Genomic DNA, 72,089 nt, shown 5'->3' on the forward strand with positions numbered 1-72,089 from the left:
TTCAATTCTACATTCCTTCGTTGAATTTCAGAACTTCTATATTAAGAGATCACTGTTGTTCTCCTTGGGCAACAATTTTTGACTGAAATTGTCTTATTTCACCTCTGTTCTTCAAAGACAGTTTTGCTCGGTACAGAAGTCCAGGTTCATGGCTCATTTCCACTTGTCCTTTGAAGGCACTTTCCACTGTCTTTGACACACACAGTTGCTGATGAGAAGTCAGCAGTCAAGCTCATTGTCTTTTCTTTGGAGGCAATCTGTCGTTTCTTCCTGGATGCCTTTAAGGTTTGTTCTCAGGTTTCACCATGATGTGTCTGGAAATGGATTTATCCTGCTTGGAACAGAATTACTAGAATATTGTAAACACTGATTAACACTTGAGCCTGTAACTGTTATCTTGGAAAGTGCTGTGACAAACACTATTCCATGCTAGAACTGAGAAGACGCTTTCAGAGCCTGAAAGGTAGGGGACTCAGGCACCAACAGAATTGTTGATTAGGATGCTGTATTTCTTTGCTTTCAGTGAAAGAGAGGCCAGTCTTAGTAAAATACATACTCTTCGGCCCACTCTAAGGCTGGACCCAGCCAAGCCTTACTTCCCACTCTTGCAGTGACCCTGTTGCTTGGAGAAATGATGGTTAAGCAGCAGAGGCACCAGCTCTCCTAAACATGGTGCCTAGAAGCCCTCTGCAGAAGCCAGTGAGGATCCGCACAGGCTGGGAAGAATCACACATCCCACAGAGAAGCCAAGGTAGAGAAGCTCTGAACCATCTTGCTGTTTCTTCACTTTCAAGAACATGAGCCACCTGGCTACTTTCCTTTATAGCCAAATAAACACTCACTTCTTAGGTCAAATAAGCCAACATACTCTCATTTAGCAAAGTGTTTTATTCAAAAGCTTCTCAGCACCATCTAGTTGTCAGAAAGAATGATGATATCCCCTTTTTGTGCCCACCCAACTCCCAATTCCAGAGGCAGAAGTTGAACCATTTGGCGAGAGCTCCCTCTAATGATTATAATTCAGATCATGATAAGGTTGTTCTCTCACCCACTTTCTCTAACCCTCTACTGAAGCACGACTCAAGTAGAGCTGTGTTCTCCACAGTTCAGAACAACTGGAAGGAATCATGTCAGTTTTGATCAACCTCCCATTCCTGGGCTATCTGAGGCACATAGAATTACCTTGACAAAAACTGAATTCAGTGACTGCCACCTAGGAGGAACAGTGATACTGTCAGGCAGCATGCAGTTTTGAGAGCTCAAATATTAGGGCACCCTCCCCCCACTCTACTCTAGGAACAAGGAGCACTAGGTCTGCTTTCTCTCCACATACCTCAATTGCTCATCCTCTCCTGCCTTATTAACACAGACACAGAACCAAACCAGTGTGACAGAGTTAAGACAAACAATTACATCTGATTAAAATGCTAAGAGATCCTGAGCTGTTGGAGATGAGGAGAGTAGATAGTGTGACCTGATCTTTCCCTTTTTTTCTTTAAGAATATTTTGTTTCAGCATAAAGCACACTTCCCCAAAGAGGTTCCTGGAGTAGAAATCCAAGAGTCTGACTGTGTCCCGTGGGAACACACAGTCACCTATGTCACTTTGGCTTCAGTCCCTGGATCTGTCTTTTGCAGCTACTTCAGGTCCCATGGGAAGAGGCAAAGCTGGAGGCAACATCACTTGGCCAAAGCACCCATGGGGTCCCAGGCTGGCAGGACAATGGGTTCCTGCTCCAGTACAGCTAGCACCTCTTCAGGGACATGCTTCCTGTCCACCACCACTTCGTAGACGTACTCAGAGAACCACTCATCCGTCATGCACAGGTAACCTGGAGAAGAGAACAGGAGCCTCGTGAATCCAGAGGGCAAGGGTCAAAGAGCAAAAACCCCACTGGCACTATGAGAAAATCTTTCACAAAGCTAGCGTGTGTACGTGTTTTTCAGCTTTCCCATCTGTAATTTCATTTAACCTGATCATTTTTAAAATTTGTATTTATCTATCTTTGGCTGCACCGGGTCTTTGTTGTTGCACGCAGGCTTTCTCTAGTTGTGGCGAGCACTGTTTGTTGTGGTGTGCAGGCTTCGCGTTGAGACGGCCTCTCGTTCTGGAGCGTGGGCTTAAGGTGCGTGGACTTCAGCAATTGTGGTCCTTGGGCTCTAGAGCTCAGGCTCAGTAGTTGTGGCTCATAGGCCCAGCTGCTCTGTAGCATGTGGGATCCTCTCGGACCAGGGATTGAACTCTTGTCCCCTGCACTGGCAGGCAGATTCCTAACCAATGGACCACCAGGGAAGCCCCCTAATGAAGTCTTATTAGCAATCTACAAAGCAGACAGGACAGCAGGGTTATGTTTTTACCAGTTAGAAAAACTGGAGCTCAGAGCAACTAAGTGATGAGCCCAGGTTACATGGGTGAAGTTCAAAGTTGGACCTTGGACCGAAGATCCTGTGCTATTCCACTGCTCAGGCTGCCTCACTGAGGGTGAGTCAAACACCCTGAAGGTAGGTGGAAATGTTTCTTGTTCACACAGCCATATGTTGGGGGTTAATCTCTAGGATCAGAAGGGCAAGCATACCCATCCCACCTTCTCAGCATCACTGGCTGTTTTCTCTCCTTCCTCTCTACCATAAATTTCTACCCAACAATCAGCTAAGCCATCAGGGGAATCCTGACGGGGTCTGGTCTTCATTCCCAGGGAGCCACTTATTTGCAGATAATACTGTGTGAGTCTCTGCTTTCTTAGGAGGAAATCCGTGGTGAAGGAGAGACAGTCACTTGACCTATATTCCTTGTTGAGGCCCTGCGATTTATGGATCTCTCCAGAGGTAGGAATGAACAAGGGCACAGCAGTACTAACACCCCAGACTGAGGCTTATCTGAGAAAAAGTGTGGTGTCATGTCATCAGATGACAGATACCTGCCTTTTCCCATCAGGGAGACTATCCCAGGCTCCACTTGTGGTGTTAGGCTAGTTGCTTTAATCATTCTGATTCTTTGTGACCCTATGGACTGTAGCCCACCAGGCTTCTCTATTCATGGGATTCTCTGGGCAAAAATACTGGAGTGGGTTGCCATCTCCTTCTCCAGAGGCTCTTCCTGATCCAGGGATCAAACCTGTGTCTCTTACGTCTCCTAGCACTGGCAGGCGGGTTCTTTATGTCCAGCACCACTTGGGAAGCCTGTAGGCTCCACTAGGACAGCATAAATTCCTCTTCAGGATCGTACCGCTACCAAACTGAGGAGGCACTTCAGCTGAAGCACTGCTAACACAAAGAGTGAAATTAGGGCAAGAGATGAAAGTGTGAGCATTTAAAGTAAGGCTGGGCCACTGAGGGAGCAGAGGACAAAAGTGTGTGCCGACACAGGTTACTGCCGACACGCCGAGCACTCACAGGAGCCAGCCATCTTCAGCATCATCTTACCACAGCTGGCACCTGCTATACACAAGACACTTGAGCCGTTTTTTCTCTGCAAGTGTGCAAATCTAGGTCTGTGCTTTATCGCTTTCCACTACAGAGGACCGAGAGAGAGGGAGAAGAGGCAGGTGTTCCTCCTAAGGCGGTCCTCTAGTAAATTTGTTCTCAAACCTCTTGGCCCCAGGCTCACGATTGTGCACTTAAAACCACTGAGGACTCTAAAAAGTTGTTGATACGGGTTATACTGAGTGATGGTAACCACACTAAAAATTAAAACAGAAAGCTAAAGACATTGATTCACTCAGGAAAAAATAATTATATCCTCCAATACAAAAGAAATTTTAGTAAGGAAAGCGGCATTACTTTGTGATGCAGAAGACAACTGAATTCTTATATCTGCTTCTGTGTGCAGTCTGCTGCAACTGTTTTTTTGGATGAAGCAGAAGAAGCAAATCTGGCCTCAAGCAGATATGCTGTCAGAGGAAGGAAGACCTTGTAGTTGTCCTAAAGGGGTCCCAGGGACCTGGCAGGGGTCCTCAGGGCCCACTCTGAGAAATGCTGCTCTAAAAGCAAGGCTGATTTAAATAATTAAAAGGCAACATGATGGTAAGTCTACTTTTATAAACTAAATGGTATGACAGAGGACATTATTTAACTTGAAAACAGGACTGCTTCGGGGAGCTCGTCTCTGCCGCACTCTGCCCCTCCCTGACAGGAGTCAAGGCAGCTCATCCTGACATGGCACCGCGTGTTTGCCCTCTCCAAAAAATGCCAGGAAAAGTGCACAAGCGCTCATGCCAAGTCTGATCACGACGATCCCTTCATGATCCAGGGCTCCATTCTCAACAGGAGACACCGGGAAGAACACACACAAATATTCCAAAGTCCCTGGCCTTTCACATCACCCACGTCACTGCCACTGAGTTCCAGCAGCCAAAGCCTGATGAGTTGAAGGGCCAGCTGGTACCATTTCTTGCTGCATCCTAAATAAATGCTTTCTGAGAAAAAGTTTCAGCATCTGCCTTGCCCATGAGGAGTTTTCAGTGGGCAGGAGACCAGGCTACTAAGTGCCACACCATTTGAGACATTAGGCATCCTTCCCCTCACCCTAACGCTCACTGAATAAATCCTGTGAGGGGCTTGGGGCAGGCAGAGAGGCAGGTGAGGGATGGAGGCAGATTCATGTAATAAAATTCCGTGTCCTTTTGACAATACTATCATCACACAATCAAATGAGTCTTCAAAAAATGCCCGGAGAAAATGGACAATAAGTACATCTACGCTATCTTGTTCCAAAAGCAGGAGATAAGATTAAGTCCTCACAAATTAAAACTCCTATCGATTGTAATCCACCCTTTCAGGGTCCTCGCCAAGAGGACCTGCCTTGATTAGTCTCTCTCTTCAGGATATGAGTTCTCTGGGGGCCCACAAAACCTCACAGTCTAGGTGGCTGCCGAGTAATTGCACCCTGGGTAGATAATGACCTTGTGGCTGCTGTAACTGTTGATACTGCGTGTCCCGGAGTTTGATTGAGAAGATTAGGATCAGTGTGTCTGAAACCCGAGTGAGTGCTGTGGAGAGGAGCAGCAAGGTGCCCACCCAGGCAGGATTAGAGCGACCATCTTGATCTGAGGAAAGTTGCAGCTTCTAGCCCTCATGTATCTTGGCCATTAGAAACTGGTGTTCCCCAAAGACCAAAGAAACAAACAAAAAAGGAAAACAAAAATCTGCCCCAAGGATCCTGACGTTGCATTCAGGGAAACAAACAGATAAACAGATAAAGAAAGTCAGCTTTAGGGACTAAGGTGAAATTAAATTTTGTTTAAACATTAAATGTCTTGCTTACACGCAAGAAATAAAATAAAGAAAGGAAGAGGAAGAAATAAAATAAGTGAACAGTCCCTCAAAGACACTGGCAACATTTCTATATCTGTTAAGAGAAAAAACAGCATGGGTCTGTAAAGGGAGAAACAGCATCTGTAGATACAGCTCTAGACAGGTTAGGCCTAATGCACTCAGAAACAGAAGGGATTCCAATGGGTTCGTTTAAGGGAAAGAAAAACTTTACCCTAAAAAAATCAGTTTTCTGAAAATCTACCAAAGATCTAAGTTTTAAACCTTTCAGACATAAATTAAGATTACTTGTGGTTCAATTTTTGTTGTTGTTGCTATTTTTAAAAAAGGTATGACAAAATCAAGTTATCTGTTCAGCTGTGATGAATCTGTCTGGCAGCCTGAACCTAAGGAAGCCAGACGACTGAGGCCTCATTAAGTCACTGCCAATCTTTCACTTGATGCTGATAACTCAAGGCTGAAGAAAGGCTCCCAGAAAGGGAAGGAAAGCCTCACTGACACTTGTCTCATATTTCAAACTTCCTAATAAATAGTGAGAAATCACTCCACAAAATATTAATCAGTCATTTAAAATGAAGTTGCAAAGACTATGCAGTAACATAGAAAAATGTTTAAGTGATAAAAGTATATAAAAATAGTGTATCCTTTATAACTATGTTAAAATTCCAAATACACAGAGGGAGAAAACAAGAAAAACAATGATAATTTTATATCACAGGGTAGGTGATTTTCCCCTCAAAATTCTGAAATATTATATTGCTTTTTGACTCCTTAAAGATTGTCCAAATAATTAATGCTCCTTATAAAAAATCTTGGAAGGACAGAGGGAAGAAGATGATAAAATGAAGGAAGAGGAGCAGAAGGAAGAGGTGGATGAAAAGATGACAAATATACATTTTAAAACTGCCTACGATCCCACCATCCTGGGTTAGACCCTGTGCGTGCGTGCTAAGTCGCTTCAGTTGTGTCCGACTCTGTGTGACCCCACAGACTATAGCTCGCCCACCAGGCTCCTCTATCCATGGGATTCTCCAGGCAAGAATACTGGAGTGGGTTGCCATGCCCTTGTCCAGGGGATCTTCCCAACCCAGGGATCTAACCCATGTCTCTTAAATCTCCTGCATTGGCAGGTAGGTTCTTTACCACTAGCGCCACCTGGGAAGCTCAGGTTAGGCCCTAGTTAGATTTTATGTCCTGGAAAAGGAAATGGCAATCCACTCAAGTACTCTTGCCTGGAAAATCCCATGTACATCCTCTGATAAAAATTTATATGCATAGACACTATACGTTTAATAAAAATGAGATAGCATAATGTTCTTATACCACAGAGTATCACATACGCTGTTTTCCAACATTCTTTTCTTATTAACAAAAAAACTATCTACCCCCATAATTTTTAAGTGCTGAATTTAGAGTAAAACCAAAATGTGTTTAATTCCCTACTGCTGGAATCTGAATTATTATTTCATGCTTAGAAACAACACTGCTATAAACAATTTTGTAATTAAACCTCTGTGTATGTCCTTAATCATCTACTTAATTTCTTTATGTCCTTATCAATAGTGGGTATATATAATTACAACTTTCTTTTTGGGTCAAATCTGAACTTTTGTCTGTGGGTGCCTGCTATTCAGTTTTCTTTTGTAAAGAGTCTGGGACCTCTGCCTAATTTTAACTGGTATGTTTGCCATTTTCACAGTGATCAGAAATAGGGCTCTCAATGGAAGGACTGATGCTAAAGCTGAAACTGCAATACTCTGGCCACCTCATGAGACGAGTTGACTTACTGGGAAAGACTCTGATGCTGGGAAAGGTTGGGGGCGGGAGGAGAAGGGGACGACAGAGAATGAGATGGCTGGATGGCACCACCAACTCTATGGACATGAGTTTGAGTGAACTCCGGGAGTTGGTGATGGACAGGGAGGCCTGAAGTGCTGTGATTCATGGGGTCACAGAGAGTCGGACACGACTGAGCGACTGAACTGAACTGAACATTAATATAATGATTGCAAACGTTTTTCCTATTATGTAATTTGCCTTCTAATTTAGTTGTTGATGTTTTCTAGTGTACTAAATTTTTTTTTGTTTTTTATGAAGTCAAATTTATCAATCTTTTTCTTTATGACTTCTAAGTTTTTTTGTTATGTTTATAAACATTTTTGTTTGATGTTTCCACATCAGTAGTTTCATTATCTTGCATTGTCTGGATGTACCATAGTTTAACCAGTTTGGCCACCAATACTTTGGCCACCTAATGTGAAGAACTGACTCCTTAGAAAAGACCCCAAGGCTGGGAAAGATTGAAGGCAGGAGGAGAAGGGAACAACAGAGGATGAGATGGTTGGATGGCATCACAGACTCGATGGACATGACTTCGAGCAGTGTCTGGGAGTTGGTGATAGAGAAGCCTGGCATGCTGCAGTCTGTGAGGTCACAGAGTCAGACACAACTTGAGCAACTGGACTGAACTGATAAACATTTCCCTGCTATTATATTAAAGAAAAATTTGAAAGCAAAGTAGGGTAAATGGTAAGAAAACATAAGAAACACAGTCTCAATGAAAACCACTCATTAAGGCCTTGACACAGCTATGAACATACACAATTTCACAGGTAATTAAGTAGTAACAATCTGTCAACTACTTCTGTTAGTCACCCACTGTGTAAAGCATGCCTTACATTTGTATGGAGTATGCTGCTGCTGCTGCTAAGTCACTTCAGTCATGTCCGACTCTGTGTGACCCCATAGACGGAAGCCCACCAGGCTCCCCTGTCCCTGGGATTCTCCAGGCAAGAACACTGGAGTGGGTTGCCATTTCCTTCTCCAATGTGTGACAGTGAAAAGTGAAAGTGAAGTCGCTCAGTCGTGTCCGACCCTTAGCGACCCCACGGACTGCAGCCTACCAGGCTCCTCCATCCATGGGATTTTCTAGGCAAGAGTACTGGAGTGGCTTGCCATTGCCTTCTCCAATGGAGTATGCTACAAATATACAAAATGACACAAGTCCTATGGAATGGGAAACATTCAAGTGCCTTTGCCCTCTTTACTAAGCAATGCCATTTCTGGAATGTCATCCTACAGACACAAAGTACCTGCCTGCACACAATATGCATGTAATTATGTACAATAGCTAATACTTATTCAACTTGGGCTTCCCTGGTGGCTCAGTGGTACAGAACATCTCTGCCAACACAGGAGTTGCAGGTTCAATTCCTGCATTAGGGAGATCCCCTGGAGAAGAAAGTGGCAACTCATTCCAGTGTTCTTGCCTGGGAAATCTCATGGATAGAGGAGCCTGGTGAGCTACAGTCCATGGGGTCCAGAAATCTGATATGACAGCGACTAAGTAACAACAACATTCAGCTTTCTATTGTCAGGCACTGTTCTAAGCACTGTACAATAAACTCAGTGCAATACTATTTGTAACAGCAAAAGCCTGGAAGCAACCCAAGCTCCATCAGTAAGGGAACTGGTTAAGTAAACTATGGTACATCCAGACAATGCAAGATAATAAAACTGTACTGATGTGGAAACGTACTGACAGGCCTCTGTGACATGCTAAGTGAAGTGAGAAGGAGATGCAGAGCGGGGAGATAAGATATGCTACCTTCAGTGCACTAAAACACACTGGAAAGTCACAACAGAAATGAAGAGAATGAGAACCTAAAAAACGCGGGAGGTGGAAGGAATAGAGTGAGAGACGGAAACAAGATTCCTCTTTATGTATTTCTTTGTGTTTTGATTTTGGAACAGTATAATTATTTAGTAAAAGAATTATACCTTAGTAAGCAAAATGAAACAAACACACACACACACACAGCTCTACAGGGAACCTACACTTCAAAGTGCAATTTTATATCCACTATTTATCCTTGTTTCAATTTTAATCTTCACAGAGACACTATGAGGTAGGTGGGGTTGGTAAAGTCAAAGCCAGTAAGTAAGTAAAGCCCATACTCAAATCCAGGTCTTAACTTCAAATTCAGTCTTTTCCATGGGGCTCAGCTTCCTCCGAGAGAGTACTCAGTGGCAAAGAGAGTGTCAGGTAGTGATCCTCTGGCCAACAGATACCACATAATCTAGTTTCTAATCCAGGCACTGTCTGGAACCAATTCCATCTGCCCACACACCCCACACTGATGGTCAGGCACCCAGGTTTTGCAGAGTTTGTTTATGAGGTATTTTGTCTCTTTAAATCAAAGAGATGTTATGTGTTTTAAGTGCATTTATTTAGAAGGCTGGAGAACAGGATGGGCTGGACGTTTTGGAAAGAAAACAAACCTACCGCTTGAGACAGATATCTGGACAGGGATCTGAGGAGAGGTCTCTTTTTCCTCCAGGCCAAATACCAAAGTCTGGCTCTGTGGTGAGCATACATTCAGGATTCTGAACCTTTTGCTGAGAAGGGAAGGGCTACTCTTACAGTTGGTTATTACCTGTGGCCTTGTTCAGAAACAAAGGCTATGGAAGATTCCATCTCCCTGGTAAGAAGGCAGAGTGGAAAATGTGGTTGGGAAAGAGGGTTGTTTTGGTTTGTGGACTGCATTTTTTTAAAAACCATCAAACCACAACAAAGTTCAGTCTGCAGAAGTGCACACTTCCTGAGGAAGTGCCCGCTCCTAAGGAGCCCAGAAGAAGCCTGTCAGCCTCTGGGTTGATGAGAGAAGGCAATGCACCAGCCAGTCTGACTGTTTTGTTTCCCTGGACTGTGAGCACTATCCAGGCTAGTCTGAGATCACACAAAATCCTGCCAGCATCTCCGATGATGGACAGGAGGAAAAAACACAAATTCAGGTGTCATCCAAGGGTCTGTTTTCTCGCCAAAAATTAATGACTTCTCTCTGACCCCAAACATTACTACTCCTATTTGTTTCAGGCAAAGCCAGCTTTTTGCTCTTTCCTCTAAAGCTCCATGGATGATAAGCCACGTTATTTCTTGGCCCCACGCCTCAGACCTGCCTGAAGCACGCTCCACAGGTCAAGAGCGATGCTTCTCAGCCCCCTTCTCCTTGGCTGGCCTCCCACGTCCCTTCCCAAAACACCCACAACCCAAGCATCTTTCCTAAAACTCTGCTCACCTCTGAAGGATCGGTAAGGAGCCTCCCCAGTTCCCATCACTCATCGTCTCTCTTGTAGTTTATCCCCTATGTTATTGTGCATTTATTCTCATATTTGTGTTTTACATATTTGTTCTTATAGTAAGTTACAAACAACATACGGAGCAAGATTTACAGCCTAATGGTCCCAGCTCAACACCCAGCCTGCCCACTCTCCATACCGAGCATGTGGAGGAAGCAAGCACACTATGCTCCTGGCCTGGCACTAACAGCACAGTGGGCATCTGCCCTCCCTCCACCTAAAGTGCCCCAAGCCTGCTCTAACGCCCAGTCCCAAAGCCTCCCCGCTTGACTTATTTCCGGCTGCCCCACTGCAGCACTATTTTCCACCAAGTTTTCCCTGACATCACCTAGTCCCGTGACTTCAGTAACCCTCAGCTTCGAGGTCTTTCTATTGTTGCCCCACTGAGGGGGCTCTCCCCAGCTCCTCCTCTTTCGCTGTCATCTGCCTTCTTGGAGAAATCACCCCTTCTCTGGCTTTTCTTGGCTATTTATCCTGTATCTTACAGTCTGAGGAGCACACCACGACGGCCACTTCTGTCACATCACAGCCCTCTTCAAATCGTGGAGAAGCATGAACTCCTCTGAGGGTCAGAGACGTTCGCACCGCAGTCTGTGCACGGCTCCCTGCATCCCATCGATAAATGTGAGGTGACACTGTTGCTAATGGGTTTTCCTTGGCACTGGGTTTCTTCACCTCCGCTGCTTTCCCTCGTGAAAGACTAAGCCCACATGACGAGTCATCCACCCAGTAAACTGGAGATGTAGTCCAATGGTCACCGAGGGTCCTGAATTCTTAACAGCCCCGATGCTAGAACTGTGAGCAAGTTAGACAGCCCTCTCCCAGAAGGAGGCGATCTTATGTTCCTGCTCTTCTGCTCTCCTGTCTACAGAGAATATTAACAACGGTACCGATGACGGCTCATGTTTCCGGGCATTTCTTATACGCCTGGCACAGTTGTCACAAACACCCTATGAGGTAGGTACAATTACTATTCCCGTTTTACAGATCAGAAGACTAAGGCTTATAAAGGTTAAACACCATGACCAAGGCTACACAGCCAATAGGTGGGACAGCCAGGATGTGTTCCCAGGCATCTGGTGCTGGGTTCTGTGTCTGACCTCTATCCTTCTCAAAGCAATGCAAACATACCTTGGAGACCACCTGGGAAAATGACAAATCCTCTCTACAGGACAAAGGAAATACACACCAATCTACATTAAAGGTGAAAGGATTTCTCCCTGAAATCAATTTCAGCCTGTAGGCTAGGAGGAGCCTTCTCTCATAAATGGTAGGCAGGTGGCGCTAGTGGTAAAGAACCTGCCTGCCAATGAAGGAGACATAAGGGGTGTGGGTTTGATCCCTGGGTTGGGAAGATGCCCTGGAGAAGGGTATGGCAATCTACTCCAGTATACTTGCCTGGAGAATTCCATGACAGAGGAGCCTGCCAGGCTTTACGGCCCACAGTGCTGCAAAGAGTCAGAGACAACCGAAGCAACTTAGCGTGCAGGCACAGCCCTGTCCCAGTCACACACTTGGATAAGGAAGCAACTGTCCACCTGAGAGCACGCGCTTCCACTCACATTCACTATTTTTTCAGCGTGTGTCAACCACGCTCAGTGGTTAATGAAGATGGCTGATGAGTCCCTCTGAGAGAACTCAGATACCCGAATTTGATAGTGTCAGAGAGAGACACGAAAGCCTGGAGAGACATGAAAACCCCGAGGTGACAAAACAAATCTGTATGTTGCTCTTTTACAGGAAATCACATGCCTCTGCTTTTGGCTCATATAATTTTCTTATTTTGGCAAGTTCAGTTCAATAATGTCTACAATTTACATTTGTGCTAGAAATCCAAACCAAATCTCAAACTGACCTGCAAATAACTGGCTATCTTTCGTAGGTAATATACATTCTTAGGGAAACTGCCTGTGTCAAATTAAGAAATCTCAATCCCAATTCTATCTCCAACACTGGGCAACCTGGGTAAGTCTCAACCTCTCAGCATGTTTTCACTTATTCCCATAAAACATGGGTGCAATTATCCATGTTCATAACCTAAGTTACTCTAACTGATGCCATGAGCGGCAGGGTGGGGGTGAGGGTTGGGGGGACAGGACAAATGCATTAGCAACGGTTGAATTCTTATGAAGCAAGCAAGATGCCATGAACTATATGTCCTGAGTACCTCTGATAGAAATATAGACTATTCATTGAACTCTTTAGAGTTATGTAACAGTGTACAGTTAGATGGCTACATATAAACTATAGGACATCGTAAGGATCTATAATCAAGAAAGTAGCAACTGTCTCTCTTGGTTCTCCCATATAACATTATGTGAAGGATATGATGAAATTTGTGCCTAGCTTTGAACATTCTGTTCCCAAAATCATATGGTGAGGCAATTAAAGGCTATGCTTTTGGTTTTTACGAAACAGCAGAAGTCCAGATGTAATGTGAATCAGTCTCGTTAAATTTCTTTCCAGATTAATCTCTAACATGCCAAAGCCTCATGAGAAAGTCTGGAAATTTTACTAAAATGAAATCAAGAACAGGCTTACATGTAAGAAAAGATGAAGAATGTGAGTTAAAAACAACTTCACAGTTGAAGCTGAAAGGCAGAAAAGCAATTTGAAAAATGAAAAACTAATCTTGGTTCAAAATAAAAACTTAGAGAAACAAAATTTTTAAAAGATAAAGATTTTCCTTCAGTGACCATTGACGAGTCAGAAAATTATATTCCCCCTAACCTCACTAAGAAGCTGTGCTATTTAACATATTAAGAAACTTGACTAGACAAGCATAAGAAGTATGTTATGATAATTCTACCTTCAGGGCTCTGACGTATCAGACTTTAGAACTGGAATACCATCTCATGACTAAGTGAACCAATCATAAAAAGAAGTTCCATAACAAGACTGGTTCATTAAGGGCGACCATCCAAGAATTCAATTTATTGACTATCAATACTTTGTTACATGCATGGCAGAATGTTTATAACTACTGAAGCTAGGTGATGAACACATGGGGAATTTCTGAATACCATTCTGCTTGTATAGACTTGAAACTGCCCATGTTAAAAAGGGAAAAAAATCAAAGAACTAAGTTATAAAAAAAGTTGACGGAAAAATCAAAGAAACATGCTATTTAACTAATGTTATTTCCATGAGCAGACCAGATACTACTGGAACAGAGACGCTAAGAGGAAACACAGTTTAGTGATAAAGAGTAGGTTCTAACGTCAGACTGTCCAAATTATAATTCTGGATCTACCATTTATTAGTGAGATGACCTGTAGGTCACTCTGGCATAAAGATTATGCTCTTCTCAGATGAATTTCTGACTAAGAGTGAAAAGCACCAAAGGTTATTCCCCCTATTTTGAATTCTTAAACATTTTACAAACTACTTAACTCTGACAAGCCTGTCAGCTTTTCAAAATGAAAGACAGTGTAACAGGTCCCAAGGTCTGTTCCCTCATTCAGCTATGGAATCCATTTCTCATACAATCCATAAAGAAGGTACAAAATGGATAGTCAAGTATTTCAAGAAGGAGGGGAGAAAAGTCAGGTAGGTTGTATGCCCTAGAGCACAGTAACAAACTGCTAACAATGCCATCTACAGAAACAAAATCCTAGCAATGGTGTTTAAGGTTGTCACATCTCCTAAAAGAGCACAAAGGGATTCTGTATCGGACATGGCAGCCAATGCCCACCGGGATGACAGACGGGAGGGCCCTGCTGAGGTAAACACACATCGCCAGCATAACAACATACTACGTACTCTCCCTAAGGTCAGGTCAAGTGTGCCAATTAAATTAGATCATGTTTTCTTTCCTTCCTTCCTGTTAAGTCAGAAAGAACATTACCAAGAAACACAGGAGAATAATTTATTTTTGGCTTTGAACAAACTATACGCTACACCCACTCAGTTCAATTTCTTATCTTTTGGCTCTCCACTGAAATGCTTTAGTCTTATAAGCTCAGGCATTTCACTTTTTCAAGAACAACAACAAAAAGTTAGTGTAGTCCTAACTCGACAGCTGCAGGTTTCACTAGGAAGGATTACAGGCAGATCAGGGGGATTAAGACCCCAGGTCTCTCAACATAATAATGGAATGAGTAAGTGAACAGAAGCAAAACTTTTATTGAGTGGGGCAGAGAGGTACAGTTGAATGGGGAAAAAAAAAATTACCAAAGTAACCTAGAATCCCCTTTAAGAGTAGGTATTTAGATTCAAAGTAATAAAGACAGTAACTCGTCCTACACAAAACAGAATATTTGCCCGACTTTACAAGTGTTTGTCCTCTCTTAAATGGATATCACTACTATCTACAAACTCGGTGACTCTTAATAGAAAAATATCTCAGAAAAAAGCCAATGGTCCAGGCTGGTCTAAACAAACCATAACTTTAGTCCTTTTCCTAGACACTAATCTCATGATAACAAACCATTTACAGGGACCAAATAAGACCAAAAATGAAACAGAAGCTACACAGTTTCATCTGAAACAATCTTATGTTTTAAAACGTTGTTCAGTCGCCCAGTCATTTCCAACTCTTTGTGACCCCATGGACTGCAGCAAGCCAGGCCTCCCTGTCCCTTACCACCTCCCGAAATTTGCCCGAGTTCATGTCCACTGCATCAGTGATGCCATCCATCAATCTCATCCTCTGAAGCTCTCTTCTCCTTCTGCCCTCAATCCTTCCCAGCATCAGGGACTTCTCCAATGAGTTGGCTGTTATCAGATGACCAAAATACTGATGAAGCTTCAGCTTCATCATCAGTCCTTCCAACGAGTATTCATGGTTGATTTCCCTTAATGTTGACTGGTTTGATCTCCTTGTTGTCTAAGGGACTTTCAGGAGTTTTCTCTTTTACCACAGTTCAAAGGCATCAATTCTTTGGCATTCTGCTTTCTTTACAGTCCAGCTCTCATAACTGTACGTGACCACTGGGAAGCCCACAGCCGTCTCTGTCAGCAGAGGAATGTCTCTGCTTTTCAACACACTGTCTAGGTTTGTCACAGCTTTCCTGCCAAGAAGGAATCGTCATACTGATTTCATGGCTGCAGTCACAATCTGCAGTGATTTTAGAGCCCAAGAAGAGGAAATCTGTCACTGTGTCCACCTTTTCCCCTTCTATTTGCTATGAAGTAATGAAGCCAGAGGGAGAAGGCAATGGCACCCAACTCCAGTACTCTTGCCTGGAAAATCCCATGGATGGAGGAGCCTGGCAGGCTGCAGTCCGTGGGGTCACTAAAAGTCGCACAAAACTGAGCAACTTCACTTTCACTTTTCACTTTCATGCATTGGAGAAGGAAATGGCAACCCACTCCAGTGTTCCTGCCTGGAGAATCCCAGGGATGGGAGAGCCTGGTAGGAGGCCGCCTATGGGGTCACAAAGAGTCGGACACGACTGAAGCGACTTAGAAGCAGCAGCAGCAGCAATGAGGCCGGATGCCATGATCTTTGTCTTTTTAATATTTACTTTTAATCCTACTCTTTCACTCTCCTCCTTCACCCTCATCAAGAGGCTCTTTAGTTCCTTTTCACTTTCTGCCATTAGAGTGGTATGATCTGTATCTCTGAGGTTGTTGATATTTCTCCCACCTACTTGATTCCAGCCTATAACTCATCCAGCCCGGCATTTCTCATGTGTTCAGCATACAGATAAAACAAAGAAGGTGACAGCAGACAGCCCTGTCGGACTGCTTTCTCAATCTTGAACCAATCTGTTATTACAGGGTTCACCAAATTCTTCCAATTCAGGCTTTTCCTTTGCATTCATTTCTTAACTATCATCAATTTACATATATAACTGAATTCTGATTGCTTATTTTAAATCTTTCTGCTAGCTTTCCTAAAGTTTATAACCCATCTCTACCCAATTCCAATGGGTATTTTTGTGTCTTAAAATGAACTCATAAGAAATCACCAATTAAAATACATGCACAAAATGCACTTTAGTTCATAATAGTTTAGCAAGTGTCCCATAATCACAGAAAATCACAGAAGGGGGACATGCAACTACATGGTGATGAATAGAGTAACAGTGCTGATATTCGTTTACATATAAATACTGAGCTGCAGAGTTCCACAGCAGACCCCAGGGACAGTTAAGCCAAAATCCACCCATGATCATTTCACAGGGAGATGAAAAGACTTAGAATGACAGATGAAATGGCCTCTCAGTGTTGGCCATCACAACTGCCTGTGCTGTTCAATCCGGGCATACACAAGCCTTGTCAAGGCTCTTCTAAGACAGCAGTTTTCAAATGCAAATGACTGAAGCTCCATGTGCTCACTTCCCAGCCTCTACATCCCTCCTCCTTCTACCTTTTATCCCTGGAAATCCTAGAGCTCTAAAGGACTTAGCTGGAAAATCATTTAAACAGAGAGGCAAGAAACAGGTAGAGAGTTGTTGAGACCTCTAATTTCTTTTTCTTTTCTTTCCCTTTATTTTTTTAAAAATTTCTACCTGATTCCTGCTTGGGTGAGATAGCCGAAGTTCGATTCCAAGTGTCTGGGTTATCTCACTGGATTCCCTATCTACTTCCTCCCAGCCTTCTAGCTAGTCTAGTAAGTAAGCTGTGGTTAACAGGGCCTTCCAAGCCGGAAAAGGAATGTGGACTCTGGGAAGAAGGTGCTATAAGACGCATACAGCACCCAGGCAAACATGCTGACATGCATCATGTTCATGGCAGTTGCCACTTTTTGGTTTGAAACCCTAAAACTTAAAGCACACCATCTTATTATCTACCTTAAAAGTAGATAATAATCTACTATTATCTACCATGAAAAACAGTCTTTAAAAATATGGTCTCAAAGATTTGCAAGAATACATCCTAAACAGTTAATCAATGGTGATCTCTGGGTGGCAGGATTATTAGAGGTTTTTTTTTCCCCCTGACTTTGGGCTTATCTGTAGTTTCTGTAGTTTTTATTTTGCTACAACTCACATATTATCCGTGTGTGTTTGTCTTTTTAAAGCCCAATTACTACAATTTACTTAAGACTTCTGCCTGGCTTTTGATTGTCAGAATAAAACAGTTCTAAATGGTAACCACAACATTCTCTTCCTCTTTAGACTTCACAACTTCTAATGAGTCTCCAATAAGTGCCTCAAGTTTCTTGCCAGGCCCATTCTCCTCCTTGGAAGGCTTCTGATCTTCTAGAATTAGTGCAGCCAACAAAAAGGCACCAAATGCTGTGAAGCCAACAGTCCTGGCAAAGGGCACTCAAGTTTCTTACTGGCCAAGGGATTCCGGTACAGGAGGGTCACTGTGGTCTGGAACAAACGCCAGCACATGCTGGTCTCAGAGCCAACCATGGCGTTCAGGCCTACCACACTGTTGGCTGGAATGCTGGGGGCAAACGAGATCCTCAGATTTTCCTCTAGAATAGTCCAGCTAATAATTTAGCCAACTGGACCAATTACTGAAAAATAAAAATGATCCACACCAGGGCAGCTCTTTCTTCCCATATCTCTTAGGAGGCAGAGAGTATAACAGAACCCAGTCACTTTGAGTCTGGTAGTATTACCAGCGTAAGCTTACCTTTGTGGCCATGGTCTTCACCCCAAGAATTTTCCACTCTCCATTTCATGAAAGCGCCCTCCTGATCATCCTGTAAAAGAGTGGATGACAGCGTAGAGTCTGAAATGAGATCTGTCCTGCCTGATGAGGTGTCATGTAATTTTAGCTCTTATTCAGCCACTCAGAAGAAACAGTCTTCTCTATACAGCAATGCTATACATGACCAGGGCCGTATATCTTCTACTATAACTAAGAGAATGTTCTATTAAAGGTGGATTTTGAATCCCTTCAGGTGAAAATACAATAAACCCAGCCAAGCAATAAATACTACTATTTTCTCCTTTACATTTTATGGTATACAGAAAATAAGCACATTAAAATGCCTCCTGGCTAAGAAAAACAAAATGTTAAAATTACAAAAAGCAGTAAACACCGTCTGAAGCCAGCGACTCTTGCTTTCAATTAGCATTCTTTGCAGAGGCATCTCACTGTATTTATTTTAGCAACGAATCTCAGACCTAGTCAAGAGTTTAAAAAAGAAAATGAACACATTCCCATCATACAGCCTACTTTTCCTACTTAGGGGAACCAAAAAATGATACTCTCCCAAATGTGCTTTTTTACTGATTTGGTTACACAAATATTGAATTGAATACAGTAGAGATGGAATGGCAAAGCAAAACACTATTTCCATAAAACAAAACCTAGGCAGTTCTGTTCATCTTCTATCTTCATCCATAAAATGATACTCATCATGATAATTTTCATTTACAGTCTTTATTACAGTGACAGAGAGAGAAGAAGGTTCCGTTTGGGAAAAGACTGTTCTCTTTCATGTTTACCCAGAGCATTAGCTGGTGTCAAAACAACTTAAATCTTTGTAGCCTGAGAAGAGAACTGGCTCCTGAATTATCTTCTAATGATTTCATCTGTCAGCTCCCACTTGCATGAAACTGCACGAATCACATCTAAATGCGATTCAATTTTACTCCTGACAGTTTTCTTGAATCTCAGGAATTTTCCATCTCAGAAATAGCCAACAATCAAACCCAAAAGTCTCAAATATGCTTATCTGGACTGCCCCTTAATCTTAGCCCCAGAGATTTTCAAAACCACATCAATAAACTATTCATTCTGGGTCAAGCTTATTGAATGTTTTGGTTTTCTACTCCCTGCATTGTAGTTCATCTTTACTTTCCTTTTAAAATATCGCTGCTAGAATCTATATCACCTAAAGTCATTTATTACAGTAAGTTTGAAAATGCTTCCTCTTCTTGCCTTCTTGCCTTTGCCTACATGACCTAGATCAAGCCACGTCATCTACAGATATAGAATAGTATCTGGAACTCCCTCTCAGGGATTCCAAGAAATCAGCAACAAGAAAGGATATCCCAGAATACTTACAAGCATTTATCTCCGCATTATCATTCAAAGGCAATGCAAACTAGTTTTATAGTGGTCAAAAGTGGAGAGAAGAGAAAAATCTCAATATAAAATTCCAGTTATGATAACATTAATTCTGCTTTATAATATTAACATGTAATGTAGCTCCATTTCCCAGAGGAAAAAAGAGCGTGTTACTAAACCATGCCAATCAAAGAACGGAACTTCCAGAGAAAAAGACATGGAGTATGTATGATTTTTATTTCTGAAAAGTAGTAATACTCTATAACAGAGATGGAAAATGATAAAAAGCCAAACTCTCTTGGAAATTATAAAGTTTTTGTTTTCCTTTTTAATAATCTTCTAAATAGTTTAAAAGTTTAACTTTAAGGAGCTTAGTTGTAAATTCACTGAATTTTATAATATAGCAGGTCCAAACACAGAATAAAATACCAAGTTGTTCATATTTAAGTATTTTAATAGTACTTTATTCTAGTTTATTTACAATTGCATTTTATCTCAATATTTATAGTATTTTATGAAAAGCTACTTCTAATATTTTGCTTCTAATGTCAAGATCGTTATTCTGTGACACTCTTTCCAGTAATTAGATAGGCTTGGAAAGAACATTTTTGCTTGCAGTGGTAAAGAATTAAAGTATAGTTTGATGTCTTCTCTTCTTTATGATCCCTGAGCACAGGAGTAAAACTCTCTTCTACAGACTGGGAATGAGGAGGCTTATTTGTGAAAGATAATACTGCAGTTGTTGTTTCCAACACTGTATCCTAGGAACAGTGGTATTACTAGTCAGAATATTCCATAGGGAAATGCAAAATACTCTACACCCAATTTCCTGAATAAACTCAGTACTGGGCATGGAGTCCACCAATTACTGTTATTGACATCTTACTGCAGAAGAATCTGAATGACAAAGGTGAGACTTAACATAAATCATCAAGATATGAACACTTTCAGGGCACACTTTAATTCCTTATTAAACTGAAGTGGTCTTCTTCCAAGTTTCCTTGCTGACCTCTTTTCACACCGAGAATTTCCAAAGTTACAGAGAAGCAGTTACTTCCTTACTCCCTGCTGACCCAAATTTTGTTCCTCGTGGAAAGTTCCTATTTTTATTACTTCTGAGAGCATGCAGCCAACCCCCCAGAGAGGTGGGTACAATGTCTTGCTTGGAAGCTTACTTCTAACAGGAAGCACATACACTGTGAAGAAGCTCTGCTGGATTAAATGGCCCGCAGGGAAATGGAGGTCCACCTGTGCAGACACTGGCGTCTGCACGCTGGGGGTCATACCTTCTCTGAGACAGCAGTGAAGGTCATGGCATGGGTCATAAGTGACTCGCCAAAAGTCAGCCTCTCAGCTTTATTCATGTTCTTCATGGAGACACCGAACACCAACTCATGGTCATAGCTGTTAAAAAAAGAATAGCACAGAATACAGAAAGTACAATCACGGGGGATAATTGGCTTCTGGCTCTAAGAAGATCACAGAAGAAACTGAAGGGGCTCAGCAGCTCCAGACAAATCTGGGCTGCAGCTCTTCTAAGAAAATGGTACATGCAGAATCTAGTCTCTCAGTGGGATTCCATTCTCTCTGTGTCACAAGAGCATGCAGAAAAATAAAAAGTTATTAAACATAAATTCCCCTAATCAAAAAACTGATGAAAGGCTGCACTGTCGATTTGGAAAGAAAACAACAACAACAAAAAGTTTTTGAAATATTTCCTTAAAAAATGGTCTCTTTTGAGCTGGCTGGGCTTCCCCGGTGGCTCAGCTGGTAAAGAATCCGCCTGCAATGTGGGAGACCTGGATTTTATCTGTGGGTTGGGAAGATCCCCTGGAGAAGGGAACGGCTACCCATTCCAATTTTCTGGCCTGGAGAACTCCATGGACTGTATAGTCCATGGGGTCGCAAAGAGTTGGACACGACGGGGTGACTTTCACTTTGAGCTGGTAGAATTCAGTTTCTGAATTCACGCAGACCATGGCTAACTGTGAAATTTAAATAAATGTCAAAATATTAGAGAATATTTTCAAAGTTTGGAAAACCTCATGAATTCTTTTAGCAGATTTCCTTTCTCCTATTGTTAACTGTCAAGATATTTACTCAATTTCCTACAAGTAATGATTACTTAAAAGTAACACTAATGTGATAAATTTTAACAGTCAAGGATTTAGTATGATTTGGTTCACAAACGAACCTTCATTGTCATCAACAACCAGAAGGAATGCTTTAAAGTGTGTATGCAAATCAGTCCTAGTTGTCATAAAGACAAAATACATAAGGTATCAAAATAATAGAAGTAGTAAGAAGAATCAAACATCAAATGAGAGCCCTAGAAAACCTTTTGTTACATCCCAAATACACTTAACAGATTTACACATTAATCTTTTTTAAACTGTCTTCCTCAAGGAGAAATATTGTATTATATCCCTTATATGTGGAATCTAAAAAGAAATGATACAAATTAATTTACTTACAAAACTGAAAGAGACTCACAGACTCCGAGGAAGGGCTTGTGGTTTACCAGGGGAGAAGTTAGGGAGTTTGGGATGGAAATGAATATACTGCTGCATTTAAAATGAATAACCAACAAGGACCTACTGTATAGCACATGGAACTCTGCTCAGTGTTATGTGGCAGCCTGGATGGGAGGGGAGTTTGAAAGAGAATGATACATGCATGTGTATGGTTGAGTCCCTTCACTGTCCACCTGAAACTACCACAACATTGTTAATCAGCTATACCCCAATACAAAATAAAAAGTTTTAAAAAAAGTTTCTTCCTCATGTAGTATGACTTTTTAGGAGCATCCAACAATTTCAACTCAGATATGATCTTGACTTCCCAGGTTAGAGCATATAAATATGTGGCGTTCCAGCGTTTCAGCTATGAATCCTCAAACTCTACAAAATGGAAAGAAACAGGCCCCACCCTCAGGCTTAATCTCTGAATGAACCTCAGCTGAGTCACTTCATACCAAGAGTGCACGCCAACAGCCACAACCCACAAATGATTTTCTATTTTAAATTTCTTGTACTCACACATTCATGTCACTGAGGCCCAGTTTGCCATTGAAGTGTTTCCCAACATCACAGCCAAACCATACAGCCTAGAAACAGAGGAAAGAGGAAGACAGAATGTCAACATATGTCCTATCTTCCTATTACACCAAAGATTTGGAAGAAGAGGTTTTAACTCTGTATGTAGAAGACACAGAAACAATACCAACCTCTCCATCTTTGATGGAGGCAGCAACCATCTTTTTCAAGAAGTCAACGGGCTGGTTGTTATATAGAGTTTTTCTCCCTCCGACCATATTGCTTAAATAGTCCACTGTGTAAAGTTTGTTGTACTTGTGCTGAGGCCGAGGGTCATTCACTAAACAAATCTAGGAGATCAAGAATATGTTGATCAGAACATAACACCAGGAATATCAAGACATAGACCTCCCCTCCAAGTTCATATATTTGTATCAAGCTCATCACCTCTGTCTACAAGAATAAGCATTACGAACAAACTATTAAATAACCAAGAAACAAAAGGTGGCAGGGTCCTTTTGAGAGCGGTCCCTGTATATTCTATTTAGTTGAAGGGAGACATTTGGGAGCTGCATCACCCTGTTTTTCCTATTGGCAAAAGTCACCCCAAAACTAATCCTGAAGAATTATGTGCACCAAGTTAGGCAAGATGATGACTCAGGAGCCCATCACTACAAGACCCCTGCTGGCAAGTTACAAGACAGGCTCAATGCCTGGTAGTACAGTTGAATTGGGACTCCAATGATAAAACAAAGCCATTTGCTTTAAAGAGGGTGAAGTGAAAAGTGAAGGTGTTAGTCGCTCAGTTGTGTCCAGCTCTTTGCAACCCCATGAACTGTAGCTCGCCAAACTCCTCTATCCATGGAATTCTCCAGGCTAAGAATACTGGAGTGGGTAGCCATTTCCTTCTCCAGGGGATCTTCCCAGGGATTTCCCGGGACCCATGGATCAAACCCTGCATTACAGGCAGATTCTTTACCATCTGAGCCACCAGGAAAGCCCTTCAAGAGGGTCAAGATGCCAATAAAAAAGGAAAAACTGGCACCTGCTAGGAAGGTGGAGAAGTCCTGAAGTTAGTGGGAAAAATCGAGCTGAGATACTGCTCCCTTCCATGAGAGAGTCCCCAGAGGGCCCACAGTACAATGAGCTCTGAACCCATGGTAAGAAATGCCCAATAGACCTTTATTGTCTTTGCACCGGCGAATGACTCAGGGCCCAGATAAGGGGAGCTGATGGGAATTAAACTGACTGTGGATCCACAGTTAGAAAAGTCTTTGAGGAGGAGTACTGGGAATCCTGAGTGGCCAACTGAACTGGTATATAAAATACTTCAGAAGAAGGAGGAAAATTTTGGTTTAGAGCCTTGTTGGATGACCATGCATATTAACCCTGGAACTGGATACTTTCTTGTAGTCAACAGGCATTTGAAAATAAAAAGCCAGTGGCTGCCATCACCAGTCTCTAACCTTATCTTCCATATTGAAGAGTGGCTTGACATGTTCCCTGTAAAACTTCAAGGGGGTTACAGGGCCAATCTTTTGATAGTTTTTATCTTTGTCTCGATACTCCCAGGTGAACGTTTCTGGTGGATTACCCAAACAGATGCACACCACTCTGAATATCTGGAAAAAAGGAGGACAGATGAGCAATGGCTAGAGGGAAGCAGTATTTTTATCTCTTTTCTTCAAGCTTGGGGAACACAAGAAATCAGAGGCTATATTCAAGTCAGTGATTTCACAGGAAACTTAATATTGCTCCAAAAATTGGAAGGTTGATGTCCAGGATTTGGTATCAGCAAACTTCTGAGTTCTTAAATAAACACTCAGAACAATACAATTCTGAAATGTTAATATTTAGTGCTTCATATTTGCCCTGCAAGTCAAACTTCCTTAGCCAAGAAATCATTCACTACTGATCCACAACAAGATCTGGGTTGCTGCTCTGGTGATTGTGTTTCAAGTGACAAATAATTACATACATCTTATAAATAGATTTCCTTCCCTTTATGCTTCCAGGTTTTGCTTTGATTGTGATGGGGGTCTCTACTCCCAGAAAAGTCACCAACTTTTTGGTGGAGTTTAGATGACAAAGTCTATCATAAGTAATATTAGAAGGACAATACACTGAGTAGTAAGGTACCATTTCTGGGGTTGAAACCATAATATACTCTCTAGTGATGTCACAAAAGCTTCAAGTTAGCATCATTACAATCCAAGGATATATTTTATTTATATTATTTTCATCTTATACAACGACAGAAATAGAAGTATAGAGACATACCCTGTATAAGGTCAGAGCACAGAAAGTACTTTCTCTTCTGTATCAAATTTCCTTTACTTTTGAAAAAATATACACTATGATCTGCCTGTTCTTTCTCCACCCCAGCCACCACCCTGATCCAGTCTCATCACTTATTACCTGTATTATTTGCTTCTTACATTTGTATACTCCATCACAGTGAAAAGAAATGGATCCTGTATTTATTAAGTGTGACTGTTTTGTGCTAGCCATTATATATCTGCTAGGTTAACTTAATTCTCAAAGAACTCTTTCAAGGTGTAATTTCCCCTCTTCCTCCCTCCTCCAGAAGACAAAGAAATTAAGCAATCTACTTAAGATCACACAGCTAGTAACTAGCAGAATCATGATCTGAAGTCACACACTGTCCAAAAAAACCCCAAAAGTATTGCTCCATTGGTACAGGGTTTAAAACAAAAAAGGAAATACTGTCTACTGTGCTGTACCACAATCTGTGAATACCATGTCTCTCAGTCTTCTCAACAAAAATGGTAGATACTATTCACATTTGACAGATAAAGAAACCAAAGTTCAGGAAAATAAATAGCTTGATTGATGTCCTAAAGCCAGTAAATTGCAAAAGTAGGCCTCAAAAAAGCCTTGGGACAGATACCCTGATAGGCAAGGTTCAAACTTCTTCTTTGAACCAAAGCTAGAAAATTAGAAATAGGCCTGCCTGTGACTTCAGGCCTATAATTAAGGATAAAAAGACTCATGTCATATGGAAGACAGAGCCTGATTCTACCACGTTAACAGAAACACATTAACCTACAGATGAAGTTATGTGTGCCTTTGATTTTATGTTTGTTTTCCAAGAGAGAATCTTCCTTTACTAGGATTTACTTTATGTTTTATGAGCCTGAACAGCTGGTCCTTACACCACCACCCTCTCTTTTTAAAATTATTTATTTTTGGCCGTACTGGGTCTTCGTTGCTATATGGGCTTTTCTCCAGCTGTGGAAGGCAGGGGCTACTGTCCAGTTGTGGTGTTTGGGCTTCTCATTGCAGTGGATTCTCTTGTTGTGCAGCACGGGCACATGGGCTTCAGCAGCTGCAGCCTCCAGGCTCTAGAGCAACTCAGAAGTTGCGGCGCACAGGCTTAGCTGCTTTGCGGCATGTGGGATCTTCCCGGACCAGGGATGGAACCCATGTCTCCTGCACTGGCAGGCAGAATCTTTACCACAGAGCCACCAGGGAAGCCCAACTGCTTCTCTTTTAACATATCATTCTCAGGCTAGTTTCTAATACAGAAAAGCAGCAGCAGGGCATCACATAAGCAACTGTAATGAGATCCATAAGGACCAGAGAGTCATTTTGTATTTCCTCAGCACCAAGGCCACAAATGGTAATTTTCATCATGAGGACCCTTCCACTGGTTAACTATGGTTAAGACAATTAAAGGGTATAATAAGAATATGTTTAAATAAGGAAGATTTTATAGACTTAAATGATGTGTATTTTCAACTAATAATCATTGTCACATGTGTATGAACATTTTATATGGGATCATTTTAATTAATTCTCAGTCATCCACTTGGTTTACCCAGTTCAGTTAGGCCCTGGCGAAAAAATGGGGGAGACTAGGGCTAGGCCTAATGAAGATAAAGACAAGTAAGTGAACTTCTGTTTACTTTTAAACATATTCTAAATATAAATATGAGTGTTCTACACTATGATTTACATATACCTTATTGGGCATCTGACTCCCTCTCTATAGTAAAAAGTGTGAAATCATTCCTTCCTTCTCATCAAAAATGCACTAAAGGAAATCTGCATTTTAGATATCTAAATGAATTCTATAATTCATCTTTTTTTGGAATACAAATATTTATGCCCTATCGCATATGTTTTATAAAGCTGAATTTTTATCAAAGATATATACAAGGGATGAATGAGGATAAGGGTGACATCTCTTTCTCTTGTATTTTAGTAAAACACAAGAGACATCTGAGACAATGTTGCTTTGTTTTATATTATTTGTTTACCATGACAATAAATTATCCAAAGCCATTCACATTCAAGTCCGTTTAAAACACTTTGGGAGGAATGTTTGGCTCCAAGTCAACGAACAATAATGAAACAAGCTCTAATTTTTAAAAGTTCTCCGAATTATAATCTCCAGGGCCCATGATACTTCAATTCCTGATAAGAGAGTCTGCCATTCTGAAAGACTGTTCCCTGTTTCCAAAGATACAAAGCTGGCAGTGAGCTTTGGGTATCTGAGTCTGCTCTCTGGTGGACAACTCGGGAGTTGTTACCTGTTTCTCACAAGATGAAGCTGACATTCAGGACAATAAAAGATACTGGACATTGAACACAAGTCATTATACAGAACTGAATACTGGTGAATAATAGAACCCGAAAGGCGATGGAAAAAAGACAAAAGACACAGAAAGCATGAAATTTAGGACACAGGGAAAGAATGTATGGACCAATTTAAAGACAAATGATGCCGGACAGAGTCAATTCCCACCCTCATGGCTCTACTGGAAGACAGACACCAAGCGAGCGGAGGAAGGCAGGAGGCGACAGCTGAGAGTCGGTCAGGGTGCTTAGAAGGCTGGGGGGTTAGAGCCGGCTACAGGCAGACGCAGAATGGAGGAAACCAGTCATCAGAAACGTTGCTGGCTTGGCCAAAAAGTTCGTTTGGGTTTCTCCATAGGATGTTATGAAAAACCTGAATGAACTTTCTGTTCAACCCAAAAGAATGGGAAGGTAGTGCAAAGGTAACAACCAAGCTACTTGTAACGGAGCAAAACTGGTAAAGCTGAAAGAGTTCAGTGCCTGGAACCACTGCAGAAGTGACAGAATCTTGGAATCTTCATTTGTATTTACAATACTGGATTGTCCAGTAAAGTCTAAAGCACTATAGAAATATGATTTCCTTCTACTGTAAAAAACACAAAGCTACAGTGCCATTAAGAAATCATCTACTCTGACCTTTTAGTTTCACTGATGGAGAAATTAGGTTCAAAGGTAAAGAGACATATTGATCAAGGAGGACAATGACTGCCAGGACACAGAAATGGTCACAGAAAATAGCTGAACTTTGGAGAAGGTTCAGTGCCGAGGGTAAATGAACCTGTCACATGAGAGGAGTGGAGACCTTGGTGACTGCTGGCAATGCAGAGAAAGGGGAGAGGAGACAGCTCTCTACTGCTTTCTGGTGGGGAATGAAAGAAAGGCAGGGATCTGCTTTAAAAACAAAACTCCTACTTGTGCCTGCAAAAGTAGGTGGGGGACGAGAAACTTCCTGGAGGCATTAGATATATTTCAGGGCAGGGAAAGACATAAAAACCTACACTTAAAAGGTGTGTGCCCTTTTGTGATGTTAAAGGAAATGAGCTCACAAAGATGATAACTAAGAGTCAAATGATTACCTTCAGATTACTTTTCGAGTCTCTTTGGATCAAAGAAATAGTGAAAAATTCAGACTCTCCAGCTCCACCCAGATCTACTGGGTCAATCTGCACTTTAACAAGACCCCCAAGGGATCTGACTGTAAAGTTTGAAAGCACTGTGTTAAGCACATTTACTCTTTCCCTCCTCCCAAATTCTGCTTCTTCAGTTATTACTTCTCTCATTCACACTGCTATCCCTGACCACATACAGGTTCCCTCATAATCACTCAAAAGTCTTCTCTCCCCTACCTGGAAACTTTCCATTTGTATCACCCCAAATCTTCCCTCTTCCTTGTCCTCCACACTGGCAAGTCCTGTTATCTTCACTTTGAAGATACAGCACCCTCAAATATATCCACTTCTCTTCAACCTTATTTTCATCCATCTGGTGGAAACCACCACCGTATCTCATCTATTCAACAACAGCCTCCACACTGGTCTCCCTTCTTCCTCCCCGCTGTTTTACCATGTGTTCTCAAAACGGCCAGGGTGACGTCTTTTTTAAAACAAAAATTAAGCCACATCACGCCTCAGCTTAAATCCCCCAGTGGCTAGCTCACTATAGATCTTCTTATATTTTTGATGTTTATGCTACGTGAAATAATTCAGACAGAGAAACACTGTATGACATCACTTACATGCAAAATATAAAAAATACAGCAAAATAATGAATTAACAAAAAAGAAGCAGATTCACAGATACAGAGAAAAACTAGTAGTTAACTGTGTGTGAGGGGAGGGGTAACATAAGGATCGGAGAGTGGGGGCTACAAACTAACGGCTGTAAGACAAGCTCAAGGATGCGCTGTACAACAAGGAGGTTACAGCCAGTATCCTATAATAACTGTAAATGGAAAGTAACCTTTAAAGCTTGTGTATACTCAATGACATGAAGCAGGATCCTCTATGACCCACCTCCTAGAGTAATGGAAATAAAAACAAAAGTAAACAAGTGGGACCTGATTAAACTTAAAAGCTTTTGCACAGCAAAGGAAACTACAAATGAGGTGAAAAAACAACCCTCAGAACGGGAGAAAGTAATAGCAAATGAACAACTGACAAAAGGATTAATCTCCAAAATATACAAGCAGCTCATACAATTCAATACCAGAAAAACAAACAACCCAATCAAAAAGTGGGAAAAAGACCTAAACAGACATTTCTCCAAAGAAGACATACAGATGGCTAACAAACATGTGAAAAGATGTTCAACATCGCTCATTATCAGAGAAATGCAAATCAAAACTACAATGAGATATAACCTCACACCAGTCAGAATGGTCATCATCAAAAAGTCTATAAACAAACAATAAATGCTGGAGAGGGAGTGCACTGTGGGTGGGAATGTAAATTGATACAGCCACTATGGAAGACAGTATGTAGATTTCTTAAAAAACTAGGAATAAAACCACCATATGACCCAGCTTCCCTGGTGGCTTCCCTGGTGGCTCAGACCATAAAGCATCTGCCTATAATGCGGGAGACCTGGGTTCAATCCCTGGGTTAGGAAGATCCTTTGGAGAAGGAAATGGCCGCCCACTCTAGTACTCTTGCCTGGAAAATCCCATGGATGGAGGAGCCTGGGGAGCTACAGTCCGTGGGGTCGCAAAGAGTCAGACACAACTGAGTGACTTCACTTTCACTTTTTTCATGACCCAGCAATCCCACTCCTAGGCATATCCCCTGAGGAAACCAAAACTAAAAAAGGCACATGTATCCCATTGTTCATTGCAGCACTATTTACAATAGCTAGAACATGGAAGCAACCTAGATGTCCATCGACAGATGAACGGATAAAGAAGTTGTGGTACATATACGCAATGGAATATTACTCAGCCATAAAAAGGAATGCATGTGAGTCAGTTCTAATGAGGTGGATGAACCCAGAACCCATTATACAGAGTAAAGTAAGTCAGAGAGAAAAAGATAAATACTGTATTCTAACTGGAAAAGACTCTGATGCTAGGAGGGATTAGGGGTGGGAGGAGACGGGGACAACAGAGAATGAGATGGCTGGATGGCATCACTGACTCGATGGACATGAGTTTGAGTGAACTCCAGGAGTTGGTGATGGACAGAGAGGCCTGGCGTGCTGTGATTCATGGGGTCGCAAAGAGTGGGACACAACTGAGCAACTGAACTGAACTGAACTGAATGCATATATATGGAATCTAGAAAAATGGTACTGAAGAATTTATTTACAGGGCAGCAGTGGACAAACAGACATAGAGAATAGACTTATGGACACGGGGAGAGGGGAGGAGACGGTGAGACGTATGGAAAGAGTAACATGTAAACTTATATTACCATGTGTAAAATAAATAGCCAACTGGAATTTGCTATATGGCTCAGGAAACTCAAACAGGGGCTCTGTATCAACCTAGAGGGGTGGGATGGGGCGGGAGATGGGACGGAGGTTCAAAAGGGAGGGGATATATGTATACCTATGGCTGATTCATGCTGAAGTTTGACAGAAAACAAAATTCTGTAGAGCAGTTATCCTTCAATTAAAAAATAATTTAAAAAAAAGGTTGTGTATAAAAAAATACTATAGGCGCTAGTTTGTTTAGTCACTCAGTCATGTCTGACTCTTTGCGACCCCATGGACTATATAGCCTACCAGGCTTCTCAGTCCACAGGATTTTCCAGGCAAGAGTACTGGAGTGGGTTGCCATTTCCTTCTCCAGAGGATCTTCCTGACCCAGGGATTGAACGCCCGTCTCCCACATTGTAGGTAGACCCTTTACCGTCTGAGCCACCAGGGAACAGTGCATAGGATCCCTTTTTTAAGCTAAATTTTATATGATCTTAAATGAAAAAAAGTACATAAGGAAAAGTATCAGAGTTAGCAGTGATAACCTCTGGATCACAAGGACTTTCTATGTCATCCTGCCCTGGGTTAGTAAGTATGTAATTTTTATATTTATATAAGCTTAAATTAAAAGTACAAGCCTTATTCATACTCCTGGTATAACACTCAAAAGCATCTAATGTGCAACAAGGTAGAATGATTAGCAAATGTAATTCAAATATATTATATGCTTCCAACTAAAAAGTTAACTGTTCAGTTGAAAAAATAAAAGAAACAGGTATCTCTCCAGAAGAAAGGAAGAAAGATAAAAAGAAAGAGATAACTAGATGTGTGCTGTGCTCAGTCAATTCACTCATGTCTGACTCTTTCTGACCCCATGGACTGTGGCCCACCAGGCTCCTTTGTCCATGGGATTCTCCAGGCAAGAATACTGGAATAGGTAGCCATTCCTGTTTCCAGGGGATCTTCCCAACCCAAGGATTGAACCCGAGTTACCTGCATCACAGAGGCAGATTTTTTACCCACTGAGCCACCAGGGAAGCCTTAGAAAGAATGCCTTTAGCATAAACACATCTCATTCAAAGCTATGTGAGCTTCATGGCTGTTGATTCAAGTCATCACTGCCTACAAGGCTAGGCAAATCACAGGTACTAATTTGTGGCTTTAAAACCACAACTAGACTCTTCATTACCAAAGAGTCAGGTTCACTAATGAGAAGTCATCTCAGGAATTGTAAAAATCTAAAGGCCTACCACACAGAGTTCTGTAGTCAACAGTTTACAGAGAATCAGTAAGTGAATAATCCTATAAAACATTCATACCAGGACTTGGCAAGGTGGTGTTTTACTTTTTCCAAGGTTAGGAAAGGTGAGAAAAGATATGTAAAATATATCCGCCCTCTTAGCAGCTAATCGCAGGGTCAGATCATGGACTTTAGATACATCATTTAAAAGATCATTACAGCAAATATCTTAAGTCAACAGGATGCTTGTGATCTGCAATAAGTACCATCTGAGCCTATTTCCCTAACTCTTTACAGAACCTTCCTCCCTATCCCCTACTCCCCACCTTCTTAGTATAATCATAAAGGCAAATTATGCAAGCCAGCCCTCTTAAGAACAGAGATCATTCTAAGGAAGAAACAAGAAAACTACCATTTACTGGACAACTGCTATATACCAGGCACTAGGACTTATACTCAGATATTTAATTCTTTATGTGATCCCCACAAAAATCCAATGAGGAATGCATTTTAAACTCAAACTGAATCTGAGACAGGTTAAGTGATTTTATTCAAGATCATAGAGCTGTTAAGTGATGGAGGTGAAACCCATGTCCTACTCCAAAGCCTATTTCTTTTACTACAGATACCTTTCTTAACAAAGAACACTTAAGGAATAGAGAGAGAAGTAAATATGAGACAATTTAAATGTATAAGGCAAAATGACACCTCTGTATTCAGCCACTGAACAATATTTAAGAAACTAAATTGTATCAAGCTAGAGGCCTAGAGGCATTAGAGGTGAATATGAAATAGTTTAAATGTATCAGGCAAAATGACACCTCTGTATTCAGCCACTGAACAATATTTAAGAAACTAAATTGTATCAAGCTAGAGGCTGTAGAGGCATTAAAGAAAGAGGTGAATATGAGATAGTTTAAATGTATCAGGCAAAATGACACCTCTGTATTCAGCCACTGAACAGTATTTAAGAAACTAAACTGTATCAAGCGAGAGGGTAGAGGCATTCAGTTCAATTACACATGAACAAATTGAGACTTGAGAGTTTGAGGAAACTATCCCAGGTCACATGGCTATTAAATAATGAGAAGGCGAGATGGTCTGACCTCAGAGACCATGCTCGGGACTACACTATGCAGCCTCTCTAAAATTTAAAGGAAAACACAAGTGAAGCATTAACGTCGTCCACTGTAGTAAAAAAAAAAAATTTAGACCATTTTAATTCCACAAAAATAGTCCTGAAAGAACTGTTAGTTGAGTGATTTCGAGTAATGGGTCCACTAGATGAAAAATATAAATGTTTGTACTTTTCTTAAAGCAATTTCACAGTTTTATACATATTCATTTGGATTATGGATAGTATTAAATGTAACCATTGATGTAATTATGTAATAAAGATTCTTAACTGCCTTGATAATAAATATTGCAGCCCAGTGTTTGTTTAATGTTCTTTAAGTTTTCCAAAATGTCTTCACATACATTGTTTTAACCACTATAACCATCAATAGCTTTCCATTTTTACTGCTACAGAATAAAGCCAAAAGATCTGGCATCTACCTAAGATCCCTCACAGCTCTGCCTTTCCAGCTTAATCTGCTACCAAACACACTCACAAAATTTTATGTTTCAGGTGCTCTGTTGTCTGAAGATTTCACCTTTGTTCATGCCACTGTACATGCAAGTCCTGTTGTCTGGAATGGTTTTCCCAGTTTTCCACCTGGTAAATCTCTACTGCTCTTTCAAGAACTGGTTCAAATATCTGTCCCATGAAACCTTCAGTTCACTGACTTATTCACTCCCTCCTCTATGACCACCAAGTCCTTTTTTATACATCTCCAGCAAAGGATTTATTATAACTATTCATGTGCTTTTCTTACCAAGGGATTGACCTCCTTGAGAGTAGAAACTGTCTTTCTCATCTCTGTATTCCCAGTGCCAAACTCCTAGCAGGTATTCAATATTTATGAAATGAATAAAGAATGAAACTATACAGAATCCTAAATTGGGAAACAGAAGATGCAGGTACAAGTCCCGTGTGTATGTATACTCAATTGTTCAGTTGTGTCCAACTCTCTGCAACCCCACAGACTGTAGACTGCCAGGCTCCTCTGTCCAGGGGATTTTCCTGACAACAATAATGGAGCGGCTTGCCCTTTCCTCCTCTCAGTGATTTTCTGACCCAAAGATCAAAACAGTGTCTTCTGTGTTGGCATGTTGAGTCCTTACTGCTGAACCACCTGGGAATCCCACAAGTCCCATCCTAAACTGCAAAGTTTATACCTCAGCCTTTTTAGCTGTAAAATAAGTAATTTTCAATTCAGCATTAATGACAATGACCATGCTTCCTAATCAATTTAACAAATAGGAACATTCTCAGAGTTCTTTAAAAGGGTCACAAAAAAATCCAGTAATTGTTATTACCTCCTCCATCATGGAGTCCTGTGTGGCAGAGATTTCTTCTTTGGTTGCACCACTATGTACCAGGTTCCGTAGTCGTATGCAGAATTCTCTCATCTATGACAGAAATTTATTTAGCATTCCAACAGTTACCCAAATTCAATTGTAAAGGATAGACCAATGCTAGCTTTGTTTTGAAGTATAACTCAGTCAAGACCCAGGGCAAAATTCATAAAAGCAAATGTTTTCCCCAACAACTCCACTTACACATAGAAAAACTTTCTCTGTAAGGAGAAAAGACATGGATGATTCCCCTAAAATACTAGATGCAACTGCTTCTGCCCTGCAACTGATGGTACCCTTTGTGATGTGTCTGGGAATGGGGAAAACATGTGATTTCAAAATGCCTATTATGAAAAAACGGGAGACAAGCTGATTATGCCACTAATTCACTCTGCTGCTGCTAAGTCACTTCAGTCGTGTCCGACTCTGTGTGACCCCATAGACGGAAGCCCACCAGGCTCTCCTGTCCCTGGGATTCTCCAGGCAAGAACACTGGAGTGGGCTGCCATTTCCTTCTCCACTGGTTTTAATTTAGAATCTTCCTGGTTGTCTATTTCTTCTCTGTAAAATCATTATGATCATGGCTATGCCAAACCCCAGTATATTTTTCACTTTTGTTGTTTTCAATTTTGGGAGATGCCTAAGATAAAGGTGAATCATAAACCTAGCCACAGGGCTAAAGAGGATCTTGTTCCCACTTGAAATGGAATCCAATGCCTTATTAATAACGATCTTTTAGCCTATGGATAATACTCCCCATAGTTTCCTGAGTGGAAAATAACCTACTTCTCATATTGGGGAAACACATTTTACAGTTTATTTTAAAATGTAGTCTTTCTTCCAGGGATGACAAATCCAGCTTTTAGCCTCATAGATCAAGACAGCAGATTTTGGCAACTCCCAGTTCTTAAAAAAGAAGTCTGGCAGGCAGAGCAGCATCCCTGTAGGATTCACAGTCCTCCCTGGGAAAATGGGTTACGTAGAGAAGACAGATGATTCATTAAGATAACTGAGGCAATAAAAAGCAGTTCAGGGACTACATCAAATGTTTTAGTGAGTGGATAAACTACACTTGAGGTAGTCTGGGGAAGCCTAAGAACTCTGCCTCGTCTTTAAGGAAGTCTTGCAAAGAGTTGTGTTTGGTTTTACTAGACCATAAAGCTGTCCCAGTCTGCCTCCACTACAACCAAGTAAGAGGAACAGCACCCCATCTGCTTGTCCCACACTGAGAATGGGGCTTTCATTCCTCAGTACTCATAAGAAAGAATTAAAATCAACAGAAATAAAAGCTTTTTATCTTTAAAGAGAAGAAAAAAACCACCCTACTAATCGCCATTATTTTTAAAAAAATAATTTATTTTTTTAATTTTGGCTATACTAGGTCTCTGATGCAGTGGGTGGGCTTTTTAGTTGCCCCACAGCACGTGGGACCTCAGTTCCATGACCAGGGATCAAACCCTTGTCCCCTGCATTGGAAGGTGGATTTTTAACCACTGGACCAGCAGGGAAGTCCCATCAGTTATTTTTAGTTAATATGCAGCTATACTGCCTTGGATGGGCACTGAATAGCTATCTTATATATAGCCTGTGTACACTGCAATGCCCAGGAATGCCCCTGGAAAATCAGTTAGGAGTTCTAAGGTAAGCACATTACATGCAAACCCGCCCTGCTCCGTACGGTGTACCTTGTGATTCAGAATATCATTCATCCTTCTGGTTGCCTCTGTTGTGTAAGTTTCAGGGAAGCACTTCTTAGGGATAACACCATATTTTTCTAAAAGAAAACAAATTTTAATGTTCCATAAAGTAAACGTAAATTCCAAGTGTCAGAAATTAGGACAAAAACAGCTATTGCTTTTAAAAATAGGCCATATTTTGCTAGTCCAACAGTGACTGCAGCCATGAAGTTAAAAGACACTTGCTCCTTGGAAGGAAAGCTATAACAAACCTAGACAGAGTTATTAAAAAGCAGAGACATCACTTCACCAACAAAGGTCTGTATCGTCAAAGCTACAATTTTTTGACTAGTCATGTATGGATATGAGAGTTGGACCATAAAAGGGGCTGAGTGCCAAAGAACTGATGTTTTCAAATTGTGGTGCTGGAGAAGAGTCTTGAGAGTCCCTTGGATAGCAAGGAGATCAAACCAGGAAATCAATCCTAAATATTCATTAGAAGGACTGATGCTGAAGCTAAAGCTCTAATACTTTGGCTACTGGTTGAGAAGAGCCAACTCACTGGAAAAGACTCTGATGCTGGGAAAGTGAGGGCAAGAGGCGACAGAGGACAAGATGGTTGGATGGCATCACCAACTCAATGGACATGAATGTGAGCAAACTCCAGGAGATAGTAAAGAAGACGGAAGCCTAGTGTGCTGCAGTCCATAGGGTCACAAAGAGTCAGACATGACAACAAAAATGAAACCCAGAAAACTGAACAATCTCACGATATTATTAAACAGGTCATTTAAACTGCATATTTATCCATCCATCTTAGAATTAATTCTGTTTTTAGTCTAACACACTTTGCAAAGTACTCAGTATGAGGGAGTTTCCCCCAAAGACAATTTTTCAAAAGAGGATATTTTCAAATAGTTGCGGTTTTCAATGTGTTTCTTAATTATATCAATAGATAAGAGAGAAACTTTTTCATAGAAAGTTAGTTATACTTAATACATTTTCTTCTCTAATCTAAACTTCAAAGTACCTATCTCTTTACCTCCAATTTAAGAAAGGTACTTACTAGGTAAGAACGTGAGATAAAGGTTCTTAGAGTTAACTGTACACCCTTCTGGGGACCAGTTCTACTCTATACTTAAACTCCAAAGAAATGGCCTATGTTGAACTACAGAGCCTTGTTTCATGAAGCCGGGTTTCAGTTCTCTTACAGAAAGGCTCTTACCAACAATATTGACAAGCATATCCCATTGTCCTCCATCATTGGCAGGATTCATAAGCAAATACTGCACCAGCCTACCATCCTCAGGCTCCTTTTTCTGAGCTGTGTCCACAAAAGCATTTAAGAAGAAATAACAGCGTTCAACCTAAAGTAAGAGAAGTTAAATAAAATTAAAGGAGAAAAGAGCTAATATCTTTAATGGCATTAGCGACAGGAGTCCTGGAACTACGACAGACCCGACAGAGTAGGTATTTTTAAACTAAAGTTGATATCTAAATAGCACTATCTCTGGGACTTCCCTGGTGGTTCAGTGGTTAAGACTCTATGCTTCCACTGCTGGAGGCATGGGTCTGATTCCTGGTTGGGGAGCTAAGGGCTTCCCTGATGGCTCAGTGGTAAAGAATCTGCTTGGAATGAAGGAGACACAGGAGTTGCAAGTAGCTAAGATCCAACATGCTGCACAGTGTGGCCAAAAAAAAAAAAAAAAAGAGGAATATCTGGCTTCATGAGAATATGTGAAGGATTTTCCTTTAATGTGTGTACACACTGTAATAGTTTATCCTGAATAAGGCAGTGCTTTATTCTGAAACAAAAATCTGATACTTAGAGCCTTCAATCAATAAATATCTAACAGACACATACAATGTACACTTTAAAGATTTTTTTTAAAAAAAGGAATAAAATTATTTACTGTTTTTCAGACAAGTACTACCCAGAGAAAGGGAATTAGGTCCCAGAAAGACAAATGACCTATATAAAGATGCTAAAAGGAGAAATTATTGAAAACAAAAGTTTTAAATAAGAAAGACACAAGGAAGTCGTAAGGTAAGTCATTAGACTTATTATTTCATTGCCAAAAAGCCACCTACCAACCCAAAGGTTCTGCCTTTGTAAAGAGTCAATTTTTGATACTTTGGAAACCAGAACAAATGGTGTCGCATCTATAACGGAAGGCAGACAACAACTGGAAAAGCAAGAAATGAAGAAACAGTCCCTACCAAAGCTGATGCTGAAACCAAAAGACTCTTGAAAAAATCAGCTCCATACCTTGTCCCAGAAAAAGAGGTAAGACTGACTAAATTCAAATTCTTCAATATTGAATTTTCTCATGAATGGAAGTCTCATAACATTCAGACAAGAAAAGATCCAGCATCGCCCTAAAAGGAGAAAGCAAATCAAGAAATTAGGGTGAGTGTTCACATAGATTACACTGTTCTAATTGTATTTCCCAACACTGAATATATGACAACATCTTGGACAATTTAAGATCAATCAAAAAGCAGAAAGATACAAAAACAAGAAAGGGACTTTCTTTTTGACTATCTGCAATATATAGACAAAGTTTTATATCCTTAATATATTAAAAAAACTCTTTACATATCACATAATCAATTACAGATTGCCTAAGAAAATTAGAAAAAAATATTGATAGAGAAATATGAGTAGATATCACAAACAACTAATTTAACAGTCAAAATAGACACAAATAACCAAGGAATTTTTTTTTTAAAGTTCATCATAAGATACTTCTTAAGCGGGGAAGCATTATTTTATAATTAATAATGCCCAGTATTGGCAAGGACCCAGGGACACAGCATTCTTACACACCTTGGATAGGAATCTAAACAGGTAAAAAATATTTGAAGGCAATTTGGTAGTATATGGCAAAAGTTTCAAAAAGTTGCTACCCTTTAATCTGGAATACATAGTATATGCCTCAATATAAGGTGACTCTAGATAGTATATTAAGAAGCAGAGACATTACTTTGCCAACCAAGGTCCATCTAGTCAAGGCTATGGTTTGTCCAGAGGTCATGTATGGATGTGAGAGTTGGACTGTGAAGAAAGCTGATCGCCGAAGAATTGATGCTTTTGAACTCTGGTGCTGGAGAAGACTCTTGAGAGTCCCTTGGACTGCAAGGAGATCCAACCAGTCCATTCTAAAGGAGATCAATCCTGGGTGTTCATTATAAGGACTGATGCTAAAGCTGAAACTCTAATACTTTGGCCACCTCATGCAACGAGTTGACTCACTGGAAAAGACTGATGCTGGGAAAGGTTGGGAGCGGGAGGAGAAGGGGACGACAGAGAATGAGATGGCTGGATGGCATCACCGATTCGATGGACATGAGTTTGAGTGAACTCCAGGAGTTGGTGATGGACTGGGAGGCCTGGCGTGCTGTGATTCATGGGGTTGCAAAGAGTCGGACACGACTGAGTGACTGAACTGAACATAAGTCAATCCCCATGCCTCCAAGGAGAAATTTTTTTTAAGTTATTTAGTTAACTGGATTATATGAACACTTTAAAATATAGATGAAATAGTAATTACCTATAATGTTTAACTTAGTAGCTTAAATATATATTTAAAATCATGTCACTACAATAGACTGACATAGAAGCACTGCGTTTTCCATGTTCACAGGTCATTGTCACACTACTCCACACTCTTCACATGCATCTTGGCATCAGTGCCTTTGCCATCACGTTGTTGCTATTCAGTTTGGACTGCAGCACCCAGGCTTCCCTGTCCTTCACCATCTCCTGAAGCTTGCTCGAACTCATGTCCATTGAGTCAGTGATGCCATCTAACCATCTCATCCTCTGTCACCCTCTCTCCTCCTACCTTCAATCTTCCCCAGCATCATGGTCTCCTTCAATGAGTCAGCTCTTTGTATTAGGTCGCTAGGGTATTGGAGCTTCAGCTTTAGCATCAGTCCTTCCAATGAATATTTAGGATTGATTTCCTTTCGGATTGACTGGTTTGATCTCCCTTGCAGTCCAAGGGACTCTTAAGAGTCTTCTCCAGTACCACAGTTTGACAGCATCAATTCTTGGCACTCAGCCTTCTTTATGGTCCAACTTTCACATCCATACATGACTACTGGAAAAACCATAGCTTTGACCATATGGACCTTTGTCAGCCAAGTAATGTCTCTGCTGTTTAATACACTGTCTGGGTTTGTCATAGCTTTTTCTTTTAATCAGAACACATTATCTTCCTTCCATCTACTATTTTTTTTTTTAAATGTTAGCTCATATCTTTATTAACCAATATACAATTACTTGTCTTCTGGTTTGCTGAAACAATAGGTCAGACAACATTTGCCACAATAATGGCTGTCGAAGTGACTGGCCATAAAAACTCCAGCACCACATTCATCTGAGGGACACTCCCGGCGAAGGCGACTGATTTTGCCATTCTCATCCACCTTATAGTATTTCAGAACAGCCAATTTAACCTTCTTTCTCTTATGCTTGTTCTTCTTGGGAGTGGTATAAGACTTCTTCTTCCTTTTCTTAGCACCACCACGAAGTCTCAACACTAGATGAAGAGTGGACTCCTTTTGAATGTTGTAGTCAGACAAAGTACGTCCATCTTCCAGTTGCTTGCCAGCAAAGATCAGTCTTTGCTGGTCAGGAGGAATTCCTTCCTTACCCTGGATCTTGGCCTTTACATTTTCTATTGTATCCGAGGGCTCGACCTCGAGAGTGATAGTCTTCCCCGTCAGGGTCTTCACGAAAATCTGCATCTTGGCGGCAGTTCCACCGCAGATGGCGGATCCGAAAGCCCATCTACTATTTTTGAGACAGCAATGTTTTGAATCCATGCATACAGCTGGCTCTAAAAATGTTATGCTACCCCTCAAGCATATAATCATATTCTTCATTTGTCCTATAAGTGGATAACCACAAACTCCACAATGTCACCATCTTCTGTACCGACTTAAGTGATCTTTGTGCTTCAGTCAGATCTGACTCTGTGACTCCCTGGACTGTAGCCTGCCAGGCTCCTCTGTCTATGGGATTCTCCAGGCAAGAATACTGGAGTGGGTTACCATGCCCTCCTCCAGAGGATCTTCCCTACCCAGGGATCGAACCAATGTGTCTTATGTCTCCTGCACTGGCAGGCAGGTTCTCTACCACTAGCACACATACCGTGTTTTTCAAAATCACTAATGATTTTGAAAATCATTAAATCACTAAATTACTGATGACTCAGTTACCTCTCTCATACACACAATATTATTTCCTAGTGAGGAAATCTAGAAGAACTGTTAATGTGAAAACTGCATGAAAATAAACTACATAGCTCATGTGCTATCTATATCTTTTGTAAGTAAAAGTGACACTACAGAACATTTAAGACCCGATTTGTTGCAGATGCACATTTCCAGGCTCTTCCCTAAGAGGCCACTGCAATTCAACACCATGTAAGACCACTGTGACATTACTAACTGAATCATTTGTGGCCTGACAGGCCACACCACCCCAAGCATTTTCTATGATGACAAAACATTAATTATTGCAAGGTCATAATTTTTTCCTTAAAATTTAAAAATCAACTTTACTGAGGTATAATTTACATACAATAAAATACATCTATGTCATAAATGTACACTTTTGAGTTTTGGCTGGCTTCAAACAAGCACTGATCTGCTTTCTGCCAAAATAAATAGACTGGGAGAAGTTTTTAAATAGATAGGCAGGCTACAGTCCATGGGGTTGCAAAGAGTCAGACACAACTGAGCAACTAACATACACAGGCTTTAAAAAGTTCTTTTAGTATAATTCTGCTGTGAGAATGTCCTCCTTATTTAGATTCCTAGATAACCCATCTTTCACTGTAGCCATTTTTCTTGTGGTGCCAGACTGTAGAACAAGAGCTCTTGACCAGCAAGGCGTACAAACTGGTCTCTGAGTGGGAACTGAGCCTTCAGCACATTTGTTCAAGTTCCAACTAAAAGGCATGCTTAAAAACATTTGATGATGTTTTGATGCAATTACATTGTGTCTTTTCCATCCCACACAAGGCCTTCGAGGCAACATGGAGGAATTCTCTAGGGGTTGAATATTTTTACATGTTTCTTTTTTAAATTTTTGGCTACACTGGGTCTTAGTTAGGAGCATGGTTCAGTTGTGGCACAAAGGCTTAGTTGCTCCCAGGCATGTGGAATCTTCCCAGACCAGGGATGGAACCCAAGAGCCCTGCATTGACAGACGGATTCTCATCCACTGCTCCACCAGGGAAGTCCTATTTTTCCAAGTTTTGTACCAAGAAAGAGTATCTCCAAGACATCGGGGGTGCAATCACATAACTTTAGAACAGAGTATCCGTGAAGTACATTCAAACAGATGACCTTGGACTGGTCAGTCACTTGACTGCTCAAATCAAATACACCAAGGAGCCACAGAGCAGCAAAACAAATCACAATGTAGCTTCCTTGGACCTACCTGTATCTGCGTCTATTCTCTTAAGAATTTATCCCAACTTTTCTCCATCCAAACTCTGCTCCCTTTAAGACCGTTCTTAGGTAAGACGCCACAATGGTATGCTCTCAAGAAAGAGTGTGCAAGAAGTTTGAAGATCTCACCTGAACTCTTCTGGTTGGTGACGGGCTTGCCTTCCTGATGCACGGCGTGCTGGAACACATGCTGAGTACCCTGGACCGTGGCCCTCTTCAGACAGATGTCCAGCAGGTCGTGAGTGGTGCCGACATTCTGGGCCAGTACGAACTGAGGGTCGGAATTCAGTTTCTGAAGCAGAGCCGCTACCTTCTCCGAATTCAGTCCTGCTGGAATACCTGATGGGATCATAACATCAAAAAGAGGCTGAGGAGGGCTCATCTCCTACACTCGGGCTCTAACTTGGTAACAGCATCCCGCGGTGACCATAGAGCAGCGGAAAAGCCCTTCACCGGCGTCCTCGCCCACGAAGCTGCCTCCCTCCGGGCCTCTCCAGCCCACCCAGAAAGCTCCATCCCCGCCGTCGCCCGGGGTCCCAGCCCCGGCCCTTCCCCGCCACCGGGCCTCCGGGACGCAGCCGAGCCCCTAGAAGCGCCCCGGCAGAGAAGAGCGGCGCCTCACCCGCTCCGTTCATGGCGCCCACGCTGCCCGGCGGGGGAACGGTGGTTTCGGGGTCCTCGGGACTGCACAGCGCTTCGCAGGCTGGGCGGTCCGACCTGCCTCTTGCACCCTGAGCGCCGGAAAGAGGAAACCGGCTCGGCAGCGGCGGAGGGCGAGAGAAACGGGGTCCGCGGAGGGACAAAACTCCCCCCACGCGTTGCTGAGTCAGCGCCGTCGGGGCTGGCCCCGCCCAGGGGAGGGCCGAGGGGGCGGGCTGTGACGCGCTCCGAGCCGCCCGCGCCCCAACCCCCGGCGGGTTCCCCCGCGCTTCCGGCCCACGTGGGCCGCTGTGATTGCGTTTCCCGACCCCGGGGGCGCCCTCCTAGGATCCGGTCAGCCCCGAGGCGGAAACCTTAGAGATTCCATGCTGGGCCTCGGAGGCCGAATACACTAGCATTGTGGATTGATCCCCCATTAAACCTTTTCAGAGGCCAAAAGAGGGCTCCAGGCGGTGGAGAGGGCTGAGGGGTCGCATAATTAAACACTGAGCTTAGGGCGAGTTGACTCGTCACAAAATTGAACCCAAAGGCGCTTCCGATAGGCCTCCTTTGCTGACCGGTCACTGCAATTTCAGTGGCAACTTGTTGCTTTGATTCTAGTAGAACCACGTTTTTATGTTTGAGGGGAAATTGGAATCAAGCTCATTCCTACCCTCAGTACCTACCACGGTTGGTTTTACAAGCGTTCAATTGCTCATTTCGAGGAAATACTCATTCTAGGCTTCATAGAGTCGGTGAGGGTGTCCTACCTAGACCAGCAAGCACCGTGGGGTTTAACTAAGGATAATGACAGAAGTCAGTCTGATTCACCCGTACTGTTTTGCTCGGCTCTCTACAAAACCTGCAAATGAGCGGGTTTTCATCCCTAAGCTTGCAGGATAACTGAGAGGTTTAACAAGGTTTTGAGACAGTGAAGTCATTCTTTTTTGTCTTTCATACTCTAAAATCTCAAACCTTAGTGAGATGTTGGGATGGGACCCACAGGTGAAAAAACAATATATATTGATCTTTCTACCACTGAATAAACTGCTTAGCTTCTTAGAATGGTGAGAGTCTTTGGTGGAACCTAGAATCTAGGTCCTAGATTGAAAATCTCTGATTCCAAGGAACTCTAATATCTGGGGAAAACCATACTCAGACACCAATCAGTTATTTGAGAAATCACAGCCTCTGTATCCCTGGAGAGACTTGGCTCAAGATTGGGAATATGACATAGGAACTGTCTCCAATAGGGCCCATGGACTGTCTCATTCTGAGATTCTTCTGATGTCTGAAGAAAAGGAACAGGTTGAAAATTATGCTGAGAGCAGTCATTGGTCCTTTCACAAAGTGATGTTCAAGCATCCTGCCCAATTCAACTCATGAAATTTTATTCAGTATCTACCACGTACAGGTACTAGGCAAGCTGCTGATGATACGGAGATGAACAAGCTTAAACTTGCCCTTCAGAAACACAAAATGTAGTGAAAAAGATGCAAAATAGCTTCTAGACAGTTCATACTAATATGCCAGTAGTGCTAGAAGCTGTGAGAAAGGGGCTGTTAATTAGAACCAGAGGTGTCTGAAAAAAGGGTCACTTGTGAGCATAAAGAGTGGATGATGGAATCTCGAAGGGGAAAACACAGAGGAATTACATGCAAGACACCACCAAATGCACTGGGGCACTAAAGCATGTGGGAAAATCACGTTCAAGAAACTGATTTCATAGTCTGTTGTGGTTAAGATCAGGGAAGGTGTTAGGATCATGGACAAAGTTTAGGACTGGAAAAGTTGGTGTGGGCCAGAATATGAAAGATTTTGTTTGCCATTCCTGCATATCTAGACTTTGTCTTATGGTAAACTAGAAGCCAACATCGGTTTTTTAATTAGGGAGCAATATGCTCATTTCTGGGCTTCCCAGGTGGCTCAGCAGTAAATCTGCTTGCAATGCAGGAGATGTAAGAGATGTAGGTTCAATCCCTGGGTCAGGAAGATCCTCTGGAGAAGGCCACAGCAACCCACTCCAGAATTCTTGCCTGGAGAATCCCATGAACAGAGGAGCCTGGAAGGCTACATACAGTCCACAGGGCCACAGTGTCAGTCACAGCTGTAACATCTGAGCATGCATGCTCATTTCTATGTAAAGAAGGAGGTACAGGGATTTCCTGGTGATCCAATGGCTAAGACTCCCCGTTCCCAATGCAGGGGGCCTGGGTTTGTTCCCTGGTCAGGAAACTAGAGCCCGCAGGCTGTGACTAAAAGAGCTGGCATGCTGCAATGAAGATCAAAAAATGATGCAATAGTGATAGAAGATCCTACATGCTACCACTGAGACCTGGTGCAGCCAAGTAAATAAACATTAAGTAAAAATGTTGGATTTTTAAAAACAACAACAGTAGTGGGGAGAGTGATTTGGAGGGAGAGCTTCTAAACATAGGGAAACTATTTAGACAGCTAATCCAGCAGTGCACTTGGGGGAGTGACAGAAGCTTGAAACTGTGCAAAAGGAAGAGGCACAGATAACCTGGAAGTTTTCACTTGAATGAGTGAATGGATGGTGATATCATTAACTTGGGCATCCCAGGTGGCACTAGTGGTAAAGAACCTGCCTGCCAATCCAGGAGACATAGGAGAAGTCCCTGCATTGATCCCTGGGTTGGGAAGATTTGTTGGAGGAGGAAATAGCAACCCACTCCAGTATTGTTGCCTGGAAAAATCCATGGACAGAAGAGCCTGATGGGCTACAGTCCATGGGGCCACAAAGACTTGGACACAACCGAGCACATCACATCACTTGTCATGAACTTAGAGAAGAATTCCGAAAAATCGATATGTGGGAAAATGTGCGTGAGCAGATAATGAATTTAGTTTTGGCCTTGGCAAATTTGAAGTACCCACAGGATACTCAGGAAGAGAAGTCCAGGAGACAGATGAAAGGATGTCTGGAATTACATAGGTCTTCTATCCAGTGAAAGTCAACAAGATTGTAAAGAGAAAGAGAATAAAGCAAAAAAAAAAAAAATATGAGCACCAAGAATCTTACCCTGTGCAGCTGCATGCAGTTGTATAGGGTGTTAATGGCACAAGGATGCCAGGTTGAGTGGGACAAATGAGGCTTGAAACCATGCATCCTGGCCCAAGGCTGTGCCCAGCCAGATTATGGTGCACATTTTACTATTTGTTACAAGGATGCCATAAGGGGGTGCCATTAACTCTGCAAATAGTGGCTTTAAAGAGTGGGTAAAGACAGAGAAGCCAGCAGTAAAACACAGAAGAGCAGTGAGAGAGGGAGGAGAAGACCCAAAGAGTTATGCCCTGGAATCCCAGGAAGACAAGAAGAAGAAGGTGAACAGGACTGAAAGCTTCAGAAAAGTTTGGCAACTGAATCACAGGTGACCTTAGAGAGAACAGCTTCAGTGAATGGTGGGGTGGGCAGAAGCCACTACATTGCAGTAAGTTGAGAGAGAAGGAAATAGCAGGGAAGTTTTTTGGGGAGAAAAGGAAAACTTAAGTCCATTGTGGAGGATGAAAGGCAGGAACCAGTACATAAGAAAGATTAAATACGTGGCAGAGAAGGTTCGATTGATATGATAGAAGCCCTGGAAAAGAAAAGAGATGGAATCACTGGGGAAGGTGGAGGGGCCAGTTTTACAAGCTCCTGCCACCCTTTTCATGCCAATGACTACATCTTCCCATCCCATGCCCCCAAATTACCATCATCATCACTTTGCCAGATCTCCTGCTCTGCCCTCGTTGCCAGGGTGTCACCCTCAGTACCAGCTTTACACCCAGCAAGTCACACCCATACACTCAGCCCCCGTATAGACACAGAGAAGAGCAAAGGGAAACTGGTTTTCCACTGGGTCTGCTCCAGATGACCTAGCCAGGCAGACATTTCCCTAAGAATAGGATTCTTCAGACCTTCCCCTCCATCTCCATCTGGAAGAGATATTGTTGAGCCCCGTGACACCTCATGGAGCAAAGCTACTGGCAGCAGAACTCTTGCATGAAATTCACAATTTTTGAAAGGAGAATCCTTGTGAATTCAGTGAATGACATCACCTGCCATTTCAGCTATGCCTTTTGCCTGTTGCTTCCATGGGGCTTCTCTAGTTAAACAAATAGATCTAGTGTCAAGACAAGTTAAAAAAGAATACTAAAAATATGTAGAGAATTCCAAAGCATTAATAGGAAAAAGACAATTTAAAACAATGGAAAAAAGACCTAAACAGGCATTTCAAGCAAAAGGAAGAATGAATGGCAAATAAACAGTAATGTTGGAACTGCATAATAAAATTGTAGTAAGATGCCACAGTATCTCATTATTTATTTATTTTTTATTTTTTTATTGGTGCTATCTCCCAGTCATCTGGGAAACTAGTCTGGTCCAGCCAGCTACCCTTTCTCCCAACCTGCTTTGGGGGAATGGCATGGAGTGAGAGGCCACCTTCTGAGTGTACTGCAGCCCATGCACTCCCGCAGGGGAAGGGAGGCACTCAAAGACTATGTACATCCCTGCCTCTGGATATAGGAGTGGGGGCGGGAGGCAGCACTCCTGGGACCTCCCTGCCCCGGGTGATGCAGGGACTAGGTCACTGGAATGTCCAGTCCAGGCAGGCCCCAGCTTGCCCTATTCCAAAGCACCGCGCTGCTCTCCCAGTAGACACCAGGGACTTATTTTCTAACTGGGGGAAGGGGCAGGGTCTGGGTGGAGCCACACAGCCACCTCCAGCCTTTTTCTGCAGAGGCTCCGGAGACCACCCTGCTTCCAAAAGTTACTCTGGTCTCCAACTCTAGCCAGGCTGAACCCTGGGGACATTAACTAAAGATACAAAGGGGTGGGGAGGGGAAACCAGGATGTTGGGGGAACTGGGTGGGTTGAGTTTTACATTTGTTGTCTAGTCACTAAGTCGTGTCCCAATTCTTTGTGACCCCATGGACTGTAGCCCTATAGGAGCTCGCCAGGCTCCCTTGTCCGGGGGATTTTCCTGGCAAAAATACTGGAGTGGGTTGCCATTTCCTACTCCAAGTATCTCTCTCTCTCTTTTTTTTTTTTTTTTTAATTTTTAAAAATGTATTTTTGGCTGTGCTGGGTTTTTGCTGCTCCATATGGGCTTTCTCCAGCTGTGGTGAGTGGGGCCACTCTTCCTGCTGGCGTACAGGCTTCCCATTGTGGTGGCTTCTCTAGTTGCAGAGCACACAGTTTAGGCGCTTGGGCTTCAGTGGTTGCAGCGTGGGGGCTCAGTAGGTATGGCTCGTGGGCTCTAGAGCATGTGCTCAGTAGTTGTGGTGCACGGGCTTAGTTGCTCTGAGGCACGTGGAATCTCCCTGGACCGGGGATCAAACCCATGTCCCCTGCATTGGCAGGTGGATTCTCAGTCACTGAGCCAAGGAAGCCCCACATTATCTCTTGATAGGCAAAACTTTTAAAGGCAGTTATCAAAAAGGACTAGTGGCAATTCTTACATACTGCTTGTGGAGATACAAATAATACAGCCAGTTGGAGAACATCTGTCAACATTTGTAAAGCTGAAGATGCATGTACTCTGTAGCTCAGAAACTTTACTCCTGGTTGTGTATTCGAAAACTGCACCATCCAAAGTGGTAGCCACGAGTCACTTGTGGTTATTTCAACTTGTTTATTAAAATTAAAGTTAAAATTTTATTTTCTCAGGAGTAGTAGTCACATTCCATGTGCTTAGTAATGACATGTGGCTGCCAAATTGGAGAGTGTAGATACAGAACTCTTTCATCATCACAGTAATTCCATTGGACAGCCCTGCCCTAGAGAAATTCTCACATATGTGCACTAGGCATCAGAGTCATGACTGTTCATGTGAGCATTGCTGGTGATTGCACAGACCTGGAAAACACTCAAAAGTTCATCAACAAGAGTATGCATGCATTATGACAGATTCATACAATGGAATACTACAGAGAAGATGAAGATCAACATGGGTGAATTTCAGAAATGTAACACTGAAGGCAAAAAGTAAATTGGGAAGCAAATGGAACACAACCACATTTTAAAATTTCAACAATGAACAAAATTAATGTATTTTTTAGACATACAAATATACATGGTAAAGGAATTGTCTTTTAAAACAAGGCTGTATTAAACACCAAATTGAAGGTCGTGTTTGCCTTTGGGGAAGAGACACAGACAGCTTCAAAGGTGTTAGCAATATCAAGTTTATTAAACTGGTGGTGGGTACGTGGGTTCTCATCTTATTTGTTGTATCTGATTTCACACATTTTCTATTTTTGTCCATATGAAATATTTCCTCTTAAGATGATCACTCTGCCTGCTGTGTAAATGACAGACTGAAGGGAGACGGGAATGTAAGTAAGTCCGAGAGCGGTTAGAAGACTGTAATTTGTCCAGGCAAAAGGTGAATGGTGACCGGGCTCAAGAGGGCAAGAATGGAGATGAAAGGAAGTGGATGAACAGGGGATATATTGTCCCGGTGAATCACCCTGACCCTAACCACTATGATCTGGTAGAGGTTTGCATAGTGTAACGTGGAGTGTGGAAGAGGAATAGGTAAGTCAGACTGGGAGTGTTAGGGAGAGCTCCTTGGGAGAGAGGACAGATCGTCTGAACTGGGACAGTTAAGGGTTTGTTAGGGCTTCCCAGGTGGCACTAGTGATAAAGAACTTGCCTGCCAATGCAGGAGATGTAAGAGACATGGGTTCGATCCCTGGGTTGTGAAGATCCTCTGGAGAAGGAAATGGCAACCCACTCCAGTATTCTTGCCTGGAGAATCCCATGGACAGAGGAAACTGGTGGGCTACAGTCCATGGGGTGGCAAAGAGTCGGACACGGCTAAAGTGATGTAGCAGCAGCAGCAGGAACTGAGGAAGTGAAGTGTGAAGTGAAGTGTAAATCGCTCAGTCCATGAATTTTCCAGGCCAGAATACTGGAGTGGGTAGCCGTTCCCTTCTCCAGGGGATCTTCCCAACCCAGGGATCGAATGCAGGTCTTTGCAGACAGATTCTTTACCAGCTGAACCACCAGGGAAGCCCAGAAACAACAGGGTCCCAACATGGAGGACCTTTTATACTAACGTTTCCTTGTTCTGAAATGTTAACCTTTTGTGAGATATTTGGATGGGACCTACAGTTGATAAAATAGATACAATAGATCATTGGAAAGTCTAAGTCTCAGAACAGTGACCATAGATCAGCTTCAGTGAATGTTGGGATGGGCAGAAGCCACCACATTGCAGTAAGCTGAGAGGGAAGGAAGGTCTTTGGGGAGAAAAGGAAAACTAATGTTTACCTGGAGGATGAAAGGCAGGAACCAGTGCAGATGAGAGATTAAATACATGGCAGGAATGTTCAATTGCTAAAATAGAAACCTCTGGAAAAGAAGAGATGGAATCACTGGGGAAGGTGGAGGGGCCAGTTTTACAAGCTCCTGCCACCCTTTTCATGCCAATGACTACATCTCCCCATCCCATGCCCCCAAATCTCTATCATCATCACTTTTCCAGATTTCCTGCTCTGCCCTCATTGCCAGGGTGTCACCCTCAGTACCAGCTTTCCACCCAGCAAGTCACACCCATACACTCAGCCCCCGTATAGACACAGAGAAGAGCAGAGGGAAACTGATTTTCCACTGGGTCTGCTCCAGATGATCTAGCTAGGCAGACATTTCCCTAAGAATAGGATTCTTCAGACCTTCCCCTCCATCTCCATCCAGAAGAGATATTGTTGAGCCCCATGATACCTCATGGAGCAAATCTACTGGCAGCAGAACTCTACAATTTTAGAAAATATGAAATCCTCAATTTTAGAAAGAAAATTGCTTCCATGGGGCTTCCATAGTTAAACAGATCCAGTGTCAAGACAAATTAAAAAATAATACTGAAAATATGTAGAGAACTCCTGAACATCAATAGGAAAAAAAGACAACCCAATGAAAAAGGAAAAAAGATCTAAACAGGCATTTCACACAAATGCCTGTGAAATGTGAAATAAAACTCTAATAAGATGCCATGTTATTTCTTGATAGGTAAAAAATTTAAAGGCAGGCAGTAAAAAAGTACTATTGGCAATTATTACATACTGCTTGTGGAGATAAAAATTATATTACACACAAGTTGGGAAACATTTGTCAATATTTGTGAAATTGAAGATGCATGTACTCTTATAGCCCAGACACTTTATTTCTGGTTGTGTATTCGAAAACCAAATCATCCAATATAGTAGCCACTAGCCACTTGTGACTATTTAAATTTGTTTATTAAAGTTGAAGTATAAATTTACTTTCTCAGTAGTAGTAGTCTTATTCCAAGTGCTTAGTAATGACATGTGGCTGCCATATTGGAGAGTGTAGATATAGAACTCTTTCATTATCATAGTAAGTTCCATTGCACAGCCCTGCCCTAGAGAAATTCTCACATACATGCACTAGGCATCACAGTCTTGACTGTTTATGTGAACATTGCTGGTGATAGCATAGAATATGGAAAAAACTCAATAGTTCATCAACAGGAGTATGCCTGTATTATGACATATTCATACAGTGGAATACTACAGAGAAGACGAAAATCAACATGGGTGAGTTTCAAAAATGTTACTGTTGAGTACAGAGAGCAAATTGCAAGGCATATGGCACAGACTACTTTTTAAAAGCTCAACAACAAACAAAATTAAATAATTTTTTAGACATATAGACATATATGGTAAAAGAATTAGTTTTTAAAACAAGGTAATATTGAACTCCAAATTCAAGGTTGTGTTTGCCTTTTGGGAAAGAGACACAGCCAGCTTCAAATTAAACACAGCCAGCTTGGTGGTGGGTACCTGGGTTTTCATCCCATTTGTTATACCTGATTTTGTACATTCTAAGTATTTTTGTTTATATGAACTCTTTCCTCTTAAAAAGATCTTTCTAGCTGCAGATTGGAATGGAAGCCACAGACCTGTTGTGTCCTAAGTCACCATGTTGTGTCTGACTGTGTGACTCCATGGATTGTAGCCTGCCAGGCTTCCCTGTCCATGGGACTTCCCAGGCAAGAGTACTGGAGGGGGGTTGCTGTTTCCTTCTCCAAGGAATCTTCCTAATTCAGGGATCGAACCCATGTCTCCTGCATTGCAGCCAGATTCTTTACCACCGAGCCACCAGGGAGGCCCACAGAGACCTGTCAGGAAACTATGATTTGTCCAGGAGAAGAGTGACTGGTGACCTGTATCAAGAGGCAGCAGTGGAGATGAAAGGAAGTGGATGAATATCGGATTTATTTTGGAGGTGAATCACCCTAACCCTAACCATTATTATCTGGCAGAGGCTTTTATGGTGTAATGTGGAGTGTGAAAGAGGAATATGTAAGTCAGACTGGGAGCTTTAGGGAGAATTTCTTAGAAGAGAGACAGACGGTTTGTGTTTAGAACAATTAAGGGTTTGTTAAATGATATTAACTGAGGAAGGTCATTCTACTTGGAGGTGATGTCTTATAGTAAGAATTTAAGGTAGCAAGCCTCTATTTGGGAACTGGAGACTCTGAGCATAGTTGGAGTTAAAGAACAAGAAGGCAGAGGCCAACCATGAAGGGCCAATTGTACCCATTGGGGGTTATGACTTTATTCTGGAAGATGCAAGGAAACTGCCCCCCCATTTTCCTTTCCTTTTGTCAGATCCTTGGGAACAACAAAATAAGCCATTGATATAAGGCTGTGAAGTTCTAGCCACAAGGGAAACCAAGCTGGGCTACTCTGAAAATTCTTCTCTCTCTGTTATTTTTTTTTTGCCTGCGCTGTGAAGAATGAAGGATCTTAGTTCCCCAACCATGGATCAAATCCTCCCCTCTGCATTGGAAGCATGGAGTCCTCACGAGGGGATGGCCAGGGAAGTCCCCAAAACGCTTCTGTTTGTACTAAACATTTTTATAAATCATCACCCACACTCGTAATCACCAAAACCTCAATTGTAGAAATACAGAAAGACTGAAATGAGTGTGAAAGGAAAATAAAGGCACACAGAAGAGAAAATGATAGAGATGAAAAAGGAGTAATTAGACCTGAAAGAAAATAATAATTGAACATCACTGGAGGCCATATATCCCAGTTTCCCTTTAGGAATGCTGTTAGACTGGCTTTCCTTAATGCTGCAAGTGACAAAATCCAGAGCTTTAACTCTTCTTTTGTTCCTGAACTACATGCTTTACTATCTTAAGCAAATATTTCAGTGTAATAATCATGGCATTTTTGTACTCTTTTCAGAGGTGTTTCTTGAGACAAAGCATACAAATCTCAGAAATAAAGTTAACATGCAGGAGCTGATGACTCAAATCCACCTTTTCTAATACACATCCTTTATAATACTTTCTCATCAGATTTCCATTTGTGCATCTTATTTTTCTTTTATTTAGTATTCTTTCTTCCTTGTTCCAAGAAGAATACTTCATCAGATAGAATAAAACGGAACACATTCACAGGGCAAATAAAAAACTAAAAAAAGATAATGAAGAGCTTTTCTTCTTCTGAAAAGTGAGGTAGTAGCTATAATAGCTAGTTGATTTATTCATTGCTCCCAAGCAGTATCTTTACTTTCCTTGGTCCATGAATACAATTTTCTGTAATAGCTAAAATTTAGTGAGTGCTTAGTGTGTCTCACAGTGTACATGTCTCAGCTTCTTAATCCTCATAGTAACCATAAATCAGGAGGTAGATTCTACTACTATCCCCATTTTATAGAAGAGGAAATGCAAGAGCAGAGAGATTAGGTAAATTCCCCATCATCACACAGCTAGTAAAGTAGAGATAGGATATATACCCAGGGAATCTGATTCCAGAGACTAAGAATGTAGGCTCTCCATGCCTAAGGATCAAAAGATAGAATATAAGTGAAAGCATTTTGAAACGAGTACTTAAGACATGTCAGTTTAACTAATAAACTTGCAGATTTATAAATTGTTGAGTGTTGTGTGTCATTTCTCAATTCGCAGGAAAGCAACCATTGTAGATACTCCATTTGTGGATGGTTTAGTTTTATGGGTGCTTTACTCTAGGTTTTGACAAACAGAACATGATCAGGAAGTTTTTCTTGGGTACATGTGCTGTGCTGTGCTAAGGTGCTTCAGTTGTGTCTGATTCTTTGCAACCTCATGGACTGTAGCCCATCAGGCTCCTCTGTCCATGGAATTCTCTAGGCAAAAATACTGGAGTGGGTTGCCATGCCTTCCTCCAGGGGATCTCCCCCACCCCAGGATGGAACCCACGTCTCTTGTGTCTCCTGCGTTGGCAGGCAGGTTCTCTACCACCAGGACCACCTGGGAAGCCCGGGTGCATAAATATGCAGCTGTTAAGTTTTCTCATTGGCCCATTTTAATTTTTTGAAAACAGTGTATATTTATTTATTTTTTTTTACTATCTGGGTCTTCGTTGGTGGGCAACAGCTTTCTCTTACTGATGAGCCCATGCTCTGGGGCCCACAGGCTGCAGTAGCTGTGGCACACGGGTTCAATTGCTCCTCGACACATGGAATGTTCCTGGACTGGGGATCAAACCAGTGTTCCCTGCATTGGCAGGTGAATTCTCAATGGGAGGTCCTGGCCCATCTTAATTTGTCTGATATAGGTAGAAAATCTTGATGACCACGCATCGTGACAAACAAAGATCAGTGATGGAAGCCTTCATTAGATGCTTAATAGCATTGTGGAATCATGAAACATTATTTCTACATTTAGAGTGGTTGAAAGGGATTGTGCAGGAATCATTAGTATAAATATGAAATTATCAATAGATGATTAAATATTTTCTTAAAAAAACAAACATGATCCACATATCCAGTTGGGGCAAAGTCCTTTAGACTGGTGAGTTCCAAGTGAGTCAAGTTTGTTATTAAAGACTTTTATGAGTACCATAACTATAAAATTCATGAATTCAAGGCTATGATTCTTTTGAGACAGCAAAGTTTATATCCTCTTTAGTACAGTGTTTTAAATGATGCCCTTTAGCTGCCTATAAAACCTGCAAATGACAGCTGGAGTGAAAAATGACATGTTTTGGGATGAGAATCTGTTGCAAAAGGAACAGAGTATGCAGAATGACATGCAAGGAGGTAGTAAGTCTTCCTAAGTTTTGTTACCGTTAAATTTTTTAAAAATCTCAATAAATGAGGGCTCACAGGATCTTAGAGATTTGTTCTTTGGTCTAGTTCCTTAGTTTGGAGTCTGAAAGATTGTGTAACATCCTTGAGCTGAACAACTTATTAGTGGCGGAGCCAGGAGGAGAGGCCTGTTTTTCAAAGTAATTGTTCATACATGCCGTAGTTTCATGTTTATCTGGTAACTGGAACTTTTTCATGAGCAATGTTGAATATACACAGCAGAGTTGTGTTACAAACTCCAGGAATCCAGTTACTCCTTTTAGCCCTGGTCGTGTTCAGTGATACAAGTGGCTTGCAGCTTACTCAAGGATTAAGTTCCCAAAGTCAGGCAAAAATAGATTCTAGTCAACACTATCCTTGGAAATTCCTTGGGAAAGTGTCACTTCAGAGACTCAAATACCTCCTCTTAATAAACATAGCAGAGGGACTTCTCTGGTGGTCTAGTGGCTAAGACTCCACACTCCCAATGCAGGGGGTCTTGGTTCAATCCCTGGTGGGGGAACTAGGTCGAACATGCTGCAACTAAGACCTAAGGCAGTCAAATAAACAAGTTAAATAAATATATTTTAAAAAATACCCTAAGAACATGGGGGGAGGAGGGTGGGATGAGTTGAAAGAGTAGTATTGAAACATATATATTACCATATGTAAACTAGTTAGCCTATGAAAATTTGCTGTATGATGCAGGGAACCCAAAACCGGTGCTCTGTGACAACCTAGAAGGGTGGGATTGGGAGGGAGGTTTAACAGGGAGGGGACATGGGTGTGCCTGTGGCTGGTTCATGTTGATGTATGGTAGAAACTATCACAATATTGTAAAGTAAAAGATAAAAATAAAGAGAAACAAACAAACAAAAAACCTAAAAAAAAAAAAATTAAGCAAAACAGAGCAGGTTTTTATTCCAGTATGGGAAGAGCTTGCTGTTTCTTTGGTTGAGAACCAAATGAAGTAATTGGCAAATCTGTGAACGTTAGATTGATTCTCAGCAGGTGGGAGCTGGGACTGGCCAGGGGAGTTGATTCTCCTCTCCGTCTTATGCTCACCTCAGGACGCATGTTCTTTGAGTTGAATGGGAGTCCTCATTGCAGGCACTTTTAGTTGTTCTTCCTGTTCGTCTCTGTTTCTCTCTCCCTCCCTCCCTTTTTACTCATCCTCTTTTTTCTCCCTGTCTCTCTAAGTCTAATTTCAGTTTGAATTCAAATGTTAAATGTGTCACTAATAGGGATTAGATGGGTGTCTGTGTGTTTGTTCCTGCCATATAGGAAGTACTATATCAGTCCAGTCACTCAGTTGTGTCTGACTCTTTGTGACTCCATGAACCGCAGCACGCCAGGCCTCCCTGTTCATCACCAACTCCCAGAGTTTACCCAAACTCATGTCCATTGGCCGGAGAAGGCAATGGCAAGCCACTCCAGTACTATTGCCTGGAGAATCCCATGGATGGAGGAGCCTGGTTGGCTGTAGTCTGTGGGGTCGCTAAGGGTCGGACACGACTGAACGACTTCACTTTCACTTTTCACTTTCACACATTGGAGAAGGAAATGGCAACCCACTCCAGTGTTCTTGCCTGGAGAATCCCAGGGATGGGGGAGCCTGGTGGGCTTCTGTCTATGGGGTCGCACAGAGTCGGACACGACTGAAGTGACTTAGCAGCATGTCCATTGAGTCGGTGATGTCATCCAACCATCTCATCCTCTGTTGTCCCCTTCTCCTCCTACCTTCAATCTTTCCCAACATCAGGGTCTTTTCAAATGAGTCAGCTCTTCATATCAGGTGGCCAAAATATTGGAGTTTCAGCTTCAACATCAGTCCTTTCAATGAACACCCAGGACTGATTTCCTTTAGGATGGACTGGTTGGATAGGTTATTTTTGATTTTTTAAAAATACTTATTTGGCTGCATCAAGTCTTAGTTGCAGCATGAGAAATTTAGTTCCCTGACCAGGGATCAAACCCATGCCTCCTGCACTGGGAGCTCAAAGTCTTAGCCAGTAGACTACCAGGGAAGTCCCTACAAGTTAGTTCTTAACATAAGAAGCAATTTGGTCTAATGGTTAAAGACCCAGGAGCCATACAACCTTGGTCTAAATTCTTGTTCAACCACTAACAAGCTGTGTGACCCAGGACATGTGACTTAAATTCTCTGTGCCTCAATTTTCATCCCCTGTAAAATGGGTGCAGTAAAAATAGGACCCTTGTTATATGACTGTTATAAAGACTGAGTTATATGTAAAGTGCTTAGGATAGTATAACATTAGTGTTTATAGGAAGTGTAACTGTTGTTATGTAAAGTGCTTAGGATAGTATAACATTAGTGTTCATAGGAAGTGTAACTATTGTTATGTGATGTCACTACAGGTAATTCAGAAAACTCAATTTTGAGAAATTATAAAAATTGTGTGTGTTAGTTTCATTTCTCATCTCCTATCTCAATTCTTACTGACATACAGTGTGCGTGTTAGTCACTCAGTCATGTCTGACTCTTTGAAACCCCAGGGACTGTAGCCCACCAGGCTCCTCTGTCTATAGAATTCTCCAGGCAAGAATACTAGAGTGGGTATGCTAATCAGTGGCATATAGTGATTGGTACTTCCCTAGTAGCTGAGTTGGTAAAGAATCTGCCTGCAATGCAGGAGACCTGAGTTTGGTCCCTGGGTCAGGAAGGACCCTGGAAAAGGTCCTTGATTACCCACAAGACAAACGGCCTGAATGATTGTCCCATACAAAACTGAGAGCAGTTGTAGTATTTTATTGCGGTTGTTTAGTCGCTAAGTTGTGTCTGACTCTATTGTGACCCTGTGGACTGTAGCCTGCCAGGCTTCTCTGTCGATGGAATTCTATAGGCAAGAATACTGGAGTGGGTTGCCGTTTCCTTCCTGACCTGGGGATTAAACCTGCTTCTCCTGCATTGGCCAGCAAAATCTTTACCACTGAGCCACCAGGGAAGCTCATTGTAGTACTCACCTAGAGCCAAAAGTCAGGGTGATGAGAGGAGTGACTCTTTGTTCAAGTTCTGTGACCTTGGACAGATCATTTAACCTTTCTGAACGTTAGTATCTCCAGCTGCACATCATAAATAATGACATCAGTATCTGTTTCACAGAGTGGCTGTGAGGCTCTAACAAGATATATGTAAAATGTTTTATGAACTATAAAGGTAACATGAAAATGTAAGAGACTGCTGTTAACACACCTTTAATTTAAACATAGGCTGATACTATTGAAACTGCCAAGATTGACTGGAGAGATAAAGAAAAATAATTTATGCACTGCCACAGTAATACTCTAGGAATGTGTTGGCAGGAACACCAGATCTCTGATTTCTTCTTAAGATGTACACAGTTCTCTGAGTACTCAGGTTTTGGGGAATTCACAGTAGTGGCCTTCATATTTTCCAGTATTACATATGAAAAACTACCCATGATGTTTGCTATCCAACAACTTTGATGTTGCAGAAATAAGCTATTGATAAAAGATTATCTTGGTTAAGGAATTTGTCATTAATTTATAGATTTTTTTTCTATAGTCATTGGCATGAGATTAAGTATAATTTGCTTTTTAAATAAAACAAATGAATTATTTTTTTCTGAGTTGCACTATTGCCATATTTCCTTAAAGATGCATTTTCAATAGATGTAAGTATATTCAAAGGGAAAATTATTATTTTAATGAAGGTTATTCAGCATTTTATGTGACTCAGGGTCCCTGGTAGGAGGAATGGGATTATTATGAACTTGCCCTTAAAATTAAGCATTTTTTCACTAAACTAGATTAAACTTTCCTTAAATTCTTAATATAATGAAAGTTTTGTATTTGAATTATGCCAATGAAAATACCTGATTTAGTCAGAATAGGCTAAATTATGAAGCAGTAACAAATTAACCCTATAGACTAGTGGTTTAACACAAGAGTCTATTTCTCACTTACATCTGAGCAGGTAACTCTGTTCCATGTCATTATTCAGAATTCCAGACTGACAGGTGTTCCCCACAGTTGCCATGTCAGAGGAAGAAAGAAATGACAGAATATACATCCATTCTGCTTTGCTTGGTCCAAAAGTGACACCATTGATTCTATTGCCCCTTGACTAGAAAAGTCACGTGGGCTAGTTAATGGAAAGGAAGTAGGGAAATGTGAGGAGCACAAGGATATTCAGTGAATTTTGAATGTCTCTGCCACAACCCCCAAACGCCTAAAGCAGTAAGATATTCTCAATCACATTCTCATATCTTTATCCTCATCCTTTGACTCCACGATAGTACGCTGCAGAGGAAACAGCATGAACTGTGGGGTCAGACTGCCTTGGGTTTGAATCCCAAATGTAATCCATGCTAATTGTGTGAGTTTGAGCATATTATTTTATTTCTCCATTCCTCAGTTTCCTCATCTGTAAAATGGGGATTCCAATACCTGCCTGTTAGGGTTGTTGTTACAACGGGAAATTATCTATACAACACTTTGGCAAAAAGTAATACTTGGTGATTATTATCATCATCAAAAAGATGAGCAAATATTTTGGACAGCAATTCTTAGCTCCAGTACTGCAACACTACAGGATATCTCAAATTATCTCAAGGAATGTTTTAACATTTTCAAAAGGGTCTGCAACTAAGATTGTTTTAAGTTCCCTTTACTCAACAAAATCATTAGAAGTTGGATTGATGCTGACATAACTCTTGGCAAATTATGAGAGGTGATTTGTGTTTATTATTCCAACCTTTGCCCCTTCAATGATAGCTTTTCTTTTACTCCAATCCGCAAACTTTGGATCAGCTTGGTATGAATTCCAACTTAGTCACTCTTTATAAGTTAGTTAAGCCGTCTGAGCCTAAGTGTCCTCATCATCAAAGTTGAGACAATCATGACTACTTTATAGAGCTGTTTATAGGCTCAAAGGATGCAGGTGAAGTCCTCAGCACAGCTCGGCATACTTTGTTTCATTGCACTTTGCCTCATTGCTTGTCACTGGTATCGTGTCTTTTACAAATTGAAGGTTTGTAGAAACCTCGCATCAAGCAAGTCTATGGGGCCATTTTCCCAATAGCATTCACTCACTTATGTTTCTGTGTCACATTTTGGTAATTCTCGCAATATTTCAAACTTGTTCATTATTATTATATTTGTTATGGTGATCTGTGACTAAAAAAAAAAAACAAACGTTTATTTATTGGTTGTAACAGGTCTCAGTTGCTGCATGCAGGATCTAGTTCCCCGACCAGGGATTGAACTCTGACCCCTTGCACTGGAGGCAAAGTGTCTTAGCAAATAGACCACAAGGAAGTTCCCTACGATCAGTGATCTTTGATATTACTCTTGTAATTGTTTTGGGGTGCCATGAACTGTGCCCATGTGAGATGGCAAACAGTTGACAAGCATGTGTATGTTCTGACTGCTCCACTGACCAGCTCTCTCTTGTTTCTCTCCCTCTCCTCAGCCTTCCCTATTCTCTAAGACAAAACACTATTGAAATGAGGCCAATTAATAACCCTACTAGGGCCTCTAAGTGTTCAAGGGAAAGGAAGAGGTGCATGTCTCTCACTTTAAGCTTAGAGAGGAAGGCATGTCAAAACCAAGATAGGCTGGAAGCTAGCCCTCTTGTGCCAAAGGGCAAGCTGTGAATGCAAAGGAAAAGTTCCTGAAGGAAATTAAAAGTGCTATTCCAGTGAACACACAAATGATAAGAAAACCAAACAGACTTATCAATGAAGTAGGGGAAGTTTGAGAGGTCTGGATAAAAAATCGGATGAGCAGAAAATCTCAGATGAAATTAAGCCAAAGCCTAATCTACAGCAAGGCCCTATTCAATTCGGGGAAGGCTGAAAGAGGTGCGGAAGCTGCAGAAGAAAAGTTCAAAGCAAGTTAAAGTCGGTTCATGAGGTTTAAGGAAAGAAGCTCTCTCCATAACATCACAGTGCAAGGTGAAGCAGCAAGTGCTGATGTAGAAACTGCAGCAAGATATCCAGGCGATCGAGCTAAGGCAGTGAATGAAGGTGGAGACACAACAGATTTTCAGGGTAGACAAAATGTCCTTACATTGAAAGGAGATGCCACAGCCAGAGAACCAAAGTCAATGCCTGGCTTCAAAGGACAGGCTGAGTCCTGAATGAGAATGAGATGGTTGGATGGCATCATTGACTCAATGGACATGGGTTTGGATGGACTCCAGAAGTTGGTGATGGACAGGGAGGCCTGGGGTGCTGCGTGCGGTTCATGGGGTCGCAAAGAGTCAGACACGACTGAGCGACTGAACTGAACTGAATACAGCTGAGGACTTTCAGCTGAAGCTATATGCTCACCTACCATTCTCCAAATCCTAGCACCCTTAAGAATTATGCTAAATCATAATCTAAACATAAACTTTAATCAAAAACATGTAAATCATGTTTACATGTAGAATACCTCATGTAGAATACCATATTACATGCCCAGAAATACAGAGTAAAGATCAGAAACTGCTTGGAAATATTTCTAACACTTTGGGGGATTATACTGTCAATCTAATAAAGATTATGAACTAGCACAATCATTATTGGGGCCAACATTTCGAAGTTCACCTATCAAATCTAGCACCAGGAAAGTTCAGTTCAGTTCAGTCGCTCAGTCGTGTCCGACTCTCTGCGACCCCATGAATCACAGCACGCCATCACTGAGGCATGTATCTGTCTTTGTGCCATTAATGTCTTATCTAAAGTGTTTTCCAGTTATTTGGTATTGATTGAAAGCCTGTGCCCTGTAAATGGAGCAAGAAAGCCTGGACAATAACACATCTGTTTACAACACAATTTACTGAATAATTGAAGCCCATCATCAATACCTACCACAACAAACTGTGGAAAATTCTTGAAGAGATGGGAATACCAGGCCACCTTATCTACCTCCTGAGAAGACTCTTGAGGTGCTAGAGAAGACTCTTGAGGTGCTAGAGAAGACTCTTGAGAGTCCATTGGACTGAAGGAAGATCAAACCCAGTCAACCCTAAAGGAAATCAACCCTGAATATTCATTGGAATGACTGATGCTAAAGTTTAAGCTCCAACACTTTGGTCGAAGAGACGACTCATTGGAAAAGACCCTGATGCTGGGAAAGATTGATGACAGAAGGAGAAGGGGGTGGTAGAGGATGAGATGGTTGGATGGCATTACCGACTCAATGAACATGAGTTTGGGCAAACTCCGGGAGAAGGTGAAGGACAGGGAAGGCTGGAGTGATGCAGTCCATGGAGTCGCAGAGAGTCGGGCATGACTTAGCGACTGAACAGCAACAATTGATACCTACTGCTCAGAAAAAAAGATTCTTTTCAAAATACAATTGCTCATTGTCAATGCACCTGGTCACCAAGAGCTCTAATACAATGAGATTCATATACAATGAGATTCATATACAATTCATATACAATCTCATATACAATGAGATTCATGTAGTTTTCATGACTGCTAAAACAACATCAGTTTTGCAGCCCATGGATCAAGAAGTCATTTCAACTTTCAAATCTTATTATTTAAGAAATACATTTTGTAAGGCTGTAGCTGCCATTGCTAATTTTTCCTATGGTGGATCTGAACAAAGTCAGTTGAAAACCTTCTGGAAAGGATTCAGCATTCCAGATACCAATAAGAACATTCATGATTCATGGGAAGAGGTTGAAACATCAACGTAAATGTAATTTGGAAGTTGATTCCAACCCTTATGAATGACTTTGAGGGGTTCAAGACTTCAGTGGATGAAGTGACTGCAAATATGGCGGAAATAGCAGGAGAACTAGAATTAGAAGTGGAGCCTGAAGATGTGATGAATTGCTGTAATCTCATGATAAAACTTTCATAGGTGAGGAGTTACTTCTTAAGGATGAGCAAAGAAAGTGATTTCTTGGGATGGAAACTACCCTGGTGAAGATGCTCTGAAGATTGTTGAAATGACAAGAAAGGGTTTAGAACTTCATGTAAACTTAGTTGATAAAGCAGTGGCAGAGTTTGAGAATATTGACTCCAATTTTGAAAGAAGTTCTACTGTAGGTAAAACAGTATCGAACAGTATTGTATGCTATAGAGAAGTCATTTGTGAAAGGAAGTATAAATTGATGTGGCAAACTTCATTGTTCATTACTGCCTTATTTTGAGACATGGCTAACAGCCACCCCAACTTTTCAGCAACCACCACCCTTTATCAGCAGCCATTAACATCGAGGCAAGACCTTTCACCAGCCAAAGGAATATAACTCACAGAAAGTTCAGATGACAGTTAGCATTATTTAGCAATAAAGTATTTTAAAACTAAGGTATGCACATTGTTTCTAGACATAATATTATTACATACTTAATAGACTACACAGTAAAGTGTAAACATAACTTTTATATGCACCAAGAAGCAAAAAAAATTGTGACTCATTTTATGCAATGTTTGCTTTGTTGCAGTGTATCCACAACATCTCTGATGAGGTATTCCTATACTACTAACTATATTGCTGATCTTGTTCGTGTCATCAATTGTCTTGCTATTCACACCCTGCACAATGTTCACTGAACCCAGGGTAGGCAAAGCACGAGCTTAGAGGCTAGAGGAAGACACGAAGGGCTGTAGGAACTGTGTGCTAAGTGTGCTAAGTCACTTCAGTCATGTCCAACTCTTTGTGACCATATGGAGTGTACCCAATCAGGCTCCCTGGTCCAAGGGATTCTCCAGGCAAAAATACTGAAGTGGCTTGCCATTCCCTTCTCCAGGATATCTTCCCGACCCAGGAATCGAACCAGGGTCTCCTGCATTGCAGGTGGATTCTTTACCAATTGAGCTATCAGGGAAGTCTGTAGGAACTGCAGACATGTTTATTCTCTCCTGGCTGGCACAGCAGCCATACCACAACCTCTCTCCTCTCGTGGCTGACCCAACGGACACAGCCCTGTTGCAGGAGTAATAACACCACATAACATGGCCGTGACACAACCGTAACACAGCATAACCTCAATGCCTCAAAGCCTTCTCAGATGCTGCTTGTATATATTTACAGAACAAAAGTAGCCCACAGCCAAGCCCGTACTTCATGAGGTGCATGCGCAGTGCTATAAATAAGCTCAACTGTAACACAGTCACTATTTACAAAAGGTGGGGTGAGAGAGACTCAACATGCCATCTTGGCTAATTTTCTCCACAAATAACTAACCCTCCTCTGACTTGGTTCTTTGGGATCATGTTTGAGCTTTGGGGGCTAGCAGGCTATGAGTCAAATTTATGAGAGATGTTTCACAAGAATCTCCATGAGACTATGAAAACCCAATCAATACCAGGTTATAATAACTTCCCTAGCAGAGAGTGACATATATTGAGGTGAGAGGATTCTTCTGCTCCTTGACATGCATGATTTTAAAAAAGCTTTCTAAATTAGGAGAATTACATGTATGGATGTGAGAGTTGGACTGTGAAGAAAGCTGATTGCTGAAGAATTGATGCTTTTGAACTGTGGTGTTGGAGAAGACTCTTGAGAGTCCCTTGGACTGCAAGGAGATCCAACCAGTTCATTCTAAAGGAGCTCAGTCCTGGGTGTTCATTGGAAGGACTGATGCTAAAGCTGAAACTCCAATACTTTGGCCACCTCATGCGAAGAGTTGACTCACTGGAAAAGACTGATGCTGGGAGGGATTGGGGGAGGGAAGAGAAGGGGACGACAGAGAATGAGATGGCTGGATGGCATCACCGACTCAATGGACATGAGTTTGAGTGAACTCCAGGAGTTGGTGATGGACAGGGAGGCCTGGCGTGCTGTGATTCATGGGGTCGCAAAGAGTCGGACACGACTGAGTGACTGAACTGACTGACTGACTGACACATAAAAATCCAGAGTTCTGACTTCTCTTAAAGAATAAGATCTGTCCCCAGCGGTGACGATTAGCCTTCTTTTACACATTAGTTCAGTTTCAGTTCAGTTCAGTTGTTCAGTCGTGTCCGACTCTGCGACCCATGAATCACAGCACGCCAGGCCTCCCTGTCCATCACCAACTCCTGGAGTTCACTCAAACTCATGTCCATTGAGTCGGTGATGCCATCCAGCCATCTCATTCTAATGTGCTATTTGCCACAGTCTCTACCACTCCCTATTGTTTCACATCTAACCTGCTTCACCCATTAATCAGCTTGACCCCTGTAAGAATTTGACTTTATGACCCCTGGCTTAAAGGTTCAGTAAAGTAGTCACAAACATAGTGATGACAAGGGTTAAGTTGGCTAGCTATTTGGTAATAGTTGTAAGCTATTTTCAATGATTCAGAAAGCCTAATTGCAATGATTATATTGTTAACCTCTAAAAGGCCACACAGGTTAACAATAGCATGGGATTTATTTTCTTTTAAATGGAATCACATCAACTGGGTAATTGTGTTGCTGTAAAAGAAGCTTGGACTGACAAGTAGATACCATTGATAAATGGCTTTTAAATTGGGAAAACAGATGACTATTATTTAATAAATAAAACTTGTTTGATAGGCCAGTTCTTTCAAAATATGGGGCCAAAAAAGAAATGATTATGAAAGGTATCCTTATTAATAAAAAAGTTAAGAAGAGAACGACTAGATTTTTCTGTCACTTCTCCACTGGTGTTTGTAGTCCAAAGGATTAAAATCAGATGAGGAATTGGAATTTCAGGAATGTCATAGTAGGTAGAGAAAACATTGGGGAAAGCTTATGGGATGTCTTTCCTTTTTTAAATTTTTTAAATTATTTTTTTTAATTGAAATATACTTTATTTACATATGGGGTTTCTGCTGAGTCCTAGAAATTCATGTCTTTCTAAGACAGGCTCTAGGCTAAATTTTAACTGTAAATAATACACATAGTTTTAATACAGGCTCTGTGTTTCTCCAAACTGTAAGGCAAAATAAGAAGCAATGGCCATTTGTAATATTGCTGTGCTCTGTTAAAACTAGGTAAGGTTCCCTGTCTGTGCTAATGTACAAGGTCACTGTATTTAATAAGGGTGAAGAAACTCTTTCTTGATGACCTGTAATTCTCAAGGATTGTTATATGTCCTAGTACAAAGCTGATTCATAAATCTATTAGGTGGGGCAAAGCTATTACATTCTCAGTCTTACTTGCTAACTCCCTTAAACATTTAACTAAACTATGTATTTTTTGAGGATTGTAGAATTTTCAAGCTCAAATGAAAATTAATTTCAATTCTCCTCTTAATCCAACTTCCTCATTTTCCAAAGGCCCAGTCTCTAATCTTACAACTTTTCACAGTGCTCCTAGCTTATCCTTACAGCATTTTCACAGGGCTTCCAAATTCTAGTTTGAGAAATCCCAAATGAAAGCTTCTCCACAAAACCTGCTGGGGCCTCCAAGAAGACAGAGAAATCTGTGCACCACAGTCTTTAACCGTGTCTCTCTCTCTCTCCCCATCTCATGCTGACGTTTCCAAGGAAGCAAAGAGGAGCCTAACAGGAGGATGTGTCTATTTTTCTTAGAAACAAGACTGTGAAGATTTCATACATCCTGCTCATTTCTCCTCTTTACTTCTGCGTCAGTAAAGGGGCTTTTAATCACCGTCTGACAGAAGCTCTCTCTTTCACTGTGACACATTTAGCTACTGCAACGTTAGACAAAATAGTTTTTTCTAAGTTGGAGTGAGAACACAGCAGAGACCTCAAAGGTGCTTCTGGTCAGGGCTGGCTTTCCCCACGTGTGTGTGCACTACGTCACTTCAGTCGTGTCTGACTCTTTGCAACTCCATGGACTATAGCTCACTAGGCTCCTTTGTCCATGGGATTCTCCAGGCCAGAATACTGGAGTGGATAGCCAATCCCTCCTCCAGAGGATCTTCCGGATTCAGGGATTGAACTCGTGTCTCTAATGTCTCCTGCATTGCCTGGCAGGATCTTTACCACTAGCACTACCTGGGAAGCCCTACCTCTCCCCATAACCTACCCCAGTTGTGTTGGAAAGTGAGGCAGAGACACTTAGGGGGGAGAAAAGAGAGAGTGGAAGTGGGGAAAGTCAGCGATAAATAATGAGAGCTGAAATTTTAAACTGAGATAGGGACTTCCCTGGTAGTCAGTGGTCAAGACTCTGCGCTTCCAGTGCAGGGGGTGTGGGTTCAATCAGTGGTAAGAGCCCATGTGCTATCCAGCCAAAAATTTAAAAATAAATTAAATTGAAGTATATGAGAAGAGTGGGGCTTTTCAGGTGGCTCAGTGGTAAAGAATCCTCCTGCCAAGCGGGAGATGCAGGTTTGATCCTTGGGTGGGAAGATCACCTGCAGAAGGAAATGGCAACCCACTCTAGTATTTTTGCCTGGGAAATCCTGTGGACAGAAGAGCCTGGTGGGCTACCGTCTATGGGGTCGCAAGAGTCAGACATAACTTAGCAACTAAACAACAACATATGTGAAGAGTACAGGCTGATTCAAAATATTGCTGGATCTACGCAGAAGGGGCAAAGGATACTAGGAAAGCAAACGTTCTGGCCAGCCCCTGTCCCTTGCTGTTTTCATCTTCATCACCACATAAATCTCACCAAGTTTGTGACTGTCAACCATGATAAGATGAGAAAAATAAGGACATATTGTTGAGTTTTTTATAATACTGAATTCTTTCGTTTAAAGGAATATCTTATATTCTGAGATTATATCATTCCTTTTTCAGTCCTAGAACATTTCTCTTTTGAAATGACAGTGAAGGTAGATATAATTAATATTACTTATGAGTTTCCTTGGCAGCTCTTGAAACTGATCCCTCTAGGTTGTGCCCAACTCCTGTATTTTTTTGGTAGAGTACTGATTCGTGAAACCCAAATGTCTGTTAATCTCCTACCTATAAAAATCCACAATAAATGTAAATGGTTGCCAACCTTTTCAGGACAAATTTCAATTAATTAACATATCCTTCAAGGAGAAGACTTTAAAAAAATCTTACTTTTCAATCTTAACAGCTTTCTTCCTGAAAGTGTTCCGCACGTATATCAAATTAGTCATAACAACTACTGCTAAGTGCTTAATGAAACACTTCTTCAAAACCTCTGACAATTAGACAGGAATGAATTTAATAATAGCAATAAATACAGATGGGACTACATAAATCAAGGAGGTCCTGATGCAAAACTCTTGCTGTAATAGATGGCATCTCAGTTTTCTCATCTGAAATGAATCAAGAAATTAATCATAAGGATGATCATAGCACTAAAGACAAAAAATTAAAACAAAATCATACTCTTAATGAATAGAATGCTAGATTTCTAATTTATATTTGCTCAAAACTTTGATATAGTTCCTTGTATTTTGGCATCTAGTATTACTGCTAAAATTCTAGAAACTTTATTATCTTAGTGATTTTTTTAAAGTTTGAAAATTCATACTCTTGGAAAGAATGCCTCCATTCTTTTCACCCACCACCTAACTCAGGTATGCTGGAACTAACAGACTAAAGGAAGATCCAAAAAGAAGGCAGTATTTTGAATGAGGAATGTGGCTTCTGACCTGCTTGTGAAGGAGAAGGCAATGGTGGCTTCCCCAGGCTAAACTCTCTAGGAAGCTTACACTGCATGGCAATAAAAGGCAGTTGGACATGCATTAGCCTGAAATTGCTTAAAGAGAGAGTAGGCTTGAGACCAAAAGTGGGGGAGGCTCAGGAGGAAGGGGATATACATATACAGATAGCTGATTCACTTTATTGTACAGCAGAAACTAACACAACATTGTAAAGCAATTATAGTCCAATAATAAAATTTAAAAAGTAAAACGAAAAACAAACAAACAAAAAGATCAAAGGTGTTCTCCATTCTAAGCAACCTTCCAACCTTGCCTCACCCGTCTTCCTCTAGAGTGAAGGCAGATTCTCCTCCACCCTCCATTCTCCTCTGGACCGCTTCACCTTCTAGCACCTCCCGTCTCTGGAGGAGTTTGCCCGCGATGGGTTTTATGATGCACACTACTGACTGCTATCCATCTGCTTATGGAAAATCATTGACCCCAGCCTGGAGTACTTACAGAGCTGTTCTGCACTGAGGGCCTTGATCCTTTCTGCAGAGCTGAAAGCAAACACAACAAGGGACAATGAACTTGCTGCTGTGCTAAGGCTAATGGATAAACGTTTTGAAAGCCTCGAGGTGGCTCAAGGGACAGGAAACCCAAATGTCTGTTAATCTTCTATCTAGAAAAATACACACCAATGCAGAGGTGGCTGTTTTCCCAGCCACATCTGCACGGGTCTAGGTCTTATTTTTTTGACCACATTTATCATTTTTATTTAACCTAAATAAAATATAATTCCACACTGGCCTTTTAGAGACTTTCTGCCACCTTTGCCTTCCTTTGGGACTGGATTGACTGGTGGAGTCAAAGGCATAGCTTTAACCTGTGCACTCTGCATCACGTATTCTGCATCACTCTAACCAACAAGGTTAACAGTTCAGCAATTCAAACTCTAGTGCACTGCAGCCAGGGCCTGTGGCTGTGCCCAAGAGGTGAGCAGCAAGTGCCATCTTTTTCACACAGATCTCTGAATCCAGATCTGATGTGCCTCTATATTTATTTCTTGTACCAAAGGCACCATAACAACATTGAAGAGAAATTTAAAATGGAGAAAAATCAGCCCCTACTTCTAACACCGCAACTATTTCATTCAGTTCTGGTCCATATGCATGTCTATTCTTTGTAAAGTTGTACTCATAATATAGGTACACCTTTTATTCCCTTGAGCCACTTCCAACTGAGATCTCATGGTAGAGAGACCAGATTGTTCAAGTATGGTTTCTGAGTCTGTAGTCATTTATATCACCAGATCTCTGCCTTTATTTAGATGACTTTATGGGAAGATTCCCCTGGAGGAGAGTATGGCAACCCACTCCAATATTCTTACCTGGAGAATCCCATAGACAGAAGAGCCTGATGGACTACAGTTCATGGGGTCGCAAAGAGTTGGACACGACTAAAGCAATTTAGCATGCATGCACATAGCTTAAATACTCAGATACCTTCATTATTCTTTTTCTTCTGGCAAACAGTCCAAAGACCAAGGTCAGAAAGACCACAACACACGCAGCAATAATGGGTTCTATTGGTACAGTCGAGGCTTTATCTGTTGGAAATGCAAAAACAGGAAATAAGAAAGTAACATTTATATGCTTCTAATTTATGCACTCCAAGTATGTCCTAGCCACGGTGCTTTGCACTTAACATTTTGCATCTTCTTAATTAAATTTCCAAACAATTCCCAAATGTATTATCATCTTTTTTTTTAACAGGCAAGGAACCAGGGGCTTTGAGAGGTTAGAACGCTTGTCCAAGATCACAGAATTAGTAACTAGCAGAGACAGGTTTTGAATCCATTTCTTTTGGGGAGGATATAATTTATTATCTATATTATTCATATTATTAATATGAGTAACTCCCCCCAAAGTCAGATCCTTTTGTGCATGATCCATAACTTTTGCCATGCAGAAGCAGAAGTAGGCTGAAATCAACGCTTTTTCCTGTCTTTTGCAAAACCCGAATGATAGTGTGAGGATTCCTTAAGGGAGAAAGAGAGAGAGGAGGTTTTAAGAGCAAGAAGAGGAAAGGTAAGGAAACTGCTGGACTAAGGAGAGAGGTCTATGGGTCCCAGGAGCAGCAAGACCCTTGTAGCTGTGCTGTGATGGTGCCCCAAGCAGGACACAAGACATTATACGGGGTAGCTGCACAGAAGAACTCTGAGCATCAGCCTTCCCAATCTTGGCAAAGAATTTCATCTCACTTTCCAGGGCTTCCTGGGTGGCGCAGTAGTAAAGAATCCATCTGCCAATGTAGGAGACGCAAGAGATGTGGGTTCAATCCCTGGATCAGGAAGATCCCCTGGAGTAGGAAATGGCCACCCACTCCAGTATTTTTGCCTGGAGAATCCCATGGACAGAGGAGCCTGACGGGCTACAGTCCATGGGGTCGCAGAGTCAGACACCACTGAGTAGGCACGCACTCACACACATTACATGATATGGAAGAACAGAGAGTCTACTTTTAACTAGAACTAGGGCAGCAGCTGCCTACAAGTGAAAGCCCATTCCCTACTTTGTTTTCTGAACATCTGGTAAACTCAGAGCTCTTCTGTATTATAGTATAGTGACTGTGCTTGTACACTTCCCAAGAGCTTATGAAATATTTGAGACCTGAAAAAAAAAACTATTGGCTCCTAAGTATGAAAATAAAGTGGCAAAATTAATCTGAACTAGTAAACATTTGTGTGTTATGTGTGTGGTGTGTGTGCTCAGTTGCTCAGTCATGTTCAACTCTTTGTGATTCCATGGACTGTAACCCACCAGTGTCCTCTGTCCCTGGGATTTTCCAGGCAAGAATACATCCAGGGATTGAACCCACATCTCTTGAGCCTCCTGCACTGGCAGGTCGATTCTTTACCACTACGCCACCTGGGAAGCCTTTAATAAATGTTTAAGCATTTATAAAACGTGACTTTGCTTCAACTATAATCCAACTGTTAAATAAAAATAATGTTTAAACCACAAGAGCCAAATTAATAACTTATTTATAATAAAATTCAAAATGTATGCAAGTTTTAAGTGCCCTTTCAAATTTTTAGAGCAAACAAGTACAGTTATTACTTCATTTTAATATAGTTGATATGATATGAGATGAAACTTACAAACTCAAGAATGCTTAAAGTCAGCAAAGCTATTTAAATGACTCTGTCTAAGCTCCTGGATTCTGATGCCACCGTAGGAGGGAGAAGGGCTCCAATCATGGCTATGATAAAATTTTTGGAATTTATAGGAAATAAAGAGTGTGCTATTTACTGTATAACTGAGTTTGTGCAGCGGGTGCCATCAACAGATTTTTGCTAAATGACGACTGTGCGCTAGGTGCTGTTCTTAGCCCTGCAAAAAATAGAACAAGCATGGAAGGATCCAGTCTCTGAGGATCTCATGTTCTAGTAGGAGAGACAGACATTAAAGAAACAAAAACTACAGATTGAGATAGTATTTGTAAAGGACAAAGAGTCAAGAGATAGTACAATACACGAGGGATAAAAGAAAGCGACAAGGGGAAGAAAAGATTTTAAATTAATTTCAAAGTCCAAGCCCTATATGCCTCAAGGTTATGAAATGGGGTTTATCCCATCATAATTGGATGACATACTATTAAATT

The 72,089-nt window shown here is 41.5% G+C and overlaps 2 protein-coding genes and 1 pseudogene across 2 annotated transcripts in view; all 3 read right to left on the bottom strand.

Annotated features, from left to right (window-relative positions):
* Positions 1-870: 870 nt before the first annotated feature.
* Positions 871-43,067, bottom strand: BLMH (bleomycin hydrolase). Its single transcript, XM_055402777.2, has 12 exons — positions 42,845-43,067; positions 42,352-42,561; positions 38,024-38,133; positions 36,980-37,121; positions 35,764-35,852; positions 34,040-34,132; positions 23,833-23,988; positions 22,558-22,716; positions 22,370-22,437; positions 20,618-20,735; positions 17,946-18,015; positions 871-1,831 (listed from the first exon to the last, which is right to left on the bottom strand). Exons 1-12 carry the CDS (start codon positions 42,855-42,857, stop codon positions 1,680-1,682), a joined length of 1,380 nt encoding a protein of 459 aa, XP_055258752.1. The 5' UTR covers positions 42,858-43,067; the 3' UTR covers positions 871-1,679.
* LOC129541095 (ubiquitin-ribosomal protein eS31 fusion protein pseudogene) lies at positions 39,992-40,562 on the bottom strand (annotated as a pseudogene).
* Positions 43,068-68,850: 25,783 nt separating the features above from the next.
* The window catches only part of TMIGD1 (transmembrane and immunoglobulin domain containing 1), a 14,616-nt gene continuing 11,377 nt past the window's right edge, over positions 68,851-72,089 (bottom strand). The window contains exons 5-6 of the mRNA XM_055396032.2: positions 69,929-70,032; positions 68,851-68,983 (exon numbers count right to left, since the gene is read on the bottom strand). Coding sequence (XP_055252007.2) covers positions 68,939-68,983; positions 69,929-70,032 — 149 coding nt within the window. The 3' untranslated portion in view covers positions 68,851-68,938. The remainder of the gene's footprint in view (positions 68,984-69,928; positions 70,033-72,089) is intronic.

The sequence above is a fragment of the Moschus berezovskii genome, chromosome 20 (assembly GCF_049115385.1).
Source record: "Moschus berezovskii isolate FMDL1 chromosome 20, NW_MosBer_1.0, whole genome shotgun sequence".
Taxonomy (NCBI): domain Eukaryota; kingdom Metazoa; phylum Chordata; class Mammalia; order Artiodactyla; family Moschidae; genus Moschus; species Moschus berezovskii.

Bases quoted from the DNA above. Each gene is read 5' to 3' on its own strand.
- BLMH (XM_055402777.2), bottom strand. The intron at 37,122-38,023 runs GTATGGAGCTGA...CTCTTACTTTAG, and splicing joins ACCTCTTTTTCTGGGACAAG to GTTGAACGCTGTTATTTCTT. The intron at 20,736-22,369 runs GTGAGTACAAGA...TTTTTTTAACAG, and splicing joins GGCCTCAGTGACATGAATGT to CTATGACCATGAGTTGGTGT.